Source organism: Adiantum capillus-veneris, chromosome 1, assembly GCF_014529385.1.
Source record: "Adiantum capillus-veneris isolate H3 chromosome 1, ASM1452938v2, whole genome shotgun sequence".
Lineage (NCBI taxonomy): Eukaryota > Viridiplantae > Streptophyta > Polypodiopsida > Polypodiales > Pteridaceae > Adiantum > Adiantum capillus-veneris.
In genome coordinates, this window is record NC_140931.1 from 65,426,384 (window position 1) to 65,496,183 (window position 69,800).

Here is a 69,800-nt window from a genome sequence, read left to right on the forward strand (position 1 = left end):
CCGCATTAGGATCAACATTGTTTTCTATGCAATGGTCTCTCCACCAATGCTTGGCTGTTTTCTCTAGTTTAAACTTAGGAATGATAGCCTCGTTCACTACGGGATGAATGTGCTAAATCAAAGTAATCATCCATGCGCTCAATCCAGTCCTCAAGAACCTTGCCTACATATTTGCCTTCTGCGCTAACATTCCTAGGTTGTGACTTTCGAAGCATATCATCGATATCACGATCAATGATAGCCGGTTGAGGTGAAATAGGGACATTGACATTACCACGAACTCCATTTCCTCTAAGAGTCATGATGTGTTTCTCCATCATGTCAAATCCAAAATCTTATTAACACTATATTACATTAATCTTTCCGTATTATGAGTCAAAAAGGGTGGGCGGGAGGGAATTTGTTTTAACCATAATTATATAAGGAATGGGTAGTCATTTACATCCCATTGAAAGACAGATCTAGTTACGAGACATTAGAAGTCACCCACAAAGGTCATTACTAAAACAAACATTCAAATAAAATTCTTGATACACTTGTTGAACACTTCAATCACTTTACCACAACTCAAACCAAACACTTCCACGCAAGAAGACAAGTCAAACAAGTGCCACCAACCAATGTCACTTATAGATGCATCATGAATACAATATCCTTTCTCAAACAACATGCATGAATGCGTGCACAATGCATAATTAACCCGACTAGTATCAGGTTTTAGTCTATCCCTATAACCTTAAGCATTGGCTCTCATACTAGGTAAGAGATACCCCTCTCCAGGGGTCTATGCACAAAATATACAATCTACATTTTTATACAATTTTCAATATACATCAAAGTTACGGAAGCATTTTCATAGGGGAGAAGTTCTCAGTGCCCGACCAAGCATGGAGTTTAGGCCATGAGTCGAACTGCATCAAGAGGTACCTAACGACTAGTGCTACCCTTGAATGGGTGTTATGAATGAAAGCGTACTCAAGAAAAATATAACATTGTCAAGGGTGAATATATGTATACAATACGTTGCGAGAAGAGAGAGAGAGAATATAGTGGAGGGTGAAGTAGAGTGCATAGAGACATGAGAAGATGACAACATAGAATCTTTAAATGCCCATCTAAATGGAACAAAAAACCATGTATTAATGCAATGACAAAAATCTGGGTATACTATAACATCAAAAAGTTTACGACAAAACAACTAGCAAAGCACTGGACCCTGTGTAGGGATCGACCGGTCCACCCATACAATTCTGGTCTACTATGGACAAAGAGAATTTCACTTCTCCGGGAGCAAGCTACAACAACTCCAACCTGCCCCTGAGCCAGACATAGGCTGAGGCCGATTCGCCTCTCTCCATGAACCCAAGCTCTAAAAGGATCCCAAATACCAGTAGGTGGTACGGTATCAGCACCAACCATACAAGTTTAGGCATGACGCCTCTTCGATGCCCAGCACCGGGTGTTTAGGCAAAGCCCAGGCAAGATCCCTAACGCGTTAGCTGTGTAGGTCATTCAACCCCAACGCACTAACCGTGTAGATGAGCCTACCAAAAGAAGAAGACCTAGGCGACACCCCCGATCCAGCAAAGCCCCAGGTCAGGGACCCTTTAGTCTAAGGCTAAGCGATGTAGGTGATCCTAGTTTTGTAGCGACGTTGCCATGAGAAACATAAGACATGAGTCCAATCACAATAGCACTTCCTAGATGCACAAACAATCCCTTTTCAAATAGTTAGACTGTATAGGGTCTCTACTCTTACACGTCTACCATGAACCACCTTGATCACTTTATGATCCAATTCAAAAACCATAAACCATAATCCAATCACATCACACGGGTGAGCTCTCCACCCTACTTGGGTGAGGCACAACCAATTCTGCATAACCGCTTTTAGAACATAACATGGCTGCAAAAATTTTGACAGCATAACCCAATCCAAAAAAAATCCATAAGCCACACTGGCTTCCACCATAAAATATCAACCATAATCCATGAGGGAATCTCAATCCTTAGCCATAAATCATAATCACACTGAACCAACTCCCACACTTGGAGTTTGACACATCCCCTACAATCAATCGAAGTCTACACACATGTGACCCTTAAGATGTGATTCTTTCATGCATAAAAAGCAGTCATAACCACGCATATGAGGCATAAACGTCAATCCATGAGTTCCCATACATCATATGATAACATTCCAACACCATAACCATGATGTAAAACAACTCCGACCTTTAGGTCAACCATAAACCATAACTTCACACATATGCAAAAACAACTTTTTGACATTTTTGGGAGCATGCAAAACATGCAAATGAAAGTGTTTGACCTCAAACCAATGCATCAAGTTCAGACCCATAATATAGACTATCACTCCATCACATCACTTCAACCATATGGTACTCACACAACAGACGGTAACCCCAAAAATAGTCACTTTATTTATATCTACCTATGCGGTTCGGGATGTTTAACCATATACTCCCACACAAGTTTATGTCCATCTAATAATAGAAATAAACTCACCAAAACAAAGCATAGAATATATCAAAACGGCTCGGTTAACTCACGATGTCATATGGTATCCCCCTTGATAGCACTCCTATGTGTGTAGGTAAAACCGATAATAAAGTGATTAATAACTCGCATTCCCGAAGTGATAATGGAGACCTAAATTCATTTATCTTCAAGTTTCATTAGGATTTTAAATTGGTTAAGTGGGTTTGTCCATCCAGTGAATCTATATAGTGGTTCTCCAAGGAGCCTGGAGTCAAAATATTTGGTTTAGTGAGCATCAATCTGTTTTTTGACCGTACCTCTTAGCTCGTGCGTATTTTTCACATGAAACATATGAGAGAAAATTTTCAAATGATGTGTTTTTCCATTGGTATGAAGGGTTCGGGCTGATTCATAATGGTTTGTGATTTATGACTAAAACAGTGTTCCCACCATCTCTATGACGTGAAACAAAAACTGCTTTTTATGCACGTGCGTGACCATAAACGTATCATGTGCATAGATCAACGTGTAAAACATGATGAAACAATAATGAGGTGTATGTACTTGATTAATCTATACATGCATTCGTATACGAAAAAAGAAATCATCGAGAGGGTAACTACGCAGAGAAACGATATATAGAGAGAGAGATGATGACTATGGAGTTTATGGTTTCTCACCATGATTTAGCATCGATTAGGGGTTGTCGAAAGGCTTCTTGCTTTGCTCCAAGAGAGCGGTGATGAGAGCTACGTAGAGATATCTTCCACAAAAAGCTTCGGAATAGCGCGTACACCGTGAAATGAGAGAGAAGATAATAAGCAAGTAGAGAGAGAGTATCCTTCTCTTCTTCTTCACGAGAGAGAAGAGCTGATGGAGACGGTGATGAAGAGCTTGCACCACTCCGTATAATAGATAAGTAATTTTGATGTCAAGGTAAGAGAGCTTTCGCGTTGTCAAGAAATTTGCGGTCTTGCCAGGAAAGCACCGGGCTTATGGCTATGAGAGTTTGTGAGAGAACTCCAAAAAACTATATGAAGGAGTTAAACCATAGATGCCATGAAGACTAGGGTTTGGAAAGAAGTGCAATCAAAGAAGTCTCACTTTTTCTTTCTTGCACTCTCACACACAAAGAAAGAACACAAAAAAGAGTGTCAAAACAACACAAATATGAAAACATCAAGGCTATGGTCATATCGTATCATGGGTAATATGAAAGGGTTAATAGATGAGTTAATGGCATTCAATCTTGGCTGACCAAATAGGCTATGAATTGTTCTTTGGAATTGTAGTTTTGTGCTTACCATAATATATATATTTTGTCTAGTGATTGGGATTAATTGTGTGTACAAATCCTCTTGGTTCATAGCAAGATAACTACGCTTACATCAAAAGAAAAGTTATAGTCTATGAGAGGTAGTATGATGGGATCCGGTGATAGAAGTATTTCATTGAGCCTTTCTGGGCCAAAGAGAAACACTATACATTGTTGAAAGTGTATTTTATGGCTAATCCATACGTACGTTAATTCTAATAGATCGTACAGACTGAAAGCGATAGAAATGATCATCATGTGGGTTATTCATCTAGGATAGTATGTGAGAAATATAGATATGAGAGAAGTGAAGGGAAGAGAAGAGAAGAGAGTTTCCCTCCCAAGCCCTATTCTTGTCCGTAGGCAATAAGGATACTGCGGGGAGAGATGTACCCGCAAAGAGAACCTAAAATTTGTAGAGAGGATGAATTACTAAGAGTGAGAGAGATAAGTTTTGTTAAGGAGATGAGATTAGATATATATATGTTGGATTAGAGACGAAAAAGAAAACAACAAGAAATCAAGAAAACATCAATGTAGAACACATCTTACTTGGCAAACCCTTCGACACCATTATTGATGGAGAGAGAAGAAGAGGAGAGAATTCAACGTTGATTGATACTCCAAGTCCAACACCTTCTTTTATTAGAATTGATCTTCCAAGGATAGCATACAAGAATGGCTAGTCTTTCTCTAGGAGAAAGTGTAGGCTTGGGCTTATGTTAATGGCTAAGTACAATTAGGCATTACTACTCACTCCCTCAAGAATTCCTCTCATCAATGGCTTGAATGCTTGAGTTCTTTTCAAGGAAGAAGAGGTCCCCTTTTATAGGTGAAAGGAACCCACAAGGGTTTACACAAGAAGAGAAGAGCTAGTGTGAACAGAAATTGGAAAAGTTAGAAATGAGCTATCCCTGCATGATGTGGGCAGATTGGGGTCTAGTATTTTTCTCATATCTCCTCAACCGTGGCTCCAAATAAAAAAGTAAAAATATGGGCAAAAAATTCATCTCATTAGCTACGATTTTAATTTTAAAATTGTTCTCCAATTCAGATTGGATCCTTGTGTAAAAAAATCATCAAAATAGGGTCCATTTCTGGCAGCAAAAGTTTTCCTGTGGTCCCCTTAGCCTAGACTTTCATTTGATTCCAAAGGACACCTCATATCATATGAAAGCATGACATTGCTCCTTGACAAAGTTTTGTAATCATGCTTACAATAATGTATTAAAATAAGTGTATCTTTGAAATCATGCCACCTAGTGTCCCACTAGGATTTGATTCCCTCCTAGTAGCTATTTAAAAAGAAATATAAGAAAAATATGAAAAATACATAGAGAATATATATATTGGATTTTATCCTAGATATACTATCTAGCTAGGGTGTGAGATGATAATGAGATAGTAGAAATAAAGAATCAATGCTTTTTGCCCCAAGTTAAAGAGGCGGAGCTATTGACGCTTTTCCCATAGTATTTTTTTTTTAATGGTAAAGTAAGAATATGTTACCCTTGAGAAAAATAATAGGATGAGATAGAAGGCTTATTATTATCTTAAATATGCATATGTAAATTATAGAAAATATAATTATGTATTTAAAAAATTATAAGATAGATCTTGTAGCATGCGTTCCCACTATGTACGTGTCACAGCACGACATCCACCCCCTCTAAACCTGCACATTCTCTGGTATGTGCCACATTTTCTCTTTGTTGTAAGATCAGTCCTCTTGTACATCTTCCTTGCTTTCGTCTTCACTGGATGATTCCAAAGAGTCATCTTCACATGTGTTTTGCTCTTCCTCCTCGTCAACATTTTCTGGATCATTGTTACCTCTTCTCTTAAACATTTTGATCCTTTTTCCTGCAATGGGAATCTTTACTTCTGTACCATCTAGTTCAGACAAGCTATAAGTAGCATTTTCATGCACATGCTTTACAACATACGGTCCAAACCATCTTTTTGAGAACTTACGCATGACTGTGTGCTGGTTATCAAGGCTACTATCATACACTAAAACCTAGTCACCTTTGTCAATTGCTTTTCTCCTGAGTCAATGTCGCTTATCAAAGTAGTCCTTGTTTTTCAACCTTGCATTTTTGAGGCATTCTTTTGCAGCTTCAATGTCTCCAGGTCTTCTCTCTAGCTCCCTTGTACGCAGTGCAAGGAGATCTTTCTTGCTAAGCCCCTCTTGCCAAGGTAGTACGTTCCATGTGGGAATTGTATCTTCAATCGACATCATTGGCTTTTGACCATACATTAGCTCCGCAGACATGTAGCCAGTTACTGAGCTATGTGTTGTACGACCAGTCCATAAAGCATATGGTAACAATTTTGGCCACTCACCAACTCTTCCTTCGCAAGCCTTGGCCAAAGCTTTGATGATAGGAGGATGCCCTCTTTCACTCTTTCCATTGCCTTCAGGGTTGTAAGCTGTGGTAAGAGAAAGCTTGATTCCTAATCTGGAAAAGAACTCCCTTGTTTCTTCAGCATCCAGTTCACCTCTATCTGCAGTGATCTTTCCCACACAACCATAACGGAAAATCACCTCATCAAGAAGGAATTTGCACACAGCTTCTGTGGTTTTAGCTCTTAATGCTCTTTCTTCAACCTGATTAGTTAGGTCCTCTCGTGCAAGAACCAAGCATCTCATCTGCCAGAGTCCTAGAGGCATTGTAACTAGATCCACAACCCATTTATAGTGCATGGCTAGTGGATATGTAGAGTGCAATCCATCACGATGTCAGACATTTGAATACATTTGACAAGTTACGCATGACTCTACAAATTGAGATACATATTTATACATACCCTTCCACCAGTAGTTTTCTTTCAACTTAGAGAAGGTTGCCCACACACCCCTGTGTCCAGCCCATAGACTCTCATGAAATTCTTGCATGAGCTTTACTTGAGTCTCTTTTTTACATATAACCCGTTGTGGTGTAGCACCCTTTTGTTTAGGATGCTTCCACAAGTAACCATCCCTTAAAAAGTACCCATATGCTTTCCTGCATATCCTCTTGAATTCTTGTTCAGACCAATCATCCTGTTTTGTTAGAGTACTCAAGTAGCTTCCAATAGAAATCCAATCACCTTCATAAAGATCTTTCAAGAACAATTCAAGTGAATTAGTCATGCAGACATTGTTACCTTTGACATGAGAGATAGAATAGAACTTTGTGCCTACATCATCTCCCTTGTCAATCATTTGTGACTCATCTTCATACCTTGCCCTTGTTAGCATATCTGCCATTGTATTGTCTTTACCTGCAATGTGCTTAAACTCAAGATTTAAGGACTTAATGTAGGCAATCCACCGCAACATAGCAATGTCTGGCGTTGAGCAGCTTGTAATCATCCCAAGAAGTGGTAGACAATCTGTTTCTACAACCACACATGCACCAATTAGGTACTCTTTCCCACTTTTCAAGGCTGTAACCATACCCCATAACTCTCTCTTTATCTGTGGATAGTTTCTTTGGCGAGCACTTAGTACCTTTTATCCAAATCTTACGCCATACATGTGTCCTTCTTTGTCATCTTGCCCTATTGCCCATCCAATCCCTGTAGGACTGGTGTCCACTGTCACAATTACTGGCCTTTGACACTCATAGTCTACCTTTCTCAAAGTCGTTTGCTGACTTGAGCAACTCCTTAGCTTTTTCATGGATTTTACATGTGCTTCTGTCCATTTAAACTTTTGATTCTTTCTAAGCAGCTGATAAAGAGGATCAACTACATGTGCATAATGTGGAATCCAAATAACATAGAAGACACATGCTCCCAGAAACCTTCTAACCTCAGTGATGCTAGTGCATGTTTCTTTCATTCTTTGGATGGCATCTACCTTTGTTGGACAAGGTTTCCTACCATATGGCCCGCACATGTGCCCCACAATGAGCACTTCATTGACACCAAACATAGACTTTTTCCCTGACAATGTAAGATTCACTTCTTCCAACCTAGACAAAATTTTATCACAATCATTTATGTGATTTACCACAAACCTGCGACATCCCTTGAGATCCAAAGCTTCATCTTTGTCACTTTCTTCACATCCTTTGATAGGCAAATCAGCAATGAAAGGCATTGTGATTTGAGGAATAAAGTCACGTAAGACCTTATTCATCCCATTCATCATATGTGCAACCGAGTTGGTTGCTCCCTGTGGCAAGGTACACATCCTTACCAAACCCAAAGGTGTCCTCATGGTTGTCAAGTCTCTGCTTTCAATTGCAAGCTGAAATTGATCATACCCTGAGTAGAGATCCCCCATTGAGTAGATTGCCCTCCCTGCAAACGCCTCTGCAAACTCATCCACAATTGGACCTGTACCTACATTTCTAATTGTCACCTTGTTCACTGGTTGCATATCTTGGATGAAGCGTAGAGAACCATTCTTCTTTGGAACTGTGAACCACCTGTTTGAGTATGGAGCACAAGAAGGCTCCAAGATTCCCATTTTGATTTTCTCATTCAGTAGCTCTACTAACTTTGGCAAATGAGCCTTTGGAACCGAAATAGGCCGCAGATTCCAAGGCACATGAGGTATTGTGAAAATTACCATAGGAGCTACAATAGAAGGATCAACACATCCTATCTCATGTGGCTCAAATGCAAAAGCCTTAACATGCTTTGAAAGCATTTCTTTGAAGCACTTTGTCTCCTCCTGTGTTAGAAACTCCTCGCGACCAATCTGCAACTCTTGGAAAGATTCCTTCGTGAAGGTATGCCCAGTCTTTTTAGGATCCCTCAAACTTGGTTGTAAAGAAGCCTGCTCGATCTTTTCCTTGTTGTTAGGTGGTAAGGGTGAAACTACTAGTTTTACCTTCTTTGCTACACTCTTGTACTTAGTTTCAACATGGACTTCTGGGCCAATTGTTTGGCTTTCTTTAAAGGCTTCTATTACTTCATACATTTCCACAGAGCATACTTCCACAACTTCATTTTCAAGATGCAAACTAAACTCCATTATAGCATCAAGCTCACCCATAGTATCCACAAAATAAACTTGCTCACACAAACCCAAAACATTTTCAGTAGGCTTTAGCAACCCACTCTTTTTCATGCCTATTTGTCCATTATGCACATATTGCCTTTCACATCTCTTCAAATCTTCAAGTTTTGTAAAACATACTGATCCATTCCTTGTTACCAAGGAGCTCGTTGAGAAATTTTCACCTATTTTTGGATCAGGCGAGACCCTTTTTCTTTCTGTACCACTGCAATCCCGCTTTACAATGGTACTTGGCCAAAACCCATCATTTCTCTATGATCATGAAACTCTTTGCTCACCTTTGGTAGAGGATGTTCTCTGAGGTTGTCACAATTTCTTTCATGGTTTACACAAACTGTGAGAAATTGGACCGCTCGTTTACCATCTTTGCTACGTATCCTAGCATATGCTGAACCATCGTCCATTACCTTTGTTTCCATTTGAACTCCCACAATGTAGGGCTATCCAAGGATGAGATGATATGAAGATGTATCCTGTACAAAGAAGTTTTGGTCAATCTTTACATCACCTATTGTCACCTTCACACCTGGACATGCTACATACAATTCACCGGATGAATTGTTTGCCACTTTCACCATCCAGCCATGATCTGTGTCCATCAGCCATTTGCACTTGTCGTAGAGACTCTTTGACATTATGTTTATTTCTGAACCATGGTCAATCAAGGCAAAAAATGGCTCTTTAAGATCACCTACCTTGACCAAAGTTTCTGTAGTAGCCCTTGCCCAGTGACTTCGTGAATAGTAGCTCCTAGGAATATCTTCAACTTCTTCATCATCATTTGAGAAACGCACTTGCTTCACTCTCCCACTAGATTGGTAGCATCCCACCACAGCTCCATCATCCTCCTTATTTTGCAGTTGCATCCCTTGTGTCTTCGAGGTTTCCCCTTCAACCTGTTGACAAGAAACTTCAGCAAGGGTTGCCTCTTCCTCTTGATGATGTCAATGATCTCCTCATGGAATTCACGCTTTGCAATGCCAAGAACTTCTCCTAGAGTAAACTCAATCTTTCTATTCAAGATCCTTTCCTCCAAGACTTTCTTTAAATCTGTAGCAACATCAATATCAGATTGTAGTTTATAAGTTGGGCCTTTTGTCTTACCTTTTGCTGGCTCTTTCTTCTTTCCTGTTGTAGACTCCTCCATGAGTACTTCAGGTGGAGACGCTCCTTGTGTTGAGGGTGTTTGAGAAGGCATTGAGTCGATTCTTCCCCCACTTCTGGAAGCTCTTTTTGATGGTCCTTCATCAACATTCTCACGTCTACTCTTCTCTTCTACAATCGCCTCATTTTGTTGGCATTTTGTAATGTAGGCATGCACTGACAATGACGTATGCAATCACCTGCTTCATGTAGAATCTCTTTTGTAAGCTTTCCCTTTTTAGCTAATTGCATGACATTTGGCCAAATTTGACCATGATGGTCACTCACCTCTTCATCACTAAGATGCTCAATTTTTACTCCATAAGTAGCTGCCTCAACTGAAGAGGTGGCATTCTTAGTTGCCATATCTTCAACTAAGGTTTGCATTCCCCCCTTCCCAAAGTTAGTTCTCAAGGGTAGACCTGTCTCTCTTAAGTGGATTTTACCATCCTTAAAAAAGAAAACATCTTTTGACAAAGCATCACTAAAATCATCACAATCCCTTCTTACATGGTCTGTACTATCACACCAAATACATCTATTAACAAACCCTTATTCGGGCTGTTGTCTTTGCCTAGGAAGTGGCCCTGATGGTTGTCCTTTTTCTTCAAGCTTTGCAAGCTTCACCTTCAAGTCACGCATTCCCTTCACAAGCTCATCTAGCCTTGACTCATCAAACTTAGGAGTGATAAAAGTAGGCTTTACCATTTTGTCAGAAGTTGAGGTGGAAGGACTTGTAGTGTTCACTACCATCTTGTCCTTTCTTCATTGTCGTTTGGCAAGCAGTGAGACAACACCTTCAACCTCATTCCAGTCGGTCTTTTAGTCCTTGCTCAGCATCTTCACTACAAGAGGCTATTCATATTAGCGACGCTCACACATCGACGCTCAAAAAAAAAAATTCCCGGCGTCGCTATGAGCGTCGCAAATTTCTTTCTAAATTTGCGACGCTGATAGCGACGCCGGCTGGGCTAAAAAAATAACCGAGCGCGCCCAAAAACTCAGATCTCAGATCTCAGTTTTTCGGCGCCCTCAAGCAAGGAGCAGGTAACGCTCTCCCTCACTCTCTCTCTCTTTCTCTCTCTCTCTCTCTCTCTCTCTTTTTCTTCTCCACACACACACACACACACACACACACACACACGAGGAGAGGAAGGAGAGCCAGGTATGCTCCTTCCCTCTCCTCATTCTCATGTTCCCTTCCCCTCTTTCTCTCTCCCTCTCTCTCTCCCTCACACACACACATACACACACACACATAGTGTTTTTGAGAGAGAGAGAGAGAGAGAGAGAGAGAGAGAGAGAGAGAGTACAAACAAAAACAAAAACGCACACACACATACATAAACAAAGAATGCACACACACATTGAGAGAGAAAAAGAGAGAGAGAGCATGCATAAACAAAAAACGCACGCATTGAGAGAGGAAAAGAGAGAGAGAACATGCATAAACAAAAAACGCACACATTGAGAGAGGAAAAGAGAGAGAAAACATGCATACGATCCAAAAAAACGCACACACATTGAGAGAGAAAGAGAGAGAAACTAATTTAACGTCGTAGGAAACTAATTAAAATTAAAAGACCTAAAGATCTAGCCGACAAGGAGTTGAACTCAAGACCTATTATTCAAGAGGGAAATGGCATAATCAATCTATCATACTTGGCATGGGTGATAGAAAGGTTATACCATTTATCTCTTTTTATTGGCACACACATCCACACACACGCACACACACAAGAAGAAGAGAGTTATAACGTCGTAGGAAACTATCTTAAAAGACGTTAAAGATTAGGTTATATGTAGACTTACATTAAATTAGATTTAGGTTTATTTTTAACTAGATTTACGTTTATTTACGCTAGATTTAGATTTACGTTATATTAGATTAGATTTAGGTCTCTATAGACTGCGATGCCTGCATGAAGCGGGTGAAGAAAGCCCTCAATGGAATATAGGGTATTGCTGCCTTCACTCATGGTGGGCTCCGTCGATCCAAAAGTACTGGTGAAATGTCTTCAGAAGATAGGGAAGAAGGTGGATCTTCAGGGCGGCAAGAGTCACTACATCCCCGACACAATGACCATCTAGACAACCTCTAGTCATTCAACAACAACTTCAACGTTAGTAACAAGAGCAAGAACGGTCTAAAGGGCCAATTGCTGTCGTCAGATGTGGATGGAGATGAGGCAGCGTCACCGCCGGAAGTTAACTCTCACATCTTTAGTGATGAGAATGCCAACTCTTGCCGAGTTATGTGAAAAATTATGTGTTAAATCAGTTTTAAGGTTCTTATAATCCCTGTTAGTTTAGTTCTTTGTTTTTAATATAACATAATTTACGTTAGATTTAGATTTATGTTATATTAGATTAGACTTAGGTTTATTTAGGTTTACCCACACACACACACACACACACAAGAAGAAGAGAGTTTTAACGTCGTAGGAAACTATCCCAAAAGACGTTAAAGATTAGGTTAGATGTAGACTTACGTTAAATTAGATTTAGGTTTATTTTTAGTTAGATTTACGTTTATTTAGATTTACGCTTATTTACGCTAGATCGAGTCCACGCAAGAATTACTTACGGTTTAGGGTTTAGAGTTAGACGAACAGTGAAAAGATCTACTGTGAAAAGATGTTAAGATGCTGTGAAGTGCTACAGCTACAGAAGAGGCAAAGGGGTTTTGTCCACTACATGCAGTATCATGTAGACGTGGGTGTGTAGATTTCTTGTACCCACAAATATAGGTATTGACCAATAAAGACGAGATTATAACCCGGTGGTTCTGATCTCCGTGCACCTCTAGACCGAGGTGTGCGGGGATTGGACATGACTAGAGAATGTGAGGTAAAGAGAGAGAGAGAGAGAGAGAGAGAGAGAGAGAGAGAGAGAGAGAGAGAGAGAGAGAGAGAGAGAGAGAGATAAGACAAAGAATTCCAATAGAATATTAAATTTGTTGTCCAGGTTATAAGTTTTTTTATCCTCATTATGAGTAGCGACGAGGATGTGGGACCGTCCAACCGAAACACCTATCTCTCAACGAGGGTCTTATGTCCTTGTAATCAATGCAAGCATGCTGTGCGACGGACAAGACGTGTTTCTTTGCAGCACGTTCGCGAATTTGGCGAGTTATATCCATCTATTATAGATCGAGTTGTTGCCAATTATAACTCGTCGGACTCTGACGCTGGCCAACAAGCAGCAATCTTGCAACCCAATAGACGTGTTCGCAGGCGCTTTGGTCAAGCAGCATATGTGAGGCCACAAGATGTAGCCTTAGACAGCTCGGGGGATGATCATGCAGAGCACATTCCCAACGAGGCAATGTTTGAGCCCGAGATTGATGAAATGATCGAGACGATCATGGATTCAGAAAGGCTTATCTATGATGATATGAAAAGTGAAGCCGATACGCCATTGTATAATGGAGCACGTATGTCTAGATTGAAAGCACTCCTGGTTCTTCTCAACATGCAGGCAAAGTTTGGATGGAGTGACACTAGCGTCACAGCGCTTTTCAGGTGATCTATTACAATTAGTTTACTTTAATAAAACTCTAAATGTATAATGATCTGATAGATTTTTACACGACTGTATCATATTTTTATGTTGTGTAGATTGCTGAAAGAGCACATACTACCAGCTGACAATGTCATGCCAGATTCCCGAGATGAAGCAAGAATGATTTTGCGAAACTTGGGGATGGATTACAATTCTATCCACGCTTGTCCTAATGACTGCATTCTTTTCAGAGGGGAATACATAGACATGGAGAAGTGTCCGAAATGTGATTCCGAAAGATATCGAGTAGATCTCCACGGGACAAAAATTCCACAAAAGGTTTTGCGACATTTCCCTCTACTTCCTCGCATCAAGCATTTCTTCGAATGTAAGTCCATGGCCACCCTAGCATCATGGCATGAGGAGAATAAATCTTCGGATGGTGTGCTACGAATTCCTGCAGATTTTGCCACCATCCGAAATTCCTGCGTGGAAACATATAGATGGAACATGGTCGGATTTTGCCAGGGAAGCTCGAAATTTGCGCTTAGGCCTGGCTATGGATGGTGTAAATCCATTTGGTCAAAGATCAACATCTTACAGTGTATGGCCCGTTGTCATCGTCAACTACAACATTCCCCCGTGGTTGACTGCGAAGAAGGGGCACCTATGGCTAAGCTTGATTGTGCCAGGGTGATATAAAGTGGGGAATATGGATGTGTATCTTCGTCCACTATTGGAAGAGCTACAACAATTGTGGATTGGCATAGAGGTGGTGGATATGAGCCGACACACAGGACGACGGAATGCTTTGATCAGAGGCATTCTAATGTGGACCATGCATGACTATCCCGGGCTAACAGAATGCTCAGGTGATCTATTGACACTCCTCACTCAGACACTGTAAATCTTGTTTTTTTCCATAGTTGATCTATTATCATGTGTATACATGCAGGGCTTCAAACAAGCGGATACAGAGCATGTGTCACATGTGGACCTAGACTGAATGCACGTAGGGCACCCTCACTGAAGAAGCAAATCTACGAAGGTCATCAAGCGTATCTTCCAGAGAATCATGTGTTACGCGACGGCTTTTTGGGAAGAGAGCCACCAAGGATGTCTGCACAAGCATGGTTAGAGCAGAAGGAGATGTGCGATGATGGATTGCCTCCAGGGATGAAGAGACTATCTCTATGGTACGAGTTACCATACTGGCCCCGACTCATGATCAATCACTTGCTCGATCCAATGCACATATTCAAGAATGTGGGTAATCTACTATGCGACCATCTGACCGGCAAGAAAGATACTTTGGGAGCCAGAGTTGACCTTAGAAATGTGGATCGTATGGAGCAATATTGGCCGCAAACAGCGTCTGATGGATCGATAAAACTCCCTAAAGCACCATGGATTTTCACAGGAGCCCAAGAACGCAAAGTAAAAGAGACCATTCGATCTTTGCGGACCCCCACTGGCGTAATGCACTCGCTCCGACCGTGTTTTACTAAAGAAGGAAAGCTTACCGGTTTGAAGTCACACGATTGGCATAAAATGTGTCAGGTACGTTCATAGTGGAGTTTAATATCATTGCATAAAATGTGGACTTTAATATCATTGCTGCACATACTTTACAGTTTATTTTACTGGTTGCCATTGAGAGATGTTTGTCTCTCGACATCCGTAACACAATCTACAAACTTGCAAAGCTGGTGCAATGGATCTCACAAAAGGAGATCAACGTAGACTCCATACCATTCGCCAAACTAAATGCTGCGGAGCTTGTGTGCATGTTTGAGAAACATTTTCCTACTACAATGCTAACCATTCAGGTGCATCTTCTTGTTCACATAGTTGATGAGGTGGAAATAGCTGGCACAGTTCATTCCAGATGGATGTTCTTCTTAGAGCGTTTCATGAAAACGCTTAAGGGATATGTGCGTCAAAAGGCATGTCCGGAGGGTAGCATGGCAGAAGGTTGGTTGGTATCAGAGTCCCTAGTGTACATTGGAGAGTGGCTAGATGGATATGATAAATCCCGGGACACGCTATGGCGAACCATAGATGATGAGCGCATATCTGGGATTGTCATGTGCAATCTCGGTGTTGAGAAGAAGATGACGGAAGATCTAGAGGCTAAAATCAACCGATTTTGCATGCTTCACAATCCAGTGATGCAAAAGTGGATTTCACAATATGAGGATGCAAAGCAAGAGCGACAAAGGGCACGAATCGAGTGGAGACGGGGAAGACGACCACCGATGCACTATCCAGCGGTTCTGGAGAGCCTACCAACCTTCATGAGCTTAAGATGGTTGCACAACCAATTGAAAAGCGCACAACAATGTGGTGACGAAGTGACTGAAGAAGAGTGGGAGTACTCTCGGGGTTGCGCGACCAAGGTAAGTTTGCAATGTACGACTAACAAGTGACTTTATTTATAAACGTTTGAACGGCCACTCATAATCTTTGTTCGTTGTAGTATAAGTCATACACAGCAGCATGGTGTAAAGGTCGACATTTTAGGGTGGAACGAATCGACAAAAAGCGTTTTACTCAAGATTGTGGAATCATGGCAAAATTTGAACAGTCTAGTCGACAACGTTCCTCCGATGCAGATCCTGTGGTGGCGGAACTCACTTACTTCGGCACGCTGCAAGAGATTTTGAGGATCGATTAGAGAGGATTTTTTGTCGACTTGTTCGACGTACAATGGTTCAAGATAATCATGGAGGGCTGCAACGCTACTGTGCGTAGAGGAGAGTCTGGTTTTCTTGAGGTGGATTCTACTAAGAAATGGACTGACCTAAGAGACACTTTCGTACTACCCGAGCATTGTGAACAAGTAAGTATGTAAATAGTTAACATCCCCCTTTTACAAGTTATGTGCTTGAAAGCTCTCATGTAAGTTATGTGGCTCTGGCAGGTAATATTTCATCCTACAAAGTCTACATCAAACTGGTGGTACGTCATAGAGGTAGCCCCTCGTAGTGCAAGGACGTATGAAGGCTACCATGTGCCAATCACAACGACATCAATGGAGGAGATCAGAGAAGATGCTCAATCAGAAGCCGCTGCGGTGGTGCCAGACGAGCATCAAGATGCTACTACTCTATATGGGGTGCATGCAGAGGAGCTACAAAATGAAACAGAGGATATGTGTTTAAACGGAGAGCTCTATATAGATATAGGAAGTTATGCTGAGTTATGCGAGGATGAGAGAGAGATCTCTTAAAGCCACAAATATTGTATTTGAACAATTTTGCTCCGTGTTGTAAAAGCTCTGGCTCTCTAAGTACCTTCCATGGTGTATAACGCTCGTTTCTACTCACGCTCACATCTTTTGATTGAAAATTCTGAGTTTTCGACTTGCCTCTTCTATCACTCAATTCATTGCGTCATTGTATTTATATGCGTCATTACGTCATTGTATTTAATGGTCTTTGTGTCATTGTCTACTCTATTCATTCAATATTAAGTTTAAATATTCGTGTGTTTAATGCAGGTATGGATGATGAGGAGTTTCTTTCTTCTTTGTCACCGCAGCAAAGACAGTGGTACGTGGAGCATCATCGCTCTGGCGCATCATCGCGCGTTCCTACTCCATCCGCATCTCCCTCTCTTTCGGAGCATTCGGCGCGCTCCGAAGCTTCGGCGTCGACGAGACGAGCTTCACACTCTCTAGACACCGGCGCTCTAGTGGTGGCGGTGGCGGTTGTTGTGGGGATTCCGCCACCGATGCCTCCACACCGCCTCGTGTTCGACGAGGCTCTTTACCCTCCCCTTCTTTGCCCGCCCCCTCACCAGCCACAGCATCGCCATCTACGCCAGGTTTTGCACGGCTGACTGTTCCTAGAAGCTACACACCTCTACCTACTCCGCCAGGAGCCACCGAACTCGACACTCCTCGCTTCGGGGCCCAAACGCCGGTGGAGACACATTACGTCCGTACCCCCATCGACACGCCGCTAGCGACCCCTGCCGGGACACCCAGGTTCACGCGTCACCGGCCAGAGGGCTTGTCTTACTCCATCGACTTCAGCGGCGGCATCATCATGGATGATGATGGCAAGAAGGTGATCTCGCGCATGCGTGGTCTTTGCTCTCAGCTGTTTAGACACTACATACTAAACAAATGGAGTGAAGTACCAAGTGATTTAAAAAACACAGTCATCAGCATACTTCATGATGAGTTTCCCGTTCCAACACGGGATCAGCGCTTCAATGAAGACTTGATGAAGATTCGAATGCGCGAATACTGCAAACACAAGCGTTCCGAAGTGCAAAAAGCAATCAAGAATGGGTGGAACAGGTCAGATTGGCTGGCCAAAGAAGATTGGAAGAATGCGAAGAAAGCAGCGCGCGAGAATCCCGACAAGTGGAAGCAACAAAAGGATGCAGCCAGAGCGCGAGTAGAGGCAGGGAGCTCGCACCACTTGGGGAGCGGTGGATGGGCATCATTTGAGGCCGATTTTGTAAGTGTTTTCACATTGCTCTTTATGTTTGATAGTTTAGGGTTTATGAGTTTTTTAATTCTAACATAATGAAATCTTTGTGTGTTTTGACAGTGGTCGATGACAGGACGTGATCCCACACCGTACGAGCGCGAGTACGTAGGCAGGAAGGGCTTAAACGCCCTGATGGACATTCTCAGTTCTCGCGGCCGCATGGTTAGTATTAGGGTTTACTCTTTTTTATTTTTTGTATTGTTTTATAAATGTCGTTATATGTTTATACTTACTGAAAGCTGTCTTATTGTATTTTTTTGCAGAATCCGACAGATACGCCGCTTGGACGCGATGAGACGTCTGACTAGACGACGTCAGTCTAGCCGTAGCTAGATAGCATTAGTTTAGGGTTTCTCATAGCTTATGTATCATGAGACGGATTTTATACGTCTTTTTGAACCATGTATATTATTACATTTGTCACCGTAGTTCCTTTTGCCAATCAATTCTTTATGCCTATGATGTTGTACAATTGTCATTATTACATTTGCCAATCAATTCATTTTGCCTATGATGTGTACAATTGTCAATTTTGCAAACACTGCGTCTTGTGGGTGACTATTTTGGGTCTATTATCTACCCTTGCACTTTTTTTAAAAAGTGAATCAAGTACAATATGGTGATGGGTGGCAGGGCATTCAATGCCCTGCCACCAAAAAAAAATCTCTCGGGCGTCGCTATAAGCGTCGCTATTTATGGCTCTGTAGTGTCGCTATGAGCGTCGCTATAGTCTTCTGTGTAAACGTCGCTATAACCGTCGCTATTAGCGTCGCTATATAGCGACGCACATAGCGATGCCTATAGCGACGCATATAGCGACGCTCGTAGCGACCGTTTTAGCGATGCCGGGGGTTATAAAAACCCAGTGTATTTCGGTCGCTAACAGCGTCACAAGAGCACACAACCTCTTGTAGTGCTTTATCTTCAAGAAGAAGCTCCAAATTTTCTTGAAACTCTTTACCTGCAGCTTGTAAGAAAATATCTGTTTTCTCTGCATCTAGTGTGGCCCTTTCTGTCCTTGTGAGTTGTGCATAGCACCTCTCAAATTCCCTAAGTAGCTATGTTATTGATAGTCCTTGCTTTGTCTTGACTACCCATTCTAAGAATGTCCTTTTGTTCACTCTCTCAGAGTCCTCCATGAAATATTCCTCCTTTAAAGCTACTTTGAGTTCTTCCCAACTCCAATGCCCATCTTTAATTCCCCTAACATGTTCTCTAATTTCTAGAGCAACAACTAGATCAAAGCTTTGAATCATCTCACCTTCTGATACGCGGTGCAGCTCCATCTCCTTCACATACTCGCGTAAGTACTTGGTTACATCTTTTCCATTGAACTGATCCATTCTTTTGACGATGGCTTGTATGGCCTTTGTTGCTAAAATCTCCCTTCTTTCAGTAGCATGTTGTTGTTGCATGAACATTGCAAATGCTTGGAACATTTGCATAATGCTCGGTCAAAATGCATACCCTGTTGCTCAACATGATCACCCATGGTTACCCACAAAATCTCACCCTGCCAGTTTCACGTCGGGTTCACCAAAAATATGTCGAGAAATTTGCGGTCTTGCCAGAAAAGCACCAGGCTTATGGTTGTGAGAGTTTGTGAGAGAACTCAAAAAAACTATATGAAGGAGTTAAACCATAGATGCCATGAAGACTAGGGTTTGGAAGGAAGTGCAATCAATGAAGTCCCACTTTTTCTTTCTTGCACTCACACACACAAAGAAAAAAACAAAAAAGAGTGTCAAAACAACACAAAGATGAAAACATCAAGGCTATGGTCATATCGTATCATGGGTAATATGAAAGGGTTAATAGATGAGTTAATGGCATTCAATCTTGGCTGACCAAATAGGCTACGAATTGTTCTTTGGAATTGTAGTTTTGTGCTTACCATAATATATATATTTTGTCTAGTGATTGGGATTAATTGTGTGTACAAATCCTCTTGGTTCATAGCAAGATAACTACGCTTACATTAAAAGAAAAGTTATAGTCTATGAGAGGTAGTATGATGGGATCCGGTGATAGAAGTATTTCATTGAGCCTTTCTGGGCCAAAGAGAAACACTATACGTTGTTGAAAGTGTATTTTACGGCTAATCCATGCGTTAATTCTAATAGATCGTACAGACTGAAAGCGATAGAAATGATCATCATGTGGGTTATTCATCTAGGATAGTATGTGAGAAATATAGATATGAGAGAAGTGAAGGGAAGAGAAGAAAAGAGAGTTTCCCTCCCAAGCCCTATTCTTGCCCGTAGTCAATAAGGATACTGCGGGGAGAGATGTACCTGTAGCAAGGAGAACCTAAAATTTGTAGAGAGGATGAATTACTAAGAGTGAGAGAGATAGGTTTGTTTAAGGACATGAGATTAGATATATATATATGTTGGATTAGAGACGAAAAAGAAAACAGCAAGAAATCAAGAAAACATCAATGTAGAACACATCTTACTTGACAAACCCTTCGACACCATTATTGATGGAGAGAGAAGAAGAGGAGAGAATTCAACGTTGATTGATACGCCAAGTCCAACACCTTCTTTGATTAGAGTTGATCTTCCAAGGATAGCGTACAAGAATGGCTATTCTTCCTCTAGGAGAAAGTGTAGGCTTAGGCTTATGTTAATGGCTAAGTACAATTAGGCATTACTACTCACTCCCTCAAGAATTCCTCTCATCAATGGCTTGAATGCTTGAGTTCTTTTCAAGGAAGAAGAGGTTCCCTTTTATAGGTGAAGGGAACCCACAGGATTTACACAAGAAGAGAAGAGCTAGTGTGAACATAAACTGGAAAAGTTGGAAATGAGCTGTCCCTGCATGATGTGGGCAGACTGGGGTCTAGTATTTTTCTCATATCTCCTTAACCGTGGCTCCAAATAAAAAAGTAAAAATATGGGCAGAAAATTCAGATCATTAGCTACGATTTTTATTTTAAAATCGTTCTCCAATTCAGATTGAAACCTTGTGTAAAAAAATCATCAAAATAGGGTCCATTTCTGGCAGCAAAAGTCTTCCTGTGGTCCCCTTAGCTTAGACTTTCATTCGATTCCAAAGGACACCTCATGCCATATGAAAGCATGACATTGCTCCTTGACAAAGTTTTGTAATCATGCTTACAATAATGCATTAAAATAAGTGTATCTTTGAAATCATGCCACCTAGTGTCCCACTAGGATTTGATTCCCTCCTAGTAGCTATTTAAAAAGAAATATAAGAAAAATACATAGAATATATATATATATATTGGATTTTACCCTAGATATATGCTCTCGCTAGGGTGTGAGATGATAATAGGATAGTAGAAATAAAGAATCAATGCTTTTTGCCCCAAGTTAAAGAGGCGGAGCTATGGACGCTTTTCCCATAGTATTTTTTTTTTATGGTAAAGTAAGAATAGGTTACCCTTGAGAAAAATAATAGGATGAAATAGAAAGCTTATTAGTATACTTAAATATGCATATGTACATTATAGGAAATATAATTATGTATCTAAAAAATTACAAGATAGATCTTGTAGCATGCGTTCCCACTATGTACGTGTCACAACATGACAGCGTCTGAGAGTGTATCTATGTATGTTCAAACTGAAAGAAGAGAGGTCTTTATATAGGCTGCCAAGGCCAAAAGCACTAGCTAAGAATAGAGTGGGCAAGGAGGCACGTTCGTGGCTTTTTCTTTTTTATTTGAAAATAAGAGGACACGTATTTCGATGTGCGATTTAGAGATTCTAAAAAGTAGTTTAGCATCCAAGAAAGAGTTCTAAACTAAGTTGCTTCTCTCTTTCTAAAAAGACTCTTTCTTTCCTAAAAACAAGCCTTTGCTTTTTGGTGGTCAACTCTCCCACTTACCATTCAAAATTTTTTACATCAAATTTGACCATGCGAGTAGTATCTAACCAACTAATGGAAACCGTAGCTAGACTACGCCACACCGTAACATCCCAACATAATTATGACTTTCCAATACTGTCAATCAAAATTCAACGAAATAGATATTGAAAGTTATTTTTCTTATTTTTAGGATAGACCCAAAAATTGTGGATCTTACAGGTCCAAAAGTTTGAAGTGAACTTCACATCTCAATCGCTTACAATCTGTTTGGGCAATTCATGCAATCTAAAGATCTCTTTAACAAATAGTCGTGCAATGTTGGAGCAAAAAGGTTGTATTGATTGGTATCAGATGTGTAACCTTTGTGAGTAGATCAACAACTACCATAAGTGAATTATATCCTCCTTGTACCGTAGGTAATCCAATGACAAAGTCCATATTTATACACTCACACTTCATTCAGGGAATGTCCAATGGTTGAAATTCATTGAGAAGTTATAGTTTCTTAGCTTTAATTAGTTGACATGTCAAGCACTGACAAACATAGCATAGCACATCTGCCTTTTGTCCAATCCAATAGAAACTTTTACCTACGACATTGAGAGTCTTCGCATACCCTGGGGGTCCGGAAGTAGGGCTATCATGGACCTCAAAACAGTCTTCTTTAAGTTAGGGTCCTTTGGTACACATGACATATCTCTATAATAGAGACAAGGTCCATCATGTGAGAAGTTTAACATTGAAGGTATATTCTTTGAATCCCTAGATCAAACAAGGTTAAGATGCCTTTGATACTCTAGATCAGATGATGCAACTTTCTTAATCTTTTCAATGATTGGGTTGTTGGGTATAGATATGAGGCTCAAAAAGGGTTTTTGATTGAGTGAATGTGCAACCGTGTTTTCTTTTCCAGGACGATAGATAGGTATGGCAGTCTATTCAAGGCTTGGTATAGGGTGAAGGCCAAACCATAGAAGACTTTGTGAAGGCATTCAATGCATTATGGAAAAAGTGGTGTACATCTTTGGGGGCTGAAATTCCTCTAGCCATGTTGAATAAGGACACATTTCTTGCAAGTTTGAAGAGTAACCTACGCTTGAAGGTAGAGCTCAAGCAGCCAAGGACCTTTGAGGAGGCAGTTGAAATTGCAAAGAATAAAGAGTGGAAAGTAGAGTGTCTTCATCAACTTGGAATCACTATCGAGCCAAAGGTGGAAGTGAAAGTGGTAAAGCAACCAAGGGTCCTCATTAGGGAGCCAGGTTATGAAAAACAAGCTTCTCATTATGTGAATGCTTTTCGCAAGGAGATGCAAGAGGTAGTAGGTCTTATGAAGAATCTTAATGTGCATATGATGGGAGGTGGAAGATGTCAAAGCTATGGATATGGATGTGGTTATGGAAGCAATGATGGTTTTACATGCGTTAGAGGAAGAGGCATGGATGGAAGAGGGGATATGTTTTAATGTTACAATTGTGGTAAATGGGGTCATAAAATCCCTCAATGTGACAAGCCAAAGAGAATGGGTGGTGACATGTTTCCTCTTCCTCCACAAATTTATTCTCGAGCTCAAGTATATGGTATTGAGATAAAAGGGGAAGCAGGCCAAGTGGTTTGACAGGTGAAGAGAAGGGAAAAACAAAGGTGGTGAGCATAATCCATTTGGAGAAGAAAGAGGATGATTTGGGAGCTATGGTCATGCCTGTAGGTAAGAGGGTTACGAGAGATCATGATATGAGTGATACAAGTCCTAGCCATAAAAGAGGGAAACAGGTTGAAACAGGTACAAGTAAAGAGAAGAAGAAGGGAAAACCCAGGAAACATTACAATGCATCCAACTTTCCTTCGGGAGAAGTGCAACCAAATTATAGTTTAAGGGCTGATTTGGTGGGTAGAAAGGCTGATGTTACCTTTGGGAAACTCATGGAGATGTGTCCCAAGTTAAAGAGGCAATGGAAGCATGTATTCAACCCCATGAAGAAGGAGCCTGCAAGGGGGTCAGCGAGAGTCCTATTTTTGAATGAGCTACCTGATATATGCCCTACTATGGATGCATGGCATAAGAGGAAGTGCATTGGAGAGGCTTATATTGATGGAGGTGCACATGTATGTGTTATTACCCAAGCTTGTGTATCAAAGTTGGGACTCAACATGGTGAAGAATTCAGGTTTTCGCATAAAGCTTGCCAACCAATCAAGGGTGAGGTTCTTGGGAGTTATAAATGAGTTGGAGGTGGATGTATTTGATGTTAAAGTGATCGTAAATTTCCATGTTATGCCCGCGGGTATTGGTGCTTTCCCTCTCATACTTGGAAGACAATGGTTACAGACAACCATAGCTGTACAGGATTGGGGACAGGGTACCATCACTCTCTACAATAGACGGGGTGATAAGAAGAGGTTTGACATGGCTAGAAAGAAATCTTTGGATGCTGATTTTGATGAGAAAAGTGATGAAGAAGAGTACTCAAGTGAAGAAGAAGACAATGAGGATGATGGCATTGAAGTGGAAGATAGAAGTGATAGCGATCTAGATGTTTCCTCCTTGTTTCTCGAAGAAGAGCATGATGAGAAACAAAGATTTCTTGGACTTATGGAGAATGCGGATATCTCTAGTCCTTATGAGAAAATTTAAGATCTGATGCAACCCAAAGTTCAACCTAATGTCAAACAGGAGCTGATACAAGGTATGTTGTCTCCCGACTTGACTAGTCATGAGAAGGGTGAGTACCTACATATGATTCAACAATTTCCCCATTTTTTCATTACTTCTTATGAGGAAATTAGAGGCTTTAAGGGAGATTAAATCCACATTCCAATCAAGGAAGTTGCTCAGCCCGTACGCCAAAAGCTAAGGAGAATGGGACAGGTACAACTTAATGCTTTAAAGGAAGAGGTATACAAGCTTCTTGAAGCAGGTTTCATACGTCCTGTGAGTACTGCAGAATGGGTGAGTCTTGTTGTTGTCACACCCAAGAAGGATGGAAAGTGGAGGATATGTGTTGATTTTAAGCCTCTACACGTAGCCATGAAGAGGGATCCATACCCTCTTCCTTTCATAGATGACATACTTGATTCTATTGCAGGGCACGAGAGGTATAGTGAATGTGATGGATTCTCTCGATATTTTCAGCTCACCTTGGCAACATAAGATCAAAAGAATACCACATTTATCACACCATGGGGATGCTTTTGTTATTGTGTTCTTCCTTTTGGTCTTATGAATGGTTGTGTGTGGTATCAAAGGCACATCAATAAGGTGTTCTCTCCCTTTATTGGCAAGTTTGTGAAGGACCTTATTGATGACTTTTGTGTTTATAGCTCTAGAAAGGATCATTGTGTAAATCTTGGGATGGAATTGAAGCAATATGATGAAAGTGGAGGTCAACTCAAACCAAAGAAGTGTCATCTTGCTCAACCAAGAGTGAAGTTTTTAGGGCATATGATCTCAAAGAATGGGATTGAAGAGGATTCTGACAAAGTGAAGGCTTTGATGCTCCTCCCATCACCTAAAGATAAAAGAAACTTTCTACTTTCATTCAAAAGGTGAAGTATATGGCAAGGTTTATTCCTTTGTCCTCTCAACTTTTTTATCCTCTACAACAAGTAGCAAGGTTGGATCCTCTACAATGGACAAATGAATGTGAAAAGGTTTTCCAAGGTATCAAAGAGGTTCTTGGTTCTCTTCCTGCTATGCAAGCTCCTAAATGGGATAAGGAGTTTTATGTGAATCCATCAGTAGGTGAGGATGCTATTGGAGCTATGCTTCTTCAACGAGGTAACAACTCCCACTACATGAAGCCTATCTATTGTGCTAGCAGGGTGAAGCTAGAGGTGGAAAGAGGCTTACTGAGGTGGAGATCATCTTAGTGAGTGTGATTTATGCATGTAGAAGGTTTAGGCACTACCTTCTCTCTAAACCATTCACATTCCTCACTAGCTACACTCTTCTACCTCAATTGGTGAATAGCTCTACTTTGTCAAAGAGGCTCATGAAGTGGATTGTGGAGCTACATGAATTCCAATTCTCTTTTCTTGTTGAGGAGAGTACAAGGGCTACATTGGTTGATTTGCTTAATTATAAGGAAAGCCCTCTTCTTCTTAAAGAGGACGCAGTGAAGAAGCAACACATGGAAGCTCCTGACATAGACAATGCCTATCTATTGTTTTTTGATGCCTCTTACAAGAAAGTGCATGGTGAAGCTTCGGGAGGTGTTGTAATTTATGATCCTCAAGGTGCTTTGGTAAGTAAAAGGAGTTTGAAGCTTATAGCACAAAGCAACAATGAAGTGGAGTATGCTACTTTGGAGAAAGGTCTCAACTTTTGCCTTGAGCTTGGCATCCGTCGTGTGAGGGTAAGAGGTGATTCTCTTTTGGTGGTTAAGAAATTACTTGGGGTGTGGAAAAGTAAAAATCCAAGGCTGAAAAACATGTGTTTTCAAGTGAAGAATCTGCTTAAGCATTTTGAAGCTTGGAGTTTAAGGCAGGTGGACATGTCTCAAAATGAAGAAGCACATGGTGCAACACAAGCTTCAATTGGGCAATTGTATGTGATAAGGGCTGATTCTCCTCTTTATTTGGGAAGGGAATCTTTAGAGAGGGAGGAAGAGTTTCTACAAACAAGTATGCTTCCATCAAAGTTGGAGAAGTCAAAAAAGTACGCCTTCCTACGTAATGCCAAAAGGTATGTGCTACTTGGTGATGCCTTGTATATAAAGGGGGCTGATCTTGTGATGAGAAAAGTGCCTTGGAAAGAGGAAATTTACAAAATTCTAGAGGAGAATCATGAGGGTTCTTTTGGTGGTCACTTTGCTTCAAAGATCACTTTGCATAAAGTCTTGCAGGAGGGTTATGTGTGGCCAAGCGTTCAACGTGATGTTCATCATTGGTGCAAGTCTTGTAAAGAGTGTCAAAGCATGGAAAATAGGGTTCTCAAATAAAAAATTAGAGGCACCATTGTGTCTTATGATGTATTTGAGAAGTGGGGTATTGATGCAATAGGTCCTCTACCTATGACAGCTAGAGGCAAATGCTACATACTTACTGTTGTTGACTATCTATCCAGGTGGGCTGAAGCCAAGGCTGTTAAGCACATCACGAGTAAAGATGTTTCCTTATTTATATATGAATATATTTGGTGGAAATTTGGCATTCCATTGGAGTTACTTTCTGACAAGGGTCCATGTTTCATGGGAGAGCTGGTGGATTATCTATATGAGAAGCTTCGTGTGCATCGCAGGTTTACTACTCCATATTATCCCCAATGTAATGGCATGAATGAAAGTTTTAATGGAGAGCTCATAAGGATGCTTACAAAGATGACAAGAAACAATGTGAAGACTTTGGATTTAGAGCTACCTTGTGCTCTATGGGCTTACAGGACTGCCATCAAATCAGGTATTGGTTTCTCTCCCTTCCATCTAGTTTTTGGCAAAGAGGCTTTACTTCCTATTGAGGTGGAGATACCAGTTTTGAAGATGATGCTAAAGCTTGAAGAAGGGCCCAATGATGCATTCAAGGGAAGGCTTCTATATTTTCAATGTGTACAGTTGGATAGGTTGTTAGATTTTGAGCATTATGAGCAGGTCTTAAATAACAATCAAGCAAAGACAAATGAGAAGGTGAAGGACAAGGACATCAAGAAGGGTGACATGGTGCTTTGTTACAATAGTAATCTTGATAGCACTTTTCAAAAGAAATTTCAAATCAAGTGGCAAGGTCCTTTCTTGGTCTTAAACAGGTTTCCAAATGGCACATATTAGCTTGCTGACTTGGATGGTACCCCACCTAAAGCACGTGTGAATGGCTACATGTTGAATAAGTATATTGCAAGGTTGATGACTGTGATTGAGGATGAGATTTCTTTTGAAGAATTTTCTGATCATGTGGCTAATAATGAAGATGAAGTGAAGACTCCCTCATGTGGTTTACAGGATCTCTTTTGTGCTACTGATCATGAATGATCTAGCAGGCTGGGGTGTGGCAAACTATGTTGGGCGCATTTTTGACACCCTATTTTTTGTAAATTTGTACATACGGACATGACGCCCAATGTCAAAAGTGTGTGTGGGCTTTCTTTTTGTGGGGTTTTTAGCTTGCTTTAGCAAGCATATGTACATGCATTGCAAGTTGCTAGTCTAGTGACAGCTGTCGGGCTACTGTAAGTGCCCATGAGTGATTTTTTTGAAGTGAAACTTGTATATAACTTAAACTCATGTACAAACTTAAAAACGTTCATCCAAACTCCAAAAAATTACAGTTTTGAGCTCGTTGTGTCTCCTTGATGGTTTCTGTTGCAGTTTTTGCCCCCGCCTTGCCTACTCTATGCGTAGTCGTACCGGGACAGCTCCCTGTTTGCATCAATTTTGCATGTAGCGGCGTGTAGATTCAAATTTTATAATCTTCAGCTTTCTTGACAGTAATTTTTAAAGCTTTCTCTCAAGATTTAAAGTGCCCCAATTGGAGTTGTTCTCTTCATGTTATGACTAGTTCTCTGCAGGGTTATGGCAATGGCAGCCTAGTGGCAAATTGTGTGCAGGCAGATTGGGAGGGCATGTGTGTATGAGTTGTGAAATTGATGTTGAAGTTTTAAATTTGTGATGTTCAATGGTGAAAGGGGAGGCCCTTGTCTTCATATGCATTGGTTGGCATGTGCTGTAAATCCTTGCTTTGGCAGGGTTTTGCTCCTATGTGACATAGTTTCTTGGGTGGGCGACGGCCAGTAAATTCCCAAGGGGACTACTCTTGTTGGACGTGTGGTGTTTCAAAGGGATTTTCCACATATTTTGGTGTTGTTGTGGTGCTCTTTCAACGCTTTTGGGTGACATCGCTATAGAGGCGTTTCAGTTTACTTATTTTCCAACAATGCATTCTAATGCGCAATTTTGAGTCTCTATTTTTAGAACAAGCTTGGCTTCCAAGAAAAGAAGCTCTAAACTTGACTTACTTCTCTTTCTTCTCTAAAAATAATCCCTCTTTCCTAAAATTACTCCTACTACTCCTTCTCTTCTAAAAATACTCCTCCTTTTCTAAAAGTACTCATTCTCTTCTAGAATATATATATTTTTTAAATTACTCTCTCTTTTCTAAAAAATACTCCTTTTTTTAGGGCCAACTCTTACGCTTAGATTTAGTTTTGAGGCTTAAGTTTCTCATATTAACCTATATTTTCCAAGTGAATAAGAGTCTTAATTAATAGTTCTAGAGTCTGATTTTCGATCCGATCGTTCCTATTGTAACGCTCTATGAGTTAACAAAATGCAAACCTTAAACATTTTGCAAAGTAAATGAAATAGTTTTTATTGAACAATATTGGGTACATTACAAAAGTCTTTAAAAAGAAAATCATTTGAAGTAGTTTGATGGTCAAACCAAAAGGTTTAACCAAATCTTAGAGGATATGTTGCGTTCTTATGTAAGTAAAAAGTAATCTAATTGAGAAGAATACTTATCCATTTTGAATTCTTTTTACAAAAGTCCTAAATATACACCAATTAGATTTACACCAATCATATGATGTATGGTTTTCAACTGAGATATTCTATGATTGGGGACCTAGAGAAAGAGAAAATTCAATTTCTTGAGAATTTTCTTGAAGATAATAGTTCATATGCTGAAGGTGGCAAAGAAGAGCATTTTTATTACATAGGATTATGCTAAGACATATGCTGATAAAGGACTAAGAAAAGTTACCTTTGCAAAAGGTGACTTTCTATTCGTAAAGGTTCTTGCAAAGTCAGAAACCTTGAAAATAAAAAAGAGTGATAAACTTCCCCTAGATACTATGGTCCCTTTAAAGTTCTTAAAAATATTAGAGACGTACTAGCATATAAAGTTGAGTTATTGGAGAGTTATCAAGTTCATCCTATCTTCTAGGTTAGTAAATTGAAGCAATTAGTTCATGGTTTGGAGAATGTAGTGTCTACAAAGAATTTGGTTGACTTGATAGAGCCACCAAAGATATCATATGAACCAAAAAAAGATTCTAGGGTATCAAGATAGAAAAACACGTCATAAGGTATACAAGAGGTACTAATTACCTTGAGAGGAAGTAGCAACTTGGGAACACCATAGTCCAATTGTGAAGAGATTTTTGCCTCTTTTTAAGGACACCATTTGTCCAAGCTAAGTTCAAAGTGAGTACCTAAATTTTTTATTCAAGGTCCAAGCTAGGACCCATTGAGTAATGCAGCCCACTTTCTATGATATTTAAGCAAGGTCCACCGCTAATCTAGTACATCTCATTTGAGGCATGAAGCATACATAAAACATGTAGCATATGCTTAAGCCAATTCAAGAATGCATGTAGTTATATTCCATAGTTTTCCTTTAAGAGTTTTTTTAATTTGTAAATATCTTTTACATGAAGGATGCTTGAAGCAAACATTTGTATCCATAAAAGAGATCCCTCTCACACATACAAAGTCCATGAATTCTCTACTCCACACTTGCAAGCTTTATCTTGACATCAAAACATCAATGTCTCCTAGCTACAAATAGATGAAACCATGAGATGGACTAACAGATAAAATTTTCAAGAAACAAAAATACTTTTTTGTTTACTATTGAGGCGGTCCGGGGTGGGCAACAAGAAGAGCGGCCTCTAAACACCCTTCGAGGCTCCCGTGCTGCTCAATTGGGGCTGGGGCAAGCACAATCAGAGATAACAACAACCCACAACCAGAAACCAAACAAGAAAAGGGGCACCACCTAGTTGTAGATGCGAACTAGGACGCACGTGATATCTCCTTGTACTCAAACGCACAAAGAGAGGGGAACACAAGATAGCCACACACACCTAACACAAACATTCACCACGCCAGAGAGAGGTAAAGAGCACAAATCAACTTGAGCAACTCAGTCTTAACCTTAAAGACTAGATGCACACAAAGCTTGATGAGAAATAGAGAGACAACACAAAACTTGATCTTATTGCCAATACAAAAATTGTCTTAGGGTCATGGGAGCCCTCTCACCGAGCACCCTCTTACAATTTACCTTTTAGGCAAACAATTCAACAAGCCCTCAAACCACCAAGCATGAAATGGCACAACAAACTTCAAGGACAATATACCTTCAACCACCTGATGAGCCAACTTATCAAGTCAATTTGGAGAGAAGAGTCGTAGTTGTAGCATACAATTGCACCCAAAACTATGAATCTTATTTATGGACAAGAGTAGGCTACAAGTGTGATTGCAGAGTATAGTATCACTCCACTCCTCTAGATGGCATAACTAACTTCAAGCTTCTCCATGCACCTATGTGTAGTGATGGAATATAGCACTCACAACGCACACACTCTATACAACTAGGCTTGAAGAGTGGTGTGTTATGTGTTGAGAATGGTGTGGTGTAGTGTGATCATGTGATGTTTTACAAGGGAGAGAAGGGCTCTATTTATAGGTTTTAGAAGCCCCGATTAGAATTAGGCCTAATCAACTTTATTGAAGGAATAAAAGATTATGCATATTTTTATTTTTTTTTAATGAGGGTGGGTCTCTCTTGTCCTTTGAGTCACATGGATGTGGGATCAAGGGAAGAGAATTATTGAGGATGAAAGGAGAGAGGATTGAGTGAATAATTTGGGAGTGCCTACTCTAGTAGAGGGTGCATTTTACAATAAGGTTAGTGGTTAGTAGTTAGTAATTATCACTACAAAATATTTACAAAATCATTCACCAAATGGTGAGATATATGATGAGAAAAGTTAGAGAAGGAATAAGCTTGTAAAGCAAGGTTGAAGCTTGGGGAAGTTGACATTCACCTCTTTACAGCACCGATAGAAGAAGCGGTCAGCATGGCGAAGTAACGCGTGTCGATGGAGCTATGTTATCTTCAAACCTTGGAAAATTCATGATAAAAGCCTTCATTTGCAGAGGTTATCCTTGGATTTTTGCTGATTTTTTGAATTTCTTTACAAAGCTGAAGAGAGTATGGTAATATGGACATATATGTAGAGAGAAAGGGGGACACATAGGGTGTATAAATGGAGGATGAAGGCTATGGAGGTGTGAGAGATGTGGCAATGGTGAAGAGGGTGAATTAGGACATGGGAGTTGCAGGTTTGGGAGTGGGAAGGAGAGGGAGGAGTGTGTGTGAAAGAGGAAAATGATAAAGTGGAAGAGGGAGTGTGGCTGCATAGCATGGCAAACTGGGGTCCACCAATAAAATCATAGCTCATAGCTCGTAGCTCAAAAAAATATGAAAAATTTTGAGCTGAAAGCTCAGCTTACGAGCTACAACTTTTGTTTGTATCACCTTTTCAAATTCGGGGAGCATGTGATCTTTAAAAATTCATCAAAACCGACTGTTTTTTCCACTGCACAAGGTCCTTGTGAGGTCCTTCTTTGGATGATTCTTTTGAATACCTCCAAGAGTGAACTCCCCATAGTGCATGCATGCATGCCACATACCCTTGACCTTATTTGGTAGGTCTATAATTGAAGATATTGTTGAGATCATGATATAAGTGAATAGTACAACTAAGAAAATCAAATATTTAGGGGTCTAAAATTATATGTATATGTCAAATATAAATAATATAGGTGGAAAAAATATAAAGGGGTCAAAATAAATCTCTCTCATTATAAGTCTACCATAAAAAGATGAATATTTTTGGTGTTCTAATTTATGAGAGTAAAAGAGAATAGATGTAGGAAGGAAAAATCACAATGGTGAAAAAATATACACATAAATAAAACTAGTTTTTTTTGGATTTTTGTTGGGATGGAGTTACACCAAAAATAAGAGAAGCTTGCATGAAATTATTTTTATGTGGAATAAAGAGTATGCAAAATGGTAAGAAAAAATATGGTAATGTGAGTCAATGTACATAGCATAAATAACACACCATAGGTAGAAATATTTAAATAAATACCAAAATAATTATGAAAAATCCTTTTATTTAGGCCCTATATACAATGAAATATTTACACACAAATGGGCCATAATATACTTATAATTTTTATTTTTAAATTTTTTTTGGCTCAACTAGCCTAGTGACTAGCTAATTAAGGGTTTTTAAGAAAATATAGGGAAAGTCCCCTAACTCACACACGCCTATGTACAGTGAAATGGTAGGGATAACCAAAATGTTTGAGTGATTTGATAGGGTGAGGTAGCTTACTATGGCAATTATGGAAAGCCGAAAAACGGCTATCACTATATGATCAAACATAGATCCCAATTGAATAAAAAAGAAGTCCCCAAAAAACTGGGTGCACTCTAACTATACATTGGAGTCTCCTTACAATAGGATTCACTCTAGTAATACATAAAAGTCCCCTTAAAGCAGGGTGCACTTTATTAAAGTGTTCATCAAATTGACACATCTTTGCTCTAAGATAAAATTGATATCATATAATTATACAAATATTGAAATATACCCATTACAAAAATGAAAGAGACATCTTGTGGACACCCAATAGATCATTGTTAATCAATGCTTTTGCGTGGACAAGTACACACCAATGACATAATTTGTCTCAAAATCACAGTACTCGTTCACATTTGTGTTGTAGGTATACTCTCTCTTGTCTCTTGCAAACAACCATCGAACCAACCATGGCATCATTGTTTCTTGCAAGAAGATTGAAGTTGCCTTGACATCTTTGAAAATATAAGATATTTTCCCTGCAAAGTCCACATTTTACTGTATGGAGTGTCATAAAACATTAGGGTATTCTTCGCATCCAAATCCTCAAAAATATTCCAAATATGACTCAATTTCTTATGATAAACCCTTCTTAATCCTAGCATGATGTTTGGATTTTGGCAATTCTCGTTACTCATTAAGCATCTTGAACTTGGTATAATACTTATGGAAGAATTTTTTTATGATGTGTTGCACTCTTGTTAAGCCATATATAGAAACTCTGTATCCATAGCTCAAAGTATTCACTACAAAGATCCAAAAAATATATATACATCTGATTGCACCACATGAAAAACTTTATCTTTATCCTCCACAAGTCGCATATGTGTTGAGCCCAAGTTGGCATAGAATTGCCATGTTTTGTTTCAATTGTCTTCAGAAGAAATCCCTCTAGATCCAAAATAAGTACTCTTTTGATGTCCTTGATAATAAGTCGTAGGTGATAAGGAGGTGGTTGAAGCCTTCGACAAGGTCTTGATTGAGGTTGTCTGGGTAGTTCAATAGTTTCCTTCAAATTTTTTGTGCATATAGCCAATCCATTTTCTTGTAATGACTCTGAAATTGAAAAAACAAACAAACATTTAAAACTCATGTATATCATATGGTAACATTAGATGGAAAAATCCATCTATAATATACTCATTTCTATAAAGAAATTCAAATTAAAAACCTAAACGTTTTTATGATGCATTCTTTCTTGTTCTCAATATCATAAAGTTCAACTAGATCATAAAGTTTCCACGACAGGTAGAATTGCACAGGCTATTACATCATTTTGTGCAAAAATTCTATCAGTGCCGTTAAAAGGCAAAAGTGCAAAACAGATCGGGTGGCCTCTACACCAAGACTATGCACGATGCCTCATCATGGGAGGTACACAATAGGGGCACCACCTAGCAAGATATGCGGCTAGGAAACATACATATACACAATCAAACATGCCATGGAAAACTAGAATGCTCCGTTAGTTGTGTTCGCATCGAATGAAGATTGAGCAAAGTATTGGAAAATATATATGCCATTTCAACAGTTCTCAAATGAAAAGAATTGATTATTTGATGCTATTCATTATGTCTAAGATATTTATTAATTGGAAGGAGATACATGAAAATGGAGAGAGAGAGAGAGAGAGAGAGAGAGAGAGAGAGAGATTTTATCAAAGCATGTTAGATTTTTTAACCCGAGAGTGTGTTTGGGATACCGATTGTCGTGCTTCAAAGGTGTACCTTACAAAAATGGAACATCGATCGTAGTGCTTCAGAGGGGTACCTTGCAGAAAACCACAAGGAGGTTTAGAGTTTTGTCAAGCTTAATGTTCATGATCATACAAGGTGTCAATGTTATTAATTGTTTGTTGTTCCATTTTTATGTTTTAAAAAAAAGAAAACATTGGAAAGGGGGAAAGGGGAACAACCCCAACACACTCCAAGCTTGCCTCTCTATAGCCCAGGGATTAACCCGCAAGGCCTAATCACACAGAATCACACACACCGATACACAATTTACAAACTGCAATTGCACACTCGCCTTTGAAAACCATCAGCTATACACAGTCACACATGAGCACTTAGAGCACAATAGACCCATTAACAAACCATCACCCATATCCCACATATTGATGCATCAAATCTCCAAACACATACACTTCTCTCACCCAGTGAGTGTGTGTGTGTGTGTGTGTGTGTGTGTGGGTGTATACACACACACACACACACACACACACAAAACCCGGAGCCAACGCTACCACGGGTGCTATGTACGAGACGTTGAGCAGACAAGAAGATTGTATCCAAATAGTAAAAAATGCTAATACAAGCTAACTTCTTCGAAAAAGACCATGGGTACAATGGTGATGATGATAACACACAGGAGTGGCAACATGAGGCTTCTTCTTCTTTGCACTCGTGGCCTCTTTCTCTAAGCCCCTCAAGGGCAACCTTTCTCCTCCGAGCCCCTCAAGCTTGGTGGCTTCACTCTCTGTAGCAACCCTTGGCGGCCACTTCAATTGCAGCCCTCGGTTCCTTTCACTTGCTCCAAGCTCTGCACGGCTGCCCAATGGCAACTCCTCTTTATAAATCCTGGCCGACCTTCCTCTTTTTGACAACTCCTCACCTATCACCAACCCTGCAGATGGCTCCTTTCTTTGCTTGGTCCTACCCTCTCTCACACACAGGCCCTCGCTGTACTGTGACCCCCCAGTTGGTGGCTTTTTCTTTTGTCACGGCCCCTCCTCTGCGAGCTACTGCATATGGCACACCACCATCCTCACCTTCTCACCACCCAGCCATGGCCATCCCCAGATAGCACTCTTGAACCCTGTGTCCTGTCACCACTATCGGCCCTCATATGTAATGGCGCCTCTCTCTTGAGCCAGCCTACCACCCCTCGGTGTGTAAGTGGCCTCCCCCCTCTGCAGCGCTGGCCCCGCCGGCCATGCTTGTCTCCCCCCGTACTCGCTGGGCTTCGACTTTTTTCTCCTCCAGTGCTCTGCATGCCGCCTTTCCTTTCCCCATGCAACTCCCGGTTCCCCTCACCTGCTCTCCCATGCAATGCTATCTGGAGAGATGGCCACCCACCTGGCTTGCAGACCTGGCCTTTCCCATGCAAGGCTTGGTCATCCTCTCCATGAGAGCACAACCAGTGGTGCAACTTTTTCCCTGCTTTGCTCGTCACTGCATGCCTAGTTTCATTAAAAAATTCCTTTTTTTATATTATCCTCTCTACTTGAACCCCCTTCCCACGAGAGGCAACCCGTAGCCAATTACTGGTGCATATCTCCGCATACCTTCACACACGAATGCATGCTCCTGTGCCAAGGCCATCATGGCCGCAAAACAACATAAACGACTAATCAATAAACGACTTTGAGTGTCGAGATCTCCCTTGATTAAAGCGATGACCGCCACGACCATCACAATCTTCAATCCCAATGAACTTGTCCACCCAATTGACACACACGCCGTTAAGCTTTCGGCTAGTAGAGCTCCAAAAAACCATCATCAACCTGTAAATTAATTGCTGCATTTGACATACATATCCCCACCATACCTGCTCCAATATGCATATAAGTCCTTCCAAATTCTGATATCATCATCCTGCCTAATGTCGTGCACCTGGTGCTGGCTTCTGTCTACGTTGACACAAATTGGGTGCACATCATTGTCCACCCCCTCGTTGAGCATTGATGCTCAACCATAGCATTATTTAGGTATCAAAAAAATGCATAAGAAGCAAGAACATGATTGCATAATAAGAAGCTATATGTACTATGTACAACTGTATAGATGGATAGAGAGGGAGATCTTATCAGCTACATAAAACCCCCGGATCAAATGGAAAGCCTTGATCTTTTCCCAGCACAGTGTAGGCCCCTCCTAGGTCAAACTGATGGTTTTGAGCATTACCACCCATCTATAAAACATATACAAACCATCTCTGCTTTGGACCTATAAATCTGTAAGCCAACCATGCATGTAGCTTTCCACATCATAAACCTTGAACAACTTGGATCCACAAGTCTTCCTGGTACACAAAATGAGTCTGTTCACCCACCTCCAAAGCATCTGCATCATACATCATTATCCTCTCACCTGCTAGAGAGCCCTCCATAGCATAATCTTTTCTTCAAAAACTTTGCAATATGTACACGGTTTCTTGCAAAGCAACCATTAGCAGCATGACCAACAACAACATGGCACAAATCTTTGGCAACATGTCTTCCAATGGTGCTTCGTCTTGAAGAACCAAGCCTACCTGCTTCTCAAGCATACCCCTTGTTGTAGGTCCTTCAAATGGCACACACTCCCCCATGCCAATCTTCATCCACCATAACTTGTGATGCTTCATCTTCAACCACTTCATGCGAGAGAAAATCGGATTGCTCGACTACCATTGCTTGAACACTAAGCTGCGCTTCAAGGACTTCTTCTACGACCATATCATCTTCTAAGGGAGAAAGAAAGCCATGATCTATTACCTCGTTCTCTGGTATGTTGACGTTGTCAACACCTTTTGGATTGCACTGCCGTTCTTCAACCCAATCGGTAGGGCAAGGTTGCCCATCTCTCTGGCTAGCTTCTTCCTGCACAACTTCGACCATCGCTTTGCCAACATCTTCAAAATTTTCCTGTGAGCTTTTCACATCTTCATTTGCTTCATGCATGCACACTTCGGCTAGGACCGTATCCTTGCTAACCGGGCTAATAGACTCTTGTACAGCAGCACGCCAAACTGGAGGCACACATTGAAACGAAGAACCAAAACGGCTTACCAACGATGAAGCAACTACCTCTTTGAGGCTTGAACTCCCATTTGGCTTCATGGAACGACGCAACTCCATAGTCAAGCTATATCCATAAATTGTAGGCTTCAACAAACCCATCTCCAGCTTCTTCTTTGCTTTCCTGCTCTTCACCTTCGCCAAGCAAACCATTTGTGCATAGTCCCTCTGCACCACCACACTCGACCTTCTCCTTGATTCGCGGATGCAAACAATCTAGAAACTGCTCTAGCTTGAAATGATCTCCATTTCGCACACATGTAACAACAACTAGTCTCTCCCAAATAGACTCAAATTTATCCAGAAATAAAGCAAAATCTTCACTTACATCCTTCTTCAGCTTGCTCAATTGTTCACCCAAGTCCGATGGAGAACCCCGCCATGAAAAGCTTCAACAAACCACTTGTGAATCTTGCTTAACGACTACCATCTGCAGCCTTCAATCCTTCAAACTCGTCCTTGTAGAACCAATGGTAGTGCCTTCAATTTGGATTCATCTCTGCAAATTCTCATCTGCAATAGGTCTAGCTCTAGATCGGAAAACCAATCTGCAACCTCTTCTTCTCCAGCAAGCACCAATTCAATATCATGCATCATCTTAAGTCTTTAAAACTTCACCGAGGAGCAATCAGTAGTTCCTCAGTGGGGGCACCACTGATGGAAAGGGGGAACAAACCCAGTACACTCCAAGCTTGACTCTCTATAGCCCAGGGATTAACCCGCACCCCTAACCACACATAATCACACACACCGATACACAATTTACAAATTGCAACTGCACATACTTGCCTTCAAACACCACCCGCTATACACACTCACACATGAGCACTTGAGCACAATAGACCCATCAACAAACCATCACCCATATCCCACATATTGTTGCATACACTCATCAAATCTCCAAACACATACACTTCGCTCTCTCTCTCTCTCTCTCTCTCTCTCTCTCTCTCTCTCTCTGCGCGCGCGCACACACACACACACACAAAACCTAGAGCCAACGCTACCACGGGTGCTATGTACGAGACATCAAGCAAACGAGAAGATGGTATCCAAATAGTCAAAAACGCTAATACAAGCCAAATTCTTTCAAAAAAACCATGGGTACAATGGTGATGATGATAACACAGAGGAGTGGCAACATCAGGCTTCTCCTTCTTTGCACTCGTGGCCTCTTTCTCTAAGCCCCTCAAGGGCAACCATTCTCCTCCAAGCCCCTCAAGCTTGGCGGCTTCACTCTCTGTAGCAACCCTTGGTGACCACTTCAATTGCAGCCCTCGGCTCCTTTCACTTGCTCCAAGCTCTGCACTGCTGCCCAATGGCACCCTAACTCCTCTTTACAAATCCTAGCCGACCTTCCTTCTCTTGACAACTCCTCACCTATCACCAACCCTGTAAACGACGCCTTTGTTTTCTTGGTCCTGTCCTCTCTCATACACAGGCCCTCGTTGTACTGTGAGCCCCCCAGCTGGCGGCTTGGTTTTTGACCACGGACCCTCCTCTGCGAGCTACTGCATATGGCACACCGCCATGCTCACCTTCTCACCACCCAGCCATGGCCATCCCCGAATAGCACTCTTGAACCTTCTGTCCCATCACCATTGTCGGCCCTCACGTCTGATGGCGCCTTTCTCTTGAGCTAGCCTGCCACCCCTTGGTGTGTAAGTGGCGTCCCCTCTTTGCAGCACTGGCCCCCCCGGCCGTGCTTCTCTCCCCCCCGTACATGCTGGGCTTTGAATTTTTTATCCTCCAGTTCTCTGCATGCCGCCCTTTCCTTTCCCCATGCAACTCTCAGTTCCCCTCACCTGCTCTCCCATGCAACGCTATCTGGACAGATGGCCACCCACCTGGCTTGCAGACCTAGCCTTTCCCATGCAAGGCTTGGCCATCCTCTCGATGCAAGCACAACTAGTGGTGCAAATGTTTCCCTGCTTTGCTCGTCACTGCATGCCTTCAGTTTCATTAAAAAATTCCTTTCTTTATATTATCCTCTCTACTTTGAACCCCCTTCCCACGAGAGGCAACCCGCGGCCAATTATTTGTGCATATCTCCGCATACCTTAACACAAGAACCCATGCTCCTGTGCCAAGGCCATCATGGCCGAAAAATAGCATAAATGGCTACACATAGACAACTTTGGGTGCCGATATCTCCCTTGATTAAAGCCACGACCGCCACCACCATCACAATCTTCCATCTTAGTGAACTTGCCACTGAATTGACACACATGCCTTTAAGGTTTCGGCTAGTAGAGCTCCAAAAAACCATCATCAACCTGTAAATTGCCGCATTTGACATACATATCCCCACCATACCTGCTCCAATATGCATATAAGTCCTGCCAGAGTCTGATATCATCATCCTGCCTAATGTCGTGCACCTGCTACTGGCTTCTCCCCATGTCGACACAAATTGGGTGCACCAATGTGCAAGTCTCCTTCCATGGGGGAGTTTACATAGTCCTCCCCAATTTTTATAATACTAGGAAGCGTGCCATTCCCACGACGACATGCAATTTTTAGTGCGTTCTGAAACTGCATTCTCAGTGTCAAAAATCTAAAAATGATAATGCTTACTCACCGTGCAATTGAATGTCTATCGCCAATGCACTTCCTTGCATCAATGATATTGGGCATCTCCTGCACTTAACCCGCTGCAAGAGACGACATTAGGCCACAGGCCTTCAAGTTGTAAGCGTAGGTGAATGTATTTGAAGAAAGAGGTTACGTAAAAAAGTCAAAGAGCTTTCTTGCAACGGGCATATTAGGTTTATCTTGCAACCAACACCTTGCAGGTGATGCCATTTCAGTATTGTTGGGGTACAAGCCTCTGTTCCTTTCTCAACTGCCCAAGCTATGGGCACCCCCCCACTAACAACTTTATTTCTTTATACATATACAAAGAATAAGGGGCAGCTGATCTTTAGTGTTTCTCCATCCACACACCTTGCACTCCTTCTCCTTCTTCCCCTTCCCACATGCACCGCGCATGCATTTTGCACAACAAGAAAACTCACGCCATACTCTTTTGATCTTGCAAGAGCTAGTAGCAAAGGAAATCCATGGCATTGTGCATATTCATGGTGAACCACATCAGTCAAGAGAAATGGTACATATGGTACAAGAGAAATATCATCTACCTTCCACTGTGTGACTGTCTTTGCAAAGAGGATGACCATGCAGGAAGATATCATTACAGCCTATGGAAACCCAAACAACAACGACTTACAGTTGCATGGGTGTCAAGATGTCAAAGTACGGGAGTGCCTTTGATGGGTGTTAGAAAGAGTATGGTTGATGTCCAAGGTTTTTAATATTTACTGTGCTAATCATGCCATGATCTCTGCTACTAAGTTTTTTAGGGGTGTCAATTGGGTTGAGGTACTCATTTGAAAATTGTTTTACTGAAGCCAAATGGGTTATCGGCATGATGGATAGAGGGCAGGCAGTCAATACCAAAGTAGAGTAGATTTTGCATCTCCTCTTTCTAGAACAAGGGTTTGAGGGTCCTAACTTTTGAGCTTTTACCCCTACTACCACATACATGCCTTTGCTTACTGTGGATGTGCTGATGACTTCAATGTTGATTACTTCTAGACAGGGTGAGTCTAGCTGAGTAGGAACGGTAGGTTTTGGTGTTGCTTGCTAATCTGGCTCTATTGCGGCCACGAATAACTTTAGTTGATGTGTCACCAATATCTAAGACTACGATCGCATCTACGTCAGAAGACGGGGTGTAGAAACTACCTACAAAAATTGCAAATAGGATATGCTTGAGAGGAGGTTGTAGGCCTTGTCAACAGCATAGACTGCGGTTATTGAAACAAGGCATACTACTACAAATGCGGGTCAAATTGTATTTGTACTAGTATTTGTGCCTATATCCACTTCTTCGGTTTACCGTGGCACTGACAACAACAGGCTTCATGCCAACTATGGCTATTGTAGCTTCTACCCAATTTGCGTCTAAACTAACAAGACAAGAAGGGGCACAAGCAATTGGAGTGGCTTCAATCTTTGTTGAATTAAAGTAGCTGCCCTCTAGCTCTGGTCAAAGTGCGGATTATCTATGTGGATGTAGACCGGATAACTTCAGGCATAATATGTCAGTACCTGCTTGTAGTTTATGCATCAAGCAAATAGGCACTAGCAAGAGCCACACCAATAGGTGCAAGTCATCCTCACATAACAACAACAACAAATTTTTGAGCTATATTAGAATCAATTGTTAATAGAGTGACTTGTTTAAATGAAGGAAAGGCTGCATCAGGCTGAGTCACGTGCGTTCTCCTCAGAGCAGAGAGAGAAGCAAGCTTAGTCCCAAGTTCACGAGACAACTGAAGCAACCACTGCAATTGAAGAGTGGAAAGAAAAATTTGCAAGAAGTGTATTGGAGGAGTTGGCTCGACATGTGACTTGGGATCGGACGAACTACTCACTAAAGATAGTACATCAAAGGCCAGCTTTGACTTGCTTCCATTAATAGACAATGATCTGGATGCAGTGGTGTCACTTTTAGAAGAAACTATCCAAGTTCCTTGGGAGGGGGAGATTCAAAAGTGGCACCGTCTGCACTCTAGCATTTCTTCGTGGTCCGAGTGTTGCCCGCACCAAAGCATCATCCCCGACTCATTTGACCCCCATTTAACACTTTGGATAGGATGCAAACACCTCTCTCTCTCTCTCTCTCTCTCTCTCTCTCTCTCTCTCTCTCTCTCTCTCTCTCTCTCTCTTCACTACTTGAGAATCCCTCACTTGAGCCCATTTAGCCGTGAAAACCCTTTTGGTGCATTCCTTCTCTCCATTAAAAGAATTTCCACATCATCACCCACCTCGCGGACCCGGGGCGGTCACTTTTTAGAATGTGTATGATATCACGTGAGTTAATCGGAGAGGATTATCAAAAGACCAAAATGTATAAAAATGTATACTTTTATGTATACATTAGAGGGGGGTGGGGGTTTTGTAAATAGGCTCACAATGTAAGTATAGTATGTATATTGGGGTATTATTAATTACCTCTTGAACGCACGTGATATAGGGATCTTTTGATAAGTGACTGCTCCGGGCTCGCGGACCACTGCCGCCCAGAGGGCCACAACAAGTAGTGTTATCAAACACAAGTACATGCATGCATGTAGCGCTTCAAGGGCTGCCCATAATGGATGCCATAGCCATGTGCTGGGTAGATCCCCTCTCTCCATGCCTTTTGATGCCTTGAGTGAGACCACCATGAAAAAACTTGGCAAAACTTGGTATTTTTCTCTACTTTGTTGCACTGACATTTGGTGGATGGTGACCCTGTTCCCTAGCTGCAAAGCATTTTCTGTGGAGATGGTCCCCAGTTACCATCCACCTTGACCCCACCACATTTTAATTTTCCTAGGTCCGCCTTTCATGGCCGTAAAAATTTGAATAAACCGTTTGGCATTGCATTGCCGTTAACTGGACCGGGCCATAACTCATTGATCAGGCATCCAGTTGATGAGAGACCAATTTTGGCTAATACCTCATGTTGAGCACTGGCCTTGCAAACTTTGTCAAGCTTCCAAAAATAGCTGATGGCACATTTTCCAAAGTAGGTAAGTTGGCCCATAACTGGCTCTCGTCAATCTTTCAAATGGACATCACTATCTCTCTAGAGCTTTGATTGACTATCTGGGAAGACCGACATGCCCCACAAATCAAGATCTTTACGTTTACTTGCTAAAACTAGCCCTAGACATATGTCCCCATCTTCCTTGCCCGTCCGGGATGTGCAAAGCCTTCTAACTTTGAACTTCAATATTTTTCACCCCGTGGCTCCATTTGAGGAGCCGTCTGGACTGCCTTCTAGAGCATCTTGAACGTCACATTCCCGAGCACTAGCACAACACTTTGGACACTTGGACCTACCATCCAAATGGGCCTTTCTTGGCCCAAAAAAGCACATTTTCATGCATTTCCACTGGCCCTTGGATGTCGAGGCCTTACATACCAGCTTCTACCCTTGGTCCCACACCTATAGGAATCCGTAGCCATGTATAGCACACTCTCTAGCTCGGAGCAACTTTGGTTGCACCATCATTGCCCACACCCTATTGAATATGTTCAACCAAAAGAAACTTTACTAAACTTGACACCTACAATACTTTGCTAGCACTCAAGCACACCAAAAAAAAAGCAAGTGGGTTGCCCAACCCCCTGGCTACAATCTGATTCACATCACGTACCAAACTCATGTCAAAGTACACTTAAACCGCACCGTGTTCATGCTATTTTTAAGCATATTACCATTTGACCTCACCAACTGATAAGTCCCATTTGGAAAAGCTTTATGCACCTTGTATGGGCCTATCCACTTTTTCTTGAGCTTATTTTGGAAAGTAAAATACAAGTAGCCTTCATATTTCATCACCAAATTTCTTCTATCTTCTTGGTTGAATTTTTCGATCCATTTCTCCCACTGATTTACATAATAATCCATTGTTGCCTCCTTGTTCATTCACAAAGCTTCAAGATTGAAAATTTGTTCTTGCAAAACTTCATGTTGCATGGCATTGACTCGCCACATTTCCTTGAAAGCACCTAGTTGTGTATGTATTGGCAACACTGCCTTCTTACCCCATAGACCAACTCAAACGGGGTGAAATTGGTAGCCACCTTGTAAGACGTCTTGTATGCCCATAAAAACTTCTGGAGGTTCGCTTCCCACTTTGTTTTCTTCTTATAAACATACTTTTTCAGCATCTTTACAATTTGAGCATTTGCACTCTCCCCTAGACCATTGCATTGAGGATGATAGGGTGAGGAGAACCGATGATGAATGCCGAGTTTCTCAACCAAAGACTTCATAAGCTTGCTTCTAAATCCTTGTCCTCTATAAAAAATGAGCACATACGGTTATCCAAAACAACAACAGGTGCTATCAAAAACAAACTGAGCCACAAAATGTGAGCATTTACCTCCTTAACTGCCTTCACTTCTACCCACCTTGTAAGGTAGTCAATGGCAGGCACAATGTGTTTCTTCCCACTTGTTGACTTTGAGAGTGGACCAATGGCATCCAAGATCCACTTTTCAAAAGCATTTTGAGCAAAGATAGCCCCCTGTGACTCGGCTATTAGCCTCCTCTCACCCATAGTTTGGCATTCGTTGTAGGTTTTACACCTATAGTGCACATCCTTCACTAGATGGAAGGCCACCAAAACACTGCTCTTAAAATTTGAAACAAAAACTGGTGTTTACCTTGATGCCCACTTTCCTCATGATACTACTGCAACACCATACCGATTTCTTCTTTGTAAAGCACCCTTGGCAGCACTTCATATTGCCAATAGGTCATTAGATCCTCCCCTATCAATGTGAAGTTACGAGATTTCTACACTAACCTTCTCCTCTACAGTTTAAAAAAACTCCATGAACAATGACCCAAGCCCAAACAGTCTTCAATCTCCTTTAAAGTCTCATGACTTGCATAGGCGGCTCGGGCCACATATATACCTGTTGTAACCTGCACTAGCACTTTGCTGCTTGCAACTTGGTCTGCTTCTTGATTCTGCTCTCTTTTGACATGCTTGAATTGAACCTCTTTAAAAAACTTTAACTTTTTGATGGCATAAAACCAATTCTTTAAAGAATCCCATTTTACCTACCATTGGCCTAGCAACTGCTTGATGACCAATAAAGAATCACCTTTTACCACCAACCTAGAAATGCCAAATTCTACACACTACTTTAATCTCAAATTCAAAGTGAGATACTCCACCTCTTTGTTGGTGTGAATGTTGTCATGCTATGACACGTACATAGTGGGAACGAATGCTACAAGATCTATCTTGTGACTTTTTAGATACATAAGTATATTTCCTATAATGTACATATGCATATCTAAGTATAAAAATAAGCTTTCTATCTCATCCTATTATTTATCTCAAGGGTAACATATTCTTACTTTATCGTAAAAAAAGTGCTATGGAAAAAGCGTCAATAGCTCCGTCTCTTTAACTTGGGGCAAAAAACATTGGTCCTTTCTTTCTACTATGTCATTATCATCTTACACCCTAGCTAGATTCTATATCTAGGGTAACTTCCAATATATATATATATATTCTATGTATTTTTTTTATATTTCTTACATTTCTTTTTAATAGCTACTAGAAAGGAATCAAATCCTAGTGGGACACTAGTTTACATGATTCTCAAAGATACACCTATTTTAATGCATTATTGCAAGCGTGATTACAAAACTTTGTCAAGGAGCAATGGCATGCTTTCATATTGCATGAGGTGTCCATTGGAATCAAATAAAAGTCTAGGCTAAGAGGACTACAAGAAGATTTTTGCTACCAAAACTGTACCCTATTTTGATGATTTTTTAACACAAGGTTCCAATCTCAATGGGAAAAAGTATATAAAATGGGCGTTGTAGCTATTTAGCTGAATTTTCTTCTCCTATTTTTTTTCTTTATTTGGAACCACGGTTAAGGAGACATGATAAAAACACTGGACCCCAGTCTGCCCACATCATGCAGGGACAACTCATTTCAAACTTTTCCTGTTGTTGTTCACACTGGCTCTTTTCTTCTTGTGTAAACCCTTGGGGGTTCCCTTCACCTATAAAAGGGGACCTCTTCTTCCTTGAAAACTATTCAAGCCATTCAAGCCCTTGATGAGAGTAATTCATGAGGGAGTGAGAGTAGTAATGCCTAATTGTACTTAGCCATAAACATAAACCTAAGCCTACACTTACTTCTAGAGAAAGACTAGCCATTATTGTAAGCTATCCTTGGAAGATAAGCTCTAATCAACGAAGGATTTGAACTTGGTGCATCAATTAAGGCTTTAAGTCTTTCCTCTTCTTCTCTCTCCATTAAAAATGGTGAATAACTTTCGAAGGGTTTGTCAAGTAAGCTGTGTTCTACTTTGATATTTTGTTGATTTCTTGTTGTTTTTTTTTTCACCTCTAATCCAACATATATCTCTAACCTCATCTCCCTATCTAACCAAACCTATCTCTCTCACTCTTAGAAATTCATTCTCTCTACAAATTCTAGGTTCTCCTTGCTACAGGTACATCTCTCCCCGCAGTATCCTTATTGCCTACGGGCAAGAATAGGGCTTGGGAGAAAAATTCTCTTCTCTTCTCTTCTCTCATATCTATATTTTGCACATACTAGAGTTATCCTAGATTAATAATCCACATGATGAGAATTTCTATCGCTTCCACTCTGTGCGATCTATTAGAATTAATATATGGATTATCCGTAAAATACACTTTCAACAATGTATAGTGTTTCTCTTTGGCCCAGAAAGGCTCAATGAAATACTTCTTTCACCGGATCCCATCATACTACCCCTTACAAACTATAGCTTTTTTTTTTTAATGTAAGTGTAGTTATATTGCTATGAACCAAGAGGATTTGTACACACAACTAATCCCAATCACTAGACAAAACATATATATTATGGTAAGCACAAAACTACAATTGCAAAGAACAATTCGTAGCCTGTTTGGTTGCCAAATATTGAATGTCAGTAACTCATCTATTAACCATTTCATATTACCCATGATACGATATGAACATAGCCTTAATGTTTTCATCTTTGTGCTATTTTGATATTCTCTTTTGTGTTCTTTCTTTGTGTGTGTGAGTGCAAGAAAGAAAAAGTGGGGATTCTTTGAATGCACTTCCTTACAAACCATAGAATTCTTGGAATCTATGGTTTAAATCCTTCATATACTCTTTGGAGTTCTCTCACAAACTCTCACACCCAAAATCCTAGTGCTTTCCTGGCAAGACCGCAAATTTCTCGATAACATCCTCCAAGTTGTAAGCCCTTGAAGAAAACACTTTGTCGTGTGGATCTCGTATTAATACACCTCCATCTGATTTCTGTATCACCCTCCTATATGAACCATCAAACCACATAGTAAAAGCTCCCACTAAATCACGCTTCTCTTTAGCTTCATCTCATACCACCCTTGGATAGATTGGCAAACCAACAACCTTATTTACCAAAATATTAGCCAAGTGGGACCAACTCGTATGGTTGACCTTATACTCAAACTTGAATTCTTGTAGCTCTATTCATAATCCGCTTCCTTGGCTTTAAGTGCAACACCACTTTAGGAAACAAATTGTTAGCCGTCAACACATAAAAATTTCGTACAATGAGACACACTTTGAACTTCCTGCAGGCAAAAACTAAAGCTATGACCTACTACTCTGCTTTGGTGTAGGATGCCTCTCCAGGACCTATCACCCTACTTTCAAAGTAAATAGGCTTCTAGCTTCTTCCCATCTTTTGCAGCAATATCTCTCCAATAGCCACGATATCTACCATCATGACCACATAGAAATCTTCCTCACGATTGGGAGGACACACCATAGGTAAATGACATAAGATTTCCTTCACCCTGTCAAAAGCTTCTTGAGATTCTTCATCCCATTCAAAGCCATGCACCTATTGCACCCTCTTTTTAAGGGAGTATACATACTGGGACAACATCCAAAGAAATCTTGACATATACTTTAGCTTATGCACAAATAGGGTTAAACCTTGAGAATTGGAGGGAGGATCCATCACGACTAGATCCTTGACCTTCTCTAGATCCGCTTCACTTCCATTTTGTGAAACCACATGGCCCAATAATGATGCTCAAGCTTATGCTAACCTACATTTCTTGGGGTTTAGTTGACCTCCTTCTTCATCAAGCCTCTGAAAACATAGCCACAGTTTCAACAAATGCACCATCCTTGAGCTATAGCATCATATATTATCCATGAAAACCCTAATGAGACTGTTGAAGTAGGGACCAAATACCATGTTCATCCAATCCTAAAAATGGGATAGGAATTTACCAACCCAAATGGCATCTTGTGGTAGGCAAAACATCCCCATGGAGAGATAAATGTTGTCTTCAACTAGTATTCAAATGTAATCCCTGTCTGAAATTACCCAAACCCATCCATGATGGAATACCCCTCATGGCCAGCCACTTGATTTAATATCTCATCCTCAAATGGCAATGGGTAGTGGTTTCTTTTAGTCGCTGCATTCAATGGCTTGTAGTCAATGCACACCCATCATTTCCCATTCTTGTTAGGAGTAATAATCACAGGGGAAACCCACTCAGACTCCTTCACAAGGTATATAATACCTGCATCTAACAGCTAGTTGATCTCTTGCTAAAGGGCTTCCTTTTGAATTTCCCCCAATCCTTAGCCTCTATGATTTTGGCTTCTACCCTTCCTTGAGAACTATCTTGTGTTCAGCACCCTTTGCCCCCTACAAATCCTTGTACTCCATCGAAAATAGTGTTAACCCTCACAGCACACGGACACCCATCATCTACGACGGACGTGTATTATGTATTTGGTAGAGTCAGGTACCGGGCTTGTCGGACCAATAGGGAAAGGTAGAGTGATCGCCGATGAGAGGCGCACTTTAACTTGGACATTCAAGGGATTAGTTGGTTAAGCATGGGCGCCCAAGTGTGAATGGGGTGAGCTCCTATAAAAGCCAACTAAACCTAATTTTTACTCATTCTCTCATTTGTGCAATTGAAGAGTGCTCTTGCTCCATCTCCATCTTCTTCTTCTTCACCTCCTTGTGTGTGTGTGTGAGAGAGAGAGAGAGAGGGAGAGTGTGTGTGCGATCGAGCATTGCGAAGGCACGACGGCGGCGAAGCGGTTGAGCGCGGCACGACTGCAGCTTCTTCTTCATCGCGGCGAGGAATCCACCACGAAGGCGAGCGTAGAGCGGTGAGTGACACACCCTTTGTTTTCTTGAGCTTGCTAGTTTAGGCTTGTTGTGTGCTTGGAGCCGTTTGTGGCTCGCATACGGTGTATTGGCAAGTCCCTTGCTTCGACAGTGCGGCAAGGAGCGCACATTTTTGGCGCCGCTGTCGGGGATATGCCCTACACTAAGCTCGGTTAGCACTTTACGCTTCCTTGTGGTGCAATTTGTATCATAGGAAAGGCAGGGAAGGGGTGTGTGGAGATTTCTGTTTTTTGCGTTTTCTACATTTGCTGTCAAGTTTCAATTTCTGATATTGTCTGCGTTTTTCAATTTCTGCAATTTCAAGTTCGGCGTTTTCAATTTCTGTCAAGTTCTGCAATTTCCGCGTTTTTTCTGCATCTTCTGCGTTTTTCCTGCATTTTCTGCATTTCCAGCAATTTCTGTGCTTTTTCTGCAATTTCTGTGTTTTTTCTGCAATTTCTGCGTATTTTCTGCGTTTTTTCTGCATTTCTGCATTTTTCAATTTCTGCGTTTTTCTGCAGAAAAAAAAAAGAAAAAAAAAATTTCGGAAATTAAAAACGCGAGCGAGTGGGCGGCGATATTTTTCGAAAATAAAAAACACGACTCTTAAAACGTACGGGTTGGTTTGTATAAAAGGTAGATCGGGATCGGGATCATTTTCCCAAGCCCAAGCCCAAGCCCAAGCCCAAGCCCAAGCCCAAGCCCAAGCCCAGGCCCAGGCCTCAGTCCTCAGTCTTATGATATATACTAGACTCACTCTTATATATATACCCTAGTCCCTCAAGAGAGAATGAGAGCATGTGGGACAAGTCCTCCACTCTCCTCCTTTCTCTTCCCACTTGCACCCTTAGACTTTCTAGTTTGGGCCTAGTTCCCTACTGGAAATTGACAGTTTTAGGGATTTCGAGGGCATAGAGTGACCAAACGGAGGGCTGTAAAGCACGGCACGACCCTCTGACCGATACGCTCGTTTCGAGCTATCACACGGCCCATTCCACGACACGCTCTAAAAAATCTAGCCAAAAAACAAACAAAAAACACGCTAAAAACTAGTCACAAGGCCTCCTAGAGCAGCTTTTTGACACCTTAGGGTATCAAAAGCACATGCACTTACGCTCTGGGCGGGTGCTAGAACACAAGCATATTGAGGGTACCTCTGTTCATACGGACACCCATTACCCATCCACGATAAGCTCTATACCCTCAGCGGGGACACAAGGTAGCACCACCCAAGACCCTAAAATAGCCGCTAGTGATTCCTCCTCCGACTCAGAAATCATGGAAGCATACCCTAACCAAAACACTGTGAGAGAAGGCCATGCACCTCCCGAAGCTCCACAGCCTAGTACTAGTATGTTTAGCCGTTTCATGGAAACATTAGGTAGAGCTACTCGCTCGGAACCTGATGCAAATGGAGCACACGAAGAGGATGGGTTGGACTCTGACACACCTCTACGATACCCCATTGAGTTAAATAGTGCCTATGGAAAAGTGCTATATAACGCCTTATTGGACACGGGTGCTAAATACAATCTGATATCCTATGGGGTGTGGTGTCAGTTAGGGAAGCCACCTCTATCTGAGAGTATTATCCAAGTCAAGGGTGTCAACAAGAAAAAAACTGCGGTTTTTGGAATCTGGCACACTTCTGTCAGTTATGACAATGGGGTGGTAGCTCAAGACTTTTTGGTCATGCCTACTGGAACTATGGAGGGTAATATAAACCTAGGCCGCACGTGGATGATAGCCACCAAATGCACTATTGATTGGGGGACTGGGGGTGTTACAACGCAAAAACCAACTCTTAGCCCTACCACTCAATCCATAGTCCCTCAGATATTGCCCAAGGAAATAAAACCCAAGACATTGCATGTCCAGGAGGTTGAACCATACGTCCCCATAGCCCAACTCTCTAGAGCTTCAACTGATGTAGTTGAAAGAAAGCTTGAGACACACAAGAACCATCCTAATATAACAGAGAAAACATACAAGTGGGTCCCTAAAACCTCTGTAGTGAGCATGGTTGATGCAAAAAAACGTAAACCTAGCAAGAACCGTACCAATCACTCCAAGAAAAGTAAGAAAATGTTGCGATGGATCCCTAAACGACTATTGGAAGCCCAAGGCTACTATCAAGGAAATGATCAAATCTGGGTGCCCAAACGTAAAGTGTACTCTTACCTGTCACCTGGCCCATGTAAACCCAATCCTGTGGCTCCAAAACAAATTGAAAATCGCGGAAAGGAAAAAATCATGGAATGTTACACACCCGTTCTAGAGCTAGTTTGGGTACCAAAGAAAGAACGATTTGTTCCACCTAGCTCAGGAAGGGGGGAGTCCCATGAAGATTCTAGCTCCTCATGTAATACATCCATAGAGGTAAAAGCTTCTACACAGCCTCCATCTATAGTAGTGGACCTCCATGAAGCTACAAAAGAATCCACACCTCCCAGTGTTCAAGAATCACCTGATGAACCACTTCAAGTTCGATCCTGGGAGAGTACCTTACCACCCTTGCAACTTGACGAGGCACCTAGGGTAATAGAAAACTACTGGCAAAAATCCTCACCTATTACCAACTGGAACAATTGGTTTCAAAGGGTGACAAGCTCATTTCAAACGGTATGATCTACCCAAGGAAGGGGGGAGTGTTTGCTGACAGTCATTATTCACTTGTTTCCCTCTCAACCTTTTTCCCTGACCTCTCAATTCCAATCTTAGGGAATGTACATATAAAGCTTTATACTCACAAAAAAAAAAAAGAAAAAAAAAAAGAGCAAGAGCAATTAGCAAACGAGTATGCACATTAAAAGTCAAAACATTGACTCGGACCTACACATGTCACATCTGGTACAGTGAAACAGAAACCTATGCCATAAAACACCTTTGATCCTCATCACTTGAGTGATGGAGGGTAGGTAAGATTAGTACGATAGAGTGTTTCTGTTTTAGAGTTGCGTGATTAGCGAAGTTCTCTTTTCCCACTAATGTGCCTCCTGGAGGTATTCCTTTTGTTTCCTAGTGTGTACAGGAGCGTGTTGCTATTGATAGGATTTGGACCTTCATGGAACCTTCAAATCAAGCACGACCATCGACACAAACAGGTGTTTCTTGTCCATTAGCATTGCCCTTATCTTTTTTGCATCCATGTTTGTCTGCTTTGATTGTCATTGGTAGCATACTATTCAGCGCATTGGCTTAGTATCCAACATTTAATTCAATGCAATCTTTTGTCATAATCACTTGTTTAGGTGTAAAAATCAAGCAGTCCGACTAACCTAGTTTGACCAAGCTAGGTATTAGAAATCTTCTCTTAATACCATGGGGAATGCCTTCCTAATAAACAATGGTTACTTAGGTTCTTAATCCGATTTAGGCAGCATTGTATGAAATGTACTAGGGCTTTCTAGTGGGCTTAACCCTATTGACCTTTAGCGTAAGTATTATAAAGGGAGTTTACTAATGTGATGAGCCTGGGGAATGTAACAGTGTTATATGACCTCCCAAAGTTACAAAATTAAAATGATGAAAATGAACAAGCAAAAAATCAAAGTGCCACAATGTAAAATTTTAAGCTGGAAGAGAAATCTCAGCTTGATTTGGTACTTCACTCACATGTATTGCCTATGGTACTAGAGCCCTAGAGGTTCCCAGTGTGGGCGCTTTTCCTTGAAAAGCAAAAAACCCAAGGCATACAAAATAAGCACACACATCATAATTGAATCATTGTGAAAAGACCTTGGGGGGTCAAAGAAAAAGTAATCAGTCAGGCGATGATTTCATGAGAAATTCCTTTTATGGTAGCTTAACTACAAGGTTTTCTAGATATAGCCTCTAGTCAGCCCTTGAACATGAATACTTGGCTCTCGCGATTAAACAACTTAATTGACCACAGAAAATTAAGAAGCTTACCCATGGTATTAATATTCGATCTCTAGTGCTTTTCGACCGTCAAATTAGCGACCCCAGACTTGTTTAATTTTTTGCCTTTACATCAGTTTATGCCTTTGATTACATTGCAATTTAATGTTCATTGCTAACAAATTGTTTGAAATTCTTTTACCAATCAATGTGTCTACCTAAAACTGCATATGCTTTTTAAGAGAATGCCATTACTGTGCCAATGTTGTTTGATTTTGCAGTGACTGAAGAAGGCTAAGGAAATTCATCTCAAATGCTCTTCCACCTCGACGAACCAGCTTCAACTCAATAGCTTCCGAGGACGGAATCTACATCAGGAAGGGGGGCATGTTAACCCTCACAGCACACGGACACCCATCATCTACGACGGACGTGTATTATGTATTTGGTAGAGTCAGGTACCGGGCTTGTCGGACCAATAGGGAAAGGTAGAGTGATCGCCGATGAGAGGCGCACTTTAACTTGGACATTCAAGGGATTAGTTGGTTAAGCATGGGCGCCCAAGTGTGAATGGGGTGAGCTCCTATAAAAGCCAACTAAACCTAATTTTTACTCATTCTCTCATTTGTGCAATTGAAGAGTGCTCTTGCTCCATCTCCATCTTCTTCTTCTTCACCTCCTTGTGTGTGTGTGTGAGAGAGAGAGAGAGAGGGAGAGTGTGTGTGCGATCGAGCATTGCGAAGGCACGACGGCGGCGAAGCGGTTGAGCGCGGCACGACTGCAGCTTCGTCTTCATCGCGGCGAGGAATCCACCACGAAGGCGAGCGTAGAGCGGTGAGTGACACACCCTTTGTTTTCTTGAGCTTGCTAGTTTAGGCTTGTTGTGTGCTTGGAGCCGTTTGTGGCTCGCATACGGTGTATTGGCAAGTCCCTTGCTTCGACAGTGCGGCAAGGAGCGCACAAATAGATTCAAAAACAAGGCACACAATTGGACATAGATTTCTTTCTTTTGCTTGGTCAAGTCCTCACTCAACATATTGACTACCTCTTCCGCACCTATACCATGAACTTGCGGTTGCACTTCCTCTTTTTCATGAGAGTCTACAAATCAACATCAATCTTTAGCATATCATCCTTTCTTTCCTCCTCCTCTATATCTCTATAGCCTTCATCATAGGCTGTCTCAGTCTCATACTCATAGATCATTGTATCATCTTCATCTCTTGATGCCATAGGATTGAAACAACTCTCTTTAGGCTTCAAATGCAGCACCACCTATCGTCCTCTCTTTTTATCGGACAGAGTGAACACCCTGCTTTCCCAATCTTGTTTAGCACCTATTGCAAGTAGCCACGGACTACCCAAGATGATAGGGTATTCTTTATCACCTACTTTTATCACAAAGAAGTTGATTAGGCACTCAATGCCCATCACCTTTACTCTTACATCTTGAACTAGACCCAAACACCTAGCTTTAGCATGGTTATCCATCCTCATGTACACATTTGATTTGGCCACTTCTTTAACACCTATTTCTCTCATTGAAATTTTTATCATAACACAAACCTGTGCTCCACCATCTATATATGCCTGAACCTGCATCCTCTTTTCAATGACAACATCCAACAAAGGAAGAACAATAGGTGGGCTACCCACTCTCAATGCCATGTTTTGCATTGCAAGCAGATTGCACTTAGCTTTTGGTAGCCTCGTGCTCACACTCGTAGACCATTTCCTCCTCAGCTTAGGATTCAAATCCAATCACTGACCAAAACTTATATTATTCTTTTGGCCATACACATCACTTATCAGGTCATACTCAGGGTAGAAATGCCCTAGCTAGAAGTTTTCTTGCTTGATCTTATGATGCCTTCTCTTCTTGCAAGTTTTTGGTTTCTCTTTACCTTCATACTCCTTCTTTTTGCCTTTATGAGCTCTAGTCTCCCGCTCAATTTTTGTTTCTCTTTTATCTCTTGACCTTTTTGTTGGAATTAGGGTTGCAAGAAAACACACACAGCTTGGAGAAGACGAAGGAAGCTCAAGGCACACAATAGAGAGTGTTTTACTTAGTGTGAAATGGAAAGATAGATATCCCTAGAGTGATGGGCGTATATACAATGCACTGGGGAAAAAACCTCCTAGTGAGGGAAAAATGCCCCGACGGTCCTAAGTGTGTTCACACACATCACTAGCACATGTATATGGTAACAAATCCCCCCTAGAGTGATGCAGTGAACGAGAGCTGGAACATAGAGTAAAGGGAAGTGCCATGCCCCGAGGACATGATCAGTCCACAAAGGGGAGTAAGCCCAAAGCTTTGTAGAAAACTTTGAACTTCTCACAAGACAATGCCTTTGTGAAAAGTTGCAAGGATGTCCTATGTTGGTGCATAAGCCAAGCTAATCTCTCCTGTTGAGAGCCTCTCCCTGACATAGTGGTAATGCACCTCAATATGCTTTGTGCAAGCATAAAAAACTAGGTTCCTCGCAAATGCCAATGCGCTGTGACTGTTAGTGTAGATAGTGTTGGCAGTGTCTTTTCCAACACCCAAATCAACCATAAGGTGTCTGAGCCATACACACTCAACCGTAGCTGTGAAGACTGCCTTGTATTCAGCCTCACAACTAGAAGTGGCCACAGTAGGTTGCTTCTTACTCAACCATGATATACATGAACTACCAAGAATGCAACAAAAACCACTTGTGTACACTCACATGTCAAAACAACCAGCCCAATTTGAGTCCAAAAAAGAATGTAAGTCTGGTGGCAACGATCCCCCCTTGGGATAAAACAAGCCAAGATGTAAAGTGCCATTGAAGTAGCGTAAAATCCTCTTGACAGCCTACCAATGCTTAGACCCTGGGCTATGCATAAATTTGCTGACTTGTGAGACTACAAACTTAATATCCGGCCTCATGTTGCATACATAAATGAGACATCCAATAAATGTTTGGTAAAGAGTGACATCTACAAGATCAGGCAATACCACCATCACACTGCTTAAACTATATACCCAAGTAATGATGCAACATCCCTAGATCTTTTATTTTCAAAGTAGCATTCAAATCAGCCTAAAGTCAGCAATATGTCTCTCATTTGGTCCAGTGATCAGCAAATCATCCACATAAAGAACCACAATGAGAAGTACATCACCCTCACACTTTACATACATTGTGCTTTTTGTTGGATTATTTTACAAAAGACTTATTTGACCAAATGAGTGTCATCCTTCTCATACCAATCAGGAGGAGATTGCTTCAACCCATGCAAAGCTTTGTTACATTTGCACACTTTATCCTCTTGTCCGTTCTTGACAAAACCACGAGGTTGCATTACATAAACTTCCTCAAATATATCACCATTCAAGAAAGCAGTAACAATGTCTGATTGATGTACATCTCAACCAAAATGAGTGGCCAATGCACATAGAAAACACACAGTAAGGATAAGACAAATGGGAGCAAAAGTCTCTTCATAATCTATGCCTTTTTGCTATGCATAACCTTTTGCAACAAGTCGAGCCTTATGGCGATCAATCTCACCATCCGGCTTTCATTTCAAATTGTAAACCCACTTTGTACCAATGGCCTTTTTGCCAGCAGGAAAATAAAAAAAAGTCCATGTGCTATTTTCTATAAGTGCATCATATTCTAATTGCATGGCAGCCATCCATTTTTTTGGATTTTGTGCTTCATTAAAAGACAGAGGTTTCTCAACATCATGTAAGCTAGACACAACCAAAGCATAACAATCCGATGCATAAGATGCATGGCGAGAGCTTGAACGAGCGTGACTAGACAAAGGTGCATCCAATTTAATGTCACGGAATGTATACACCAACCATTTTGGCATACCTGTAGCCTGCTCATTTTCAGCCCTTTCCTCATCAAGTACATCATGTACATCTGTATCAGTAATAAGCTGATCTGTATCATTTTTAGAAACTCCCATAGGCTATACATTTGCCTTATTGAAATTTACATTCAAACTTCCACCATTGAAAAGAGGCAATAAAGTGTCATAACTGTCATGTGAGCTTACATTACTATCTCTAGTACATGATAGCAAGGATTGAACAAAATTTTCCACAAACACAACATCCCGCAATACCAATATACACTTTGTTTGTGGATGATACAACCTATAACCTTTGCTTTCAACTTTGACAACCTTATCATCCAATTTTTTGCGTTGTGTTTGTGGCACCAAAGCATATGTCAAATAACCAAAAACACATATGTGATCAATAGAAGGCTTTCTATCATGCCATGTTTTATATGTATTAATAGAATGCAAAGCTTTCATAGGACACCTGTTAAGTGCATAAGTGGCACACATGATGACCTCAAGCCAAAACAAATGTGACAAAGCTTGATTTTTAACCATGCATTGTTCCATTTCCGTAAGTGACATGTTTTTCCTCTCAGCAACACCATTTTTTTGAGGTGTATAAGGCACTGTACATTGGTGTTTTATCCCACGACTAGCCAGAAATGCATTAAATTCATGAGATATATACTCCCCCCTTCAATCAGAACAGAGGGTGCCAATAGTACATTTCGAGACATTTTCAGCCATAGCCAAAAAATGTTTGAAGCACATAAATACTTTAGAATTTTCTTTAAGTGGATATACCCATGCATGCCTAGAGTAATAATCAATAAAAGTCACGAAGTAAAGGTAATTCCCCAATATGGAGTTTGCATGAGCCCACAAGCATCACTATGCACAAGCTGCAACGTGCATGTGGTCCTAATTGAACTATACTTTGGAAACTTAGACCACTGTATCTTACCCAAAATGCAGCCTTCACAGACATGTTTGACAAGTGCTTCAAGAGGTGACAAAGAAGCAACCATATGCGATTTCTTCAAATGTAGCAAACTGGAAAAATTCATATGTTCAAAACATACATGCCAAAGTTTTGCATCTGAAATAGCCTTAGAATCCATAGCTACATTTGCAAAATTCTGCCCACACTTGTCATACAAAGTGAGCTTATACAACCCACAACATGAAATGCTAGATGCAACAATTTCATCACCGAAATTGAGATCATGTACTTTACATATACATCCACAAATTTGACTACAAGACCAAGTCTAGCAAGTGCAGATATAGACAAAAGATTATTCTTGATCCCATGCACATAAAGTGCATTAATAAGTGTGATATAAATGCCATTTGCAACTATAAGAACAATCTTTCCAACTCCTTGAATAGGATAAGAGGCATTGTTTGCACAAGTGACTGAATTCTCATGAGGGATAGACTTAAGATAAGTGAACAAATCACATTGTGAGGTAATGTGCTTTGTAGGACCATTGTCAAAATACCACACATATGAATCTGCAGCAACCGACATGCATGCATCATGGTGGACAACAGGATTATAAGTACACTCTGCACTAAAAGCCCATTTTGCATCAACATCAGCATCAAAGTCTCCTTTCACAGAAGACTCAATAATAGCTGCATTTGTAGTGGAACCAGCATTTGCAATGGAACCACCCTCTTTCTTCTTAGCTGCTTTGCCCTGCAACTTAGGACATTGCTTGATCAAGTGATCATTAGATTTACAATAATGGCAACACATCTTCGTTTTGCCCTTATCCCCAAAATTTCCAAAAGAATTGCTGCCAGTAGAAGCATTAGGAACAAGTGATTTTCCACTCGTAGAAGAACCATAAGAAGTGGATGCATTGTTGTTACCACCTTTTCCTTGAGTAGAAATAAAAGCCTATTCAACTGCCCGTTGTCTAGTCCTGTTTTTTTTTGGAAAGTGACTCTTGTAACAACAATGTGCACAATGCATCAAACTTAACAACTTCAGAATTTACTTGGGTCATAAGTATCCAGGTACTAGCAAAAGTTTGGTAAGAATCTGGCAAGGCATCAAGAACAGTTTGCACAAGCTGTCTGAAATGACTTCACTTGCAAAAATAAGTTGCTCATTTATATCCTTGACACTAGCAAGGAAAGTGTCCATATCATCTTCCTCATGCATAATCTTTGACTCCAGCTCTTTACGCAACAATGCAATTTTTGCCTTATTACGACTTGCATAAAGACAAACCGGAATATCCTTAGCCTATTTTGCAGATTTCACTGAAACAAATGTAAGGAGTAATAGTGCACTTCACCAACAACACAATGAATGCATGAGCCTATGCATCTTTTACATCCCAATGAGCTTGTTATGCCGTAGGCAAAACAACTCTAACAGTAGGAATCCTTGCAGCAAGACCCGCAACATCCTCAACATCGCCTACATCCTCTAAACCAGGACGTACATCAATGTCCTGCACATTGATGTACGTCCTCTGAACCAGGACATACGTCAATGTCTTGCACAATATTCCAGACACGCTTTGGCACAAGAACATGTTGTATCATGTAAGCCCACATAGGGTAATTGTCCCCATCCAATCTGTCTTTAGTAACAAACATCTTGAACACATCTGTGTTGTTGTCGGCCATGACGAATGCCTGCACCTAATGTGAAAACTGCCCAAAATGAGGAGAAACAAAGCGGGAACAACAACTGCTATATAGCACAAACCGTAGAAGATAGTAAGAGACATGTTATGCAAAAAAACAGTGAGGGCCTCTTTTCAAATTTTGGATCACCCTCTCTCTTGGTATGCACTTGATGCCAAGGCTTCAATGCTTCCCGGAGGAGGAGGAACCTGATGCATTAAAATCACAAAAAATCTATGTATTTAGTTTGTACATAGCTAGGGTTTTGATACATTTGGATCTCAAATAAGGAGAGGTAGGAAAAAACCCTATGAAAACAAAAAAATTCATTGGATGTTGATTCTACCTGATGGTCACTACCTGGTGGTCACTACAAGTGAAGAATAAGAGTCAATAGTGAAAGGGAGGAGAATCTATCAAGAGGGCACCTGAAAGACTTTTGGAAGGGAAAAGATGAACACATATTTTTGTGGTATTTTTCTTATTTTTTCCATTCCTAATTGGAAAAAGTTTTCAATAGCAGAGTTGTAGGCGTTAAGCTAATCTTTCGGCCCTTACTTTTTTAATTATTTTTGGAGCTAGGGTTTGGGAGATATGGTCAAAATGGTGGAGCCTATCTTTCCACATGGGAAGAAGTCATGATTATCCAACTCCACACACACAATTTCTTACAGGTTTCTCTTTATTATTGCTGTATTTTCTCTTATTTTATCAAGATACTCTTAAATATTATAAGGAAGCTCTTGGACTCAAGCTATATAAGGTGGCATGGAGACAAACTCGCCATGATGAAGGCGATTAGGAGGAAATTGGTCAATAAGCAAGGCACATGGAGCTCTCTCATTGGGGGAATCCCTCTAATTGAGTTTACTTTGTGATAAATCCTCTTGCTCATATTCTCTTTCCTAATCACTCTCTTAGCCTATAAAAGAAGGCCTCCTCTTCTGTAAACGGACACACACACTACACACACACACAAATGCATACACTATCCCATATGCACACTAACCCACACACCTACACATACATACCCTTGTGCTACATGCTAGTAGCATGAACCCTAATCACATAATTACAACACCATCACCATCACCATGCACAAAATGAGCACCATGTCTCCACACACTTGTAATAAGGGATTGAAAGCATGATTTCAAGAAGAAGAATTATGGCTACACTCATGATATTCCTTACCATCAACTCCCATCCCTCCATTATGCATCCTACGGTCTTGTCCCCTTCTTGTCTTCTTGCCTTATGCTACCTATTGTATTCATCTTTTGCAAGCAATCAGCACACTCCGTCTTAGTGCCATACCTTGTGTCATTTGGGATATACTTCATTGTGAGTATGGTTTATTCTTGTTTCTTTCCATTTTTCTTATGTTGAGGTGTGCATATTTGCCACCATATACACACTCTCCCTCCTCCTCCTCATATTCCTATCATCTAGCTACTTGCATCTTAAGGTGTGTGGATTTGCCACCTCTGGTATGAGAAGTGAGCATACTTGCATGTTTCCCTTACCTCATTATCTTCCTTTTTACATGCACGAGTCCATTCTCACTCACTCACCATTCCTCTCATCTTGTTTTTCGACCACCCCATCCCACACTTGGGCGTGGATCTTGAAATTGTTACTTTGTTAGCGTAGCAGCCTCTTTTGAATTCTTGAGCTCTCAAGCCTCCATGTGGTAAGATCTTTTCTATTATTTTTAATGCTCTCTCTCTCTCTCTCTCTCTCTCTCTCTCTCTCTCTCTCTCTCTCTCTCTCTCTCTCTCTCTCTCTCTCTCTCTCACACACACACACACACACACACACACACACACACACACACACACACACAAGTGTGCAAACACAACCCTGCTTTTTAGTTTTCAAAGGCGATAAATATCTTGTAAGTTTCACAGGGTTTGAACCTTATATCTACAGTGCTCTGGGGCCTCTCTCCAAATGCAATCACCTATGCAACATGTTGAAGGCATGTGGTTCTATGCAAGGTACTGATATAGGCACATAAATTCACAATTATATTGTTAATCAGAGGCTATTGAAAAAAGAAATCGTGCTTGGCACTGCCTTGGTTGATATGTGTGCCACTCAGCAGATGCAAAGCGATGGCCTCTCTCCAGATGCAATCTCCTATGCAGCATGGTGAAGGCATGTGGCTCTACACATGCATCTTGAAGGCATGTGGTTCTATGCAAGATGCTGATATGGGCACAAAAATTCAGAATTATATTGTTTTTCAGAGACTGTTGAAAAAAGAAGCCATGTTTGGCTTTGTCTAGGTCGATATGTGTGCCACTTAGCAGATGTGAAGCGAGGGTCTCTCTCCAGATTCAATCACCTACGTACAAGTGCAATCACCTATGCAAGATGGTAAAGGCATGTGGATCTATGCATGCATCTTGAAGGTGCTGATATGGGCACAAAAATTCACAATTATATTGTTAATCAGAGGTTGTTGAAAAAACGATGGCATGCGTGGCACTGTCTTGGTCGATATGTATGCCAAATGTGTTGGCTAGAGAAAGCACAAAAAGTGATTGAGGAGCTTTATGTCCAGAACGTCGCCTCTTGGAATGCACTGATTGATGTAAATGGTGTCGTGCTTGGCACACTATCTTGGTCGATATGTATGCCAAGCTCGCCGATATTTACCGTCTGCGCACTCAGCTTTTGCTTGCTCATTGCGCATCTGTTGTCATGGTTGATGAAGATCGTGTGGCAAGGAAGCATTGATTGCAGGATTGTGCAACAAGAGGAAGGCCAAAAATCTCCAAATGCAATCACCTACATATGCATCTTGAAGGCATGTGGCTCTACGCAAGATGCTGATACACATTGTTATAAAAAGATGTCATGCTTGGCACCGTTTTGGTTGATATGTATGCCAAAATGTGGTGCGCTTGAGAAAACACAAAAATTGCTTCATGAGCTTCCTGTCTAGAATGATTGCAGGATGCTCTCAATGAGAGCGGGGCTAGAAAGCTCTAGGATGTTTTCAGCAGATGCAAAGTGAGGGCCTCTCTCTAGGTGCAATCACCTACGCATGCCTCTTGAAAGCATGTTGCTCTACTCAAGAGCTGATATGGGTAGAAAACTTCACAATTAGTCGGAGATTGTTGAAAAAAAATGTTGTGCTTATCACTGTCTTGGTAGATATACATGTCAAATGTGGTGCGCTTGAGAAAGCACAAACAGTGCTCCAGGAGCTCCCTGCCCGAAATGTCACCACTTCCAATGAATGCAATGATTGCGGGATGTGCACAACGAGAGTAGGGCCAGAAAGTTCTAGGCTATTTTCAGCAAATGCGTAGTGAGGGTCTCTCTCCAAATGCAATCACCTATGTCACAAGCTTTATTAGTCGCAAGAAAATCGCATCGTGTAACCACCTCTGCTAAACTCGTTGTTGTGGAGAAGTAGCCGGGATTCAATGATATCAGCATGCATATTGTTGCATGTACAAAGGTCCTTATGTCAGGCACAAAACTCCGAAAGATGTTGTTATGTGCACAAAAATTCACTATTACATTGTTAAAAAATGATGTCATACTTGGCACTATCTTGGACGATATGTATGCCGAATGTGGTGTGCTTGAGAAAGCACAAAAATTGCTTTAGGAGCTTCCCATTTGGAATGTCAGCATTGATTGCGGGATGTGCGCAACAAGAGCAGGGCTAGAAATCTCTTAGCTGTCTTCACTGGATGCAAAGCAAGAACCTCTCTCAAGATGAAATCACATAAGCGTGCATCTTTAAGGCATGTGGCTATATGAAAGATACTGATATGGGCTTAAAAATTCAGTATGAAATTGTTAGTCAGGGGCTGTTGCAAAAAATTTCCGTGCTTGGCAATGCCTTGGTTGATATGTATGCCAAATGTGCTATGGGATGTCGTCTTTTGGAATGCACTGATTGCAAGATATGCCCGACAAGAGCTAGGCGAGGAAGCTTTGGGTAGGTGCTTGAGGAGCTTACTATTTTAAACGATGTTAATTGATTGCGGGATATGCACAATAGGAGCAGGTGGACAAAAACCTCTACGCTATTTTCAACGGATGCAAAGCGAGGGCCCTCTGTCCAGATGCAATCACCTACACATGCATCTTGAAGGCATGTGGCTCTACGCAAGATGTTGATATGGACTTAAAAATTCACTTTGATATTCATAGTCAGGGGCTGTTGCAAAAAATTCCATGTTTGGCAATGCCTTGGTCGATATGTATGCCAAATGTGGGGCAGGATGTCGTCTTTGAGAACGCACGAATTGAAGGATATGCCCGGCAAGGAAGCTCTGGACTGTTTTCGACAGGTGCTTGAGGAGCTTACTACTTGGAATGGCATGAAAACTAATTGCAAGACACACACAACAGGAGCAGGGACATAAATCTTTAGGCTATTTTCAGCGGATGCAAAGCGAGGGCCTCTGTCTAGATGCAATCACCTATGCGTGCATCTTCAAGGCATGTGGCTGCACGCAAGATGCCGGTATGGGCTTAAAATTCACTCTGATATTGTTAATCAAGGGTTGTTACAAAAAAGTTTTGTGCTTTGCAATGTCTTGGTCGATATGAATGCCAAATGTGGTGTATGATGTTGTCTTTTGGAACGCATTGATTGCAGGATATGTCCAGGAAGTTCTAGGAATTTTCAGCATGTGCGTTAACTGATTGCAGGATATGCACAACAGCAGTAGGGACAGAAAGCTCTAGGCTGTTTTCAACAGATGCAAAGCGAGGTCCTCTGTCCAGATGCAATCACCTATAAATGTTGCAGGATATGTCAAGGAAGTTCTAGACTGTTTTTAGCATGTGTGTTAACTGATTCCAGGACACGCACAATAGGAGCAGGGACAAAAAGCTAGGCTATTTTTAGCAGATGCAAAGCCAAGGCCGCTATCTATATGCAATCACCTATGCGTGCATCTCAAAAGCATGTGGCTCTACGCAAGATGTTGATATGGGCTTAAAAATTCACTTTGATATTGTTAGCCAGGGGCTGTTTGCAGAAAATTCCGTGCTTGGCAATGCCTTGGTCAATGTGTATGCCAAATGTGGTGTGAAATGTCGTCTTTTGTAACGCAGGAATTGTAGGATATGCTCGACAAGGGACAGACCGGGAGGCTCTGGGTTGTTTTCAGCAAGTGCTTGAGGAGATTACTTTTTGGAACAAAATTAAATGATTGTGGGATACACACAACAGGAGCAGGCACAAAAATCTCTAGGCTGTTTTCAATGGATGCAAAGTAAGGGCCTCTATCCAGATGCAATCACCTACGCGTGCATCTTGAAGCCATATGGCTTTATGCAAGATGTTGATATGGGCTTAAAAAATCACTCTGATATTGTTAGCCAAGGGCTATTGAAAAAAATTGGCTTGCTTGGCCATGCCTTGGTTGATACGTATGCTAAATGTGATGCACTTAAAAAAGCACAAAATGTGTCTGAGGAGCTTTTAGTCTCGAATGTTGTCTCTTGGAGTGCATTGATTGCGGGATACGTGCAACAGGAGCAGGAGCAGAAAGCTCTCCATTGTTTTCAGCGGATGCAAAGTGAGAGCCTCTTGCAACACAAATCAAGCATAGACATGAAGAGCATGATGAGGAGTCAAAAACATGGCTATTGCAAGAAAGATATGGGGTGTTTTAACCAATTACGAAGGGAAAGCCCACTCCGCCTCCAATATTTACCTACCGTTCTCAAAACCACTATGCACCTACCGCACTCAAAATGGTCCTCTACCACTGTAAAAGAGCCCTCTTGGTGCTTCCATAAAAAAGCTTGGTAACGCAACTTCAGGCTTTGCAATGTCCACTCTATCTCCACTATCATGTTTGTTTCAAGCAGTGTTGTCATACAGAAGCTTAAATGCAACCTGCGTAACTTGGCGATAGTCAATCTATTGTACGGTGAGTAACCATTACCATTTCTTGATTTTTGACATTGAGAATAATGCAGTTAATGAACGCGCTAAAAATGGCACGCGGCCGTAGGAATGGCATGTTCCCTCGTATTAAAAAAATTGGTGAGGACTGTGCAAACTCCCCCATGCAAGGAGACTTGCATGTTTTCTTTTTTTTGAAACATAAAATGGGACAAAAAACAATTAATAACATTAACATCTTGTATGATTACGAACATCGAGCTTGATAAAACTTTAACCCTCCTTATGATTTTTTGCAAGGTAAACCTCTGAAAGACAAGGTCGATTTGCTCTAGATTGTCTTTGAGCAGATGCAAAGTGAGGGTATTTCGCCAAATGTAGTGACGTATGTTTGCGCATTGAAGCTTGTGCCACAATCAAAGCTATGAAGCCGATTCATGATGAGATTCTAAGGCAGGGGCTTTTGCAAAGGTATCAAGCGCTCTCTCTCTCTCTCTCTCTCTCTCTCTCTCTCTCTCTCTCTCTCTCTCTCTCTCTCTCTCTCTCTCTCTCTCTCTCTCTCTCTCTCTCTCTCTCTCTCTCTCTCCATCCATTTTCTTTTTCAGGGATATATACTCTTGTTGAATCCTTAAATGACACAATTACACTTACACAAATGAGAAGAATGCACACAATAGAGCGAGAGTGAATCCAAGAATTAATAGGATCTAAAAACTAAGGACATATTTATAAGACAATATCAAAATTGGGACATGAAAATCATGGAATTTCAAACACAAGACCATGTCTAGCTTCGGGTCATAGGATTTGTAGAAAAAAAAGCATAAGCTCTCTCTCTCTCTCTCTCTCTCTCTCTCTCTCTCTCTCTCTCTCTCTCTCTCTCTCTCTCTCTCTCTCTCTCTCTCTCTCTCTCTCTCTCTCTCTCTCTCTCTCTCTCTCATAGCTTTTCCCTTCTAGGTTCTTATTATTTTGTTAGTACATAGTGAGATTCAAACATTCTGTTTTCTCTTACCCTCGGACTCACTTCAATTCAATACAAATGCAGCTAACAAAGCACTCTTGGAGTGCATTGATTGTGAGATATGCACAACAGGAGCAGGGCCAAAAAGCTCTTGGCATGCGGGGGGTCAACAGATGCAATCACCTATGTTGGCATCCTAAAGGCATGCAACTCTATGCAAGATGTTGATATGGGCTTAAAAATGCACTCTGATATTTTTAGTCAAGGGTTCTTGCAAGAAATTGTCGTGCTTGGCATGTCTTCGTCGATATATATGTAAAGCAAGGGCTTAGCAAGGTCCTCTCTTCAGATGGAATCACCTATGCATGCATCTTGAAGGTTGTGCTTCTACGCAAAATGTGATATGGGCACACAAATTCACAACTATATTGTTAGTTAGAGGCTCTTGAAAAGAGGTGTCATTCCTGAAAAGAGGTGTTGTGCTTGGCACTGTCTTGGTCGATATGTATGCAAAGCAAGGCCTTCTCTCGGCTGTTTTTAGCAGATTCAAAGAGAGGGTCCAATCACCTACACACCCAATTTTGAAGGCATGCGGGTCAGCAGATGCAATCACCTATGTAGGCATCCTAAAGGCATGTAACTCTACGCACCCGAATGTCATCTCTTGGAGTGCATTGATTGTGAGATATGCACAATAGCAGGGGCCAAGAAGCTCTTGGCATGCGGGTTAGTAGATGTAATCACCTATGCATGCATCCTAAAGGCATGCAACTCTACGCAAGATGTTGATATGGGCTTAAAAATGCACTCTGATATTGTTAGTCAAGGGTTGTTGCAAGAAATTTTCGTGCTTGGCAATGCCTTGGTCGATACATATGCTAAGTGCGGTGCACTTCAAAAGCACAAAACATGCCTAAGGAGTTTCCTCTCCCGAATGCCATCTCTTGGAGTGCATTGATTGCGAGATACGCACAGCAAAATCTCTGGGCTGTTTTCAATGGATGCTAAGCAAGGGCCTCTCTCCAGATGCAATCACACACGCATGCATCTTGAAGGCATGTGGCTCTATGCAAGATGTTGATATCAGCTTGAAAATTCACTTTAATAGTGGCTGTTGCAAAAATTTGCCGTGTTTGGCAATGCCTTGGTCAATATGTATGCTAAATGTGGTGCTGGAGTTTGTCTCTTGGAACGTTATGACTGCACGATATGCCCAGCATGAGCTGCACCAGAAGCTTTGGGCTGTTGATATGGGCTTAAAATTCACTCTCATATTGTTAGTCAAGGGCTGCTGCAAGAAATTGTCATGCTTGGAAATGTCTTAGGGTCGGGCCGGAAGCTGTGGGCTATATATATGGGCTTAAAAATTCTCTCTCATATTGTTAGTCAAGGGATGTTGCAAGAAATTGTCGTGCTTGGAAATGCCTTGGTTGATACGTATGCTGAATGTGGTGCACTTCAGATATGCCTGAGGAGATTCCTGCCCCAAATGCCATCTCTTGGATTGCATTGATTGCGAATATGCACAAGAGGAGCAGGGACAGAAAGGTCTCTGCTGTTTTTAGCGGATGCAAAGTGAGGGCCTCTGTACAGATGCAATCACCTATGTGTGCATCTAGAAGTCGTGTGGCTCTACTCAAGATGTTGATACGGGCTTAAAAATTTTCTCTGCTTTTGTTATTCAAGGGGAGTTGCCAAAAAATATTGTGCTTGGAAATGTCTTGGTCCATACATATGCTAAATGTGGTGAACTTCAAAAAGCACAAAACGTGCATGAGGAGCTTCCTATCTTGATGGTAGGCAGGCTTTCTCCAAATGCAATCATCTACGCCTACGCAGGCATCTTGAAGGCATGCGGGTCAGCAAATACAATCGCAGGTAGGGTCTCTCTCCAGATGCAATCAACTACACTTGCGTAGGCATCTGGAAGGCATGCATGTCAGTAGATGAAATCACGTATGCAGTCATCTTGAAGGCATGTGGGTCGGAATATGAAATCACCTACACAGCCATAGATGCAATCACCTACGTAGTGCATGCGACTCTATGCAAGATGTTGATATGGACTTAAAAATGCACTCTGATATTGTTTGTCAAGGGCTATTTGCAAGAAATTGTTGTGCTTGGTAATGACTTGGTCAATATGTATGCTAAATGTGGTGCACTTCAAAAATCACAAAGCATGCCTGAGGAGCTTCTTGTCCCGAATGCCGTCTCTTGGAGTGCATTGATTACGAGATACGCACAACAAGAGTAGAGCCAGAAAGCACTCGACTGTTTTCAGAGGATGCAAAGAGGGGGCCTTGGTCAATACGTATGCTAAATGTGGTGCACTTCAAAAAGCACAAAACGTGCACGAGGAGCTTCTTGTCCCAATTTTTGTCTCTTGGAGTGCATTGATTGCAAGATACACACAGCAGGAACAGGGCCAAAAAGCTCTCGACTGTTTTTAGTGAATGCAAAGTGGGGGGGCCTCTCCAGATGCAATGACATATGCATGCATCTTGAAGGCATGTGGCTATACGCAAGATGCTAATATGGGCTTGAAAATTCCCTTTAACAGGGGGCTATTGCAAAAAATTGATGTGCTTGGCAATGCCTTGGTCAATATCTATTCCAAATGTGGAGCGGGATGTTGTCTTTTAAAACGCTATGATTGCAAGATATGCCCAACAAGGGCCACATTGGGAGCTTTGTGCTGTTTTCTACAAGTTCTTGAGGAGCTTACTATTTGGAACGACGTTAACTAATTACAGGATACGTGCAACAGGAACATGGCCATAAGCTCTCGATTGTTTTTGTTATAGAAATGATATTTTATGATTTATTGCAGTTGACAGGTGGAAAAGACTAGACCAAGCTAGGCCTATGCAAATGGAAATATATATTGTACATTTTATTATTCAAGTGCTCTTTATGAGCTTTGGCCATTTATGACCGGCCGCCCAGTTTGTACTCACATTGACCATTGAAGAAATCTATAAATGAAATACGTGCAAGAGGGAAATGGTCACTCTTGCACGGGGGGAGATTGCACCCAGTGTTTGCGTTGTTCTTCTCTCCTCTTCCCTCTTCTCTCTCGCCGTGCTGGCGTAGCACTCCGCTCTAGG

At 41.2% G+C, this 69,800-nt stretch overlaps 2 protein-coding genes across 2 annotated transcripts; both read right to left on the reverse strand.

The window, feature by feature from the left end:
- Positions 1–33,310: 33,310 nt before the first annotated feature.
- LOC147464916 (uncharacterized) lies at positions 33,311–37,098 on the reverse strand. The gene is made up of 4 exons (XM_086517062.1): positions 35,744–37,098; positions 35,342–35,522; positions 34,701–34,729; positions 33,311–34,029 (listed from the first exon to the last, which is right to left on the reverse strand). The coding sequence occupies exons 1-4, from the start codon at positions 35,965–35,967 to the stop codon at positions 33,972–33,974; spliced, it is 492 nt and encodes a 163-aa protein (XP_086373188.1). The 5' UTR covers positions 35,968–37,098; the 3' UTR covers positions 33,311–33,971.
- Positions 37,099–37,116: 18 nt separating this feature from the next.
- LOC147464917 (uncharacterized) lies at positions 37,117–39,463 on the reverse strand. The gene has a single exon (XM_086517061.1). It carries the CDS (start codon positions 37,904–37,906, stop codon positions 37,262–37,264), a length of 645 nt encoding a protein of 214 aa, XP_086373187.1. The 5' UTR covers positions 37,907–39,463; the 3' UTR covers positions 37,117–37,261.
- Between the last annotated feature and the right edge of the window lie 30,337 nt (positions 39,464–69,800).

Bases quoted from the DNA above. Each gene is read 5' to 3' on its own strand.
- LOC147464917 (XM_086517061.1), bottom strand. From the start codon at position 37,906: ATGGTTTGCTTGGCGAAGGTGAAGAGCAGGAAAGCAAAGAAGAAGCTG.
- LOC147464916 (XM_086517062.1), bottom strand. From the start codon at position 35,967: ATGCAGAGCACTGGAGGAGAAAAAAGTCGAAGCCCAGCGAGTACGGGG. The intron at 34,730-35,341 runs GTGTGTTATCAT...ACCCCTCTGAAG, and splicing joins AGCCTCATGTTGCCACTCCT to CACTACGATCGATGTTCCAT. The intron at 34,030-34,700 runs GTACACCTTTGA...TTTCAATTTCAG, and splicing joins CGATGTTCCATTTTTGTAAG to AGTCATTACAAGAAAATGGA.